We start from the raw sequence: 55535 nt of genomic DNA on the forward strand, positions 1-55535 counted from the left end.
GAGGAAGATGATGACAGTCCTCCTTCCGACCGCTTCGGGAACCCCATCGCCCCGTTGCCGGACGGGCAGTTCTACAACGTTGACACGGGGGACGCCGCGAGCACGCCGCGAGCAATCTACCGGAAGCGGGACACCGAGGGCGTTCCGGTCATCTTCAGCAGCACGGTTCCCGACGTCTCCTTCTGGGACCTGAACCCGAACCACTTCGCTCGCGATTTGCGCGCCGTGGCCGGGGACGAGATTGTAAGCCACCGCATGACCAACCACGGTGCGCTCGTCATCTACGTCAAGACTGGCGAGGTGGCTCGCGAGCTCCTCAAGATGACCACCGTCGCCGGCATACCGGTGACCGTGTACGTCCCGCGCTCGTACTCCAAGAACATGGGCAAGATCCGCACCGTCCCGTTCCACTACACGGAGGCCAACTTGGTCGCCATCTTGGCCCGCAACGGCGTCGTGCAAGCTCGCCGCCAGTTCAAGAACGTGCGCCTGGAGGACGGCAGCAACGTGCGGTGCAGTCGCAGCAGCGTCGTGCTGACGTTCCGCGACGACGTCGAGCTGCCGTCGCACGTGCGGCTGGGCTTCCTCAGGTTCCCCGTCGACCCGTACGTCGAGCCGCCCATGATGTGCCGCAACTGCCAGGGCTACTGGCACTCGGCCCGGGTGTGCCACCGACCGACCCACTGTCGGACCTGCGCGGGACCGCACTTCCACACGGAGTGCCAAAATCGGGCCAGGCCCCGCTGCGCCAACTGCAGGGGACCGCACTCGGCGGTGCACTACCGCTGCCCCGTCAGGCGGGAAGTGTACAAAAAGAAGCGCTTTGAGTTGGCACATTACGCTTTGTGAAAAGAAGAAAAATATATGCATACATATCGCAGCTGATCAACGCGCTGTGGAACTGTCGCTTAAATGCGGCGGAAAGCAGAAGACAACCTCGTGGGATGCCGTGCTCCGACTGTCGGCACCTATAAAAACCCTGCTCTAAACTTGATTGGGCATTGCTTTAGGTACGACTGGTCGCATTTCAAACCGTGCGTGGACTCGTATAACATGCGTTTTTTTATTATTAATTTCTCTGTTTTCCGTTGCTATTCCTATGTGAGGTGCGCTTTGAAGTTAGTCCTAGGTTACCCTCTGGCTTTCTTCATTGCCTTATAGGGCTGGGATAATACGAGGATTCGATGCCCACGCTATTCCGCGCTTTGTCAGTAGCCCTAGCAGTGGTCTCATCCACGTAATTAACGGATTCAACTGGTCGTGAGAGGTGGTTAGAAGTGTTGGATAAGGGAGTAGAATTGTGCCAGAATACTCTTGCATTATATCGGCCTGCTACTAATTTCTAAGGGCGGAGTTGCACTAAGCGCAAACGCTAGTGTATGGAACATAGAAACGTGCGCAAGCACCCAACTGTGAGCAAAATAAGAACTTAATCATTTCACGCTACTTATACTCCATCTCGCCAACTGTGTGCAGCGAAAGCTATAGGTCACGTCGGCCAATCACGACCGAGAATCAGGCTATAGTCTCCGCCACTCTTCGACTCTGATCGTGCTTCGCTCGACGATGACTTACTGAAAGCTTCACGAAACGTTTAGCAGCTCACAATGGGCAACACTCCTCCCACATTTGGAATACACAGCCGGTTCTGGACACTGACTCGTGAACACTTACACGAGGCCTAGCGCGCGCTGCGCTTCACGTTGTTGGAGAGATCATAACCTTGCTTTGCGTCGTTGGCAGTGCTTCATCTGAATGCAGTCCGTGCTCTTCACAAGTTCGTGCCATCTTCCTTCCTCTCTGTCCGATGTGTCGTCTCATTTTCAATCAGTGGCGCAGCCAGATTTTTTTTTCGGCGGGGGGCAGGAGGGCCAACGCACTTCACAATTGACAAGAGAGGGAGGACGGCTGCGAAGCCTGCATACTAACTTGGAAATTTTGAGGGTGGGTGGGCACGTTCGAGCTGTGCCGCCCCCTGGCTACGCGACTGGTTTCAAGTGAGAGTAGAGGTCGGCTGAACACGCCTTGTAATTTGTGCTTCGCGTTAACAGCCGGAACAAGGCGATGAAAGTGCGAGAATGGCTTCCGAGATTGGTGCCCACACGCCGGCCATTCTCGTAAGCTATGAACTTGCACCTAGTTTCGTGCTAAAATCACCAGAGCGAAATCTGGCGCTGCAGTTGTTTGACCACGCTGATCCGCCTATATGTTCACCTCCGGCAACTTTGACAGACGTCTGAAGAACAGTGGAAGAATATGAATCGGGGAGAAAATGCGTTCATGACGTCACATAAATGCTGAGTGTAAGAACGCAAAAAAACAAAGACATGGGTAACAGTGCAAAGAAGGGGACGAGCAGACTGAGACAGACTCAGCGCTGACACAGCGCTTAGTATGTCCAAGTCTGAATATTCCGTTCTTTGGGCTGTTACTCGTTTTCTCCTAAATTTTCTTTTCGGGCATGTACCCACCGACCAAAGCTATAGCATTTTATTGCACTGTGCAACAGACATTGAAGCCTAGCTAAAGTGTATTCTCCTCATCGCGCTAAGCAGCCTTTGTACGCAGACATTTGCCAAGAATTTGAGAATAACGTGTTCGTGTTTATCTCTGCATTGTGTCTTTATATGCGATATTTGTGATTGTAGAGCTCGGCCACATAACGTCGAACAACCTTAGGACCTGCCTGGCAGTTCTACTCGGAGATTTGCCTGCAAGCAAAATACAAGCACATTGTACGGCACTCTGCAAGTAATCGCCGCAAGCGTATCATATGCAAATATAGAGTAAGCAATGCGTTGGTTCGAACAAGTGTGAAAGAAATTTCTGCGCGCAGCGCTGCTTTGCGTTAGCTGAAACTAAGCAACAAGGTCACGCTTTCTTGTCCTGATCATTCGATGATATACCCGGCATCATGTTTTCACCGACTCGACCGAAAACAGAAAGAAAGAAACATAAACAGAGTTTCCTGAAAGAACTTCAAGACGGCGCTCTGTCGCTGCGATTTTTTTTTTTTTCAGCTCAGGGATCCTTTCACGCCTATCACATGGCTTCCTATGTAATCATTGCGACAAAAACGCAGCAAACTCACCAGCAACATACATGGAGCACTAGGAACAGTTGCGGACGACGAACGGCATCGATACTCACACACACACACTCACACCGGAATGAATGCCTGTACGCTAGGGACAAGCGCATGCAAAACAATCAAACGTTTCCGTAGTGCTACAGGTAAAGTCAGATATTCAAGGCGTAAAAGGCCCCAGATTTTCTCTCTTGCACCCAATATTTTTAGTGCTCTGCGGACGCGTGTCGTTAGGCTTAGGGACGCCGGAAACGCCCAAAGATCTCAAAAACTGGACTCGCTATGCGCTCACAGTTAACGTTTAAGATGAATTTAGAGGAATGGACAACTCATTCGAATAGTTACTGGCCATCATAGAGAATGGAAAGCTCATGAGAGGCCCAGGCCACCACGGACGTGTTGGAGAAAGTGTGGCGGAAGTCAGATGCTGTTTTTCGCAAAGGAGCAGTGGGACGGGTATACTCCAAACGTCAACGTTGCCACAGCAACCGTGCTCCTGAAGCTCTCGCTACTGCTCTCGGCTTCTGAAACGTGAGATAGGAATTTACGATCTGTGTATTTCTCGCAGCAGATTATGTTCGCGAGACAAGCTGACTTTGGGGCGTGATGTGTAAGCTTTAAAGTTGCGTTTAGGATCTACGAGTTTGAGCGCCAGCCAACAACAGAGATACTCAAGCAATTGCGGCGCGGGTCTTAGCAGTATTCTTCAACGGGCCACGGAAAAACACAGGAGCGTGTCTGCTTCATTAAAACTGTTACAGAAGTTTCGCAGGCTTTCTTCTGACGCGTGTCAGTAGCACAGACTTCCGGTGGCTCGTAGCAATGCAAGTTCAAAGCTCGCGCCTATCTGCTCCGGCGAGCTGATTGGAGGCGCAAAGGCAGATGGCACATCAACATGGCTGCATTTCCAGCTTCAAAAACGTGACGTCAGAGCCTCTCGTACATTTTTTTGCTTTCGTCCATGCTGGCCACCAACGAGAGCGAGGGCGTAGCCATATACGGGAATTGACGCTGAAGCGGGTGCCATTAGTGCCTCCATGCTCAACAGCGGTAGTTCTTAGCGTACGTAAACATCACGAACGTTAAACTCGCGAAATAAAGTACGCTATCATAGCGCACGTAAATCACAAAAACCCAAGAACGTTCGGAGCATGCGCAGTGAGGACAACGCTATTTCTTTACGTACGTAGTTTACGTTTGGTTCCGAACGCTACTATAAGTGCCTCTACTTTTCTAACTAATCGCAGAATTACGTCATTTAAATTACATCGCCTCACAAATCTCCTACCGCAATTGTTTATCGAATCCTTCAAGCGCAAGCGAACTTAGACGTAGTTCATTCCATTCCTTTCCACACTGTCGCGCTGGAAGCTACATACGGGCGACAGCAAGGGGACGGAAGGGGAGCAATTACACTTTGGCCCCGCCCATTTACTCCGTGGCCCCGCCCAGAGGTTGAACGTGAGACGGCTCATGGCGACAACCCGTTTCGGCAGCGTTAACTACGCTACGCTTCCAATTTCGGAGGTCACGCTCAGCTTTCACTGCAACGCGCAGCTGTCGAGCGGCAGTGCAAAGATAAAATGGCTTTCTCTCTTTTTGGAGATGGCAGACATGTACAGGTTTTCATTTATTTAACGCAAATGAGCGATTTTTCTGAGAATTTTCTAGCGATCGCGAAATCAGCCAACGGGTGAGTCCAGCTGCCTGTGATGACACTGCGTGACGACATTGCGGAAGCGAGAACAAGCGAATTTTCGTTGCTTTTGACACGAGATTGTAAATTACCTGCTGTGCGCAGCCGAATAATAATATTTGGCTCACATGTTCGCAGGAGCCTACTTAAGACATCGGCAATGTTCCCTTGCTATGTCCAAGAAACGCTTCAGGACCCTTTCAATATTAGATATTCGTAGCGCAAGTACGTGGGGAAGAAGACGAACAGCACTTTTTCTCGTCTATTCTTTCATTTTCTCCATGCATTTACGCTAGGAATGCATTTGTATGAGAACCAAACTCGAGTTAATGCTTGATACACGCCCAACTGAAAAAGCTGCAGAAATACTGAGAAATTTTTGCGTCATAGGGCTCACCAAAGAACGCTTACGCATTAATACTTTTATCGGTATAGTTACGGCTATTTCCAGTTACGAGTATATATGTTTAAAAAGAAAGAAATGTTATGCGTGCCAAAATTTAATTTGTAAATTAAGTAGTAACTGCTCTGTTTAATATCCCCAGCGGGAACCTCGCTCGAGCGAATCCAACATGCTCCACTAGGTCTATGCATTGTTTTTCTCGTGCTCACATCGTAAATTCTAGGTATCAAACTTAGCGGAGCACAAATTGTAGTTTTGTGCAACCCAGGCTTAGTCGAGTAGGTTGGCCCAAGGGCACAGAGTGAACAAGGAAAGAAGGAGAGGGAAGCGTTGAAACTAATATAGCTTCAACGACACGGTGCGAATGAGAGCATTGCGTTCGTCGTCAGTCATGAAGAACCTGAAAAAGACTTCGGTTCCTACTCAACTCAGAGCCTAGTGGATGTGGAAGAGAACCAGTCGCTTGTTCCGCGTGCTCCCAAATGCATGGTTATGTGGTTTGCGACAATAGATAACACGAGTCTGTAAGCATTCTGCAAAAGCGATATTACGCAAGTAAACTCACAATATTCTTTTCTCAGAATTTTCAAGGTTCGAGTTGTTAATTCAAGCGTGTGTTACATAATATTATTATATTACACATATTATATTAGACCGTATTATAATTCCTCGGGTACATGGTTCCAAGGAATCTACAGCAAGCGTGAAGAAGATTATACATGGTCGTCATCGTCAGGTGAGCCACCGTAATAAAAAGAAACTGTTGCAGTGATTGCGTTCCTTGTTCTTGAAAACGTGCGCGCGTCTCCGAGCTCCGGAAGCAGACTACGGTGTGCAGCTGATCACCAGGTGAGTAGTTTTATTATTTTCTTTCGTGAACCTTTCGACAAACACTCGCAAATATTTCGCAATCTTATTCAGTTTTGAAACATCGCATTTGCTAGCGAACTTAATGAAGAGCAGTTTTCTTGGCGACTTCTTTTCTTTTAGTGACTCTCTAATGAGGTGGAATCACTTTTAAGCTTGTTTCTAAGCTTCTCACCTCGGCCTGTACACAACAGTAGCGTTAAGCCTACACAGCTCTTGGCCCACCGTATGCACAGAACCGCAGTGACGTTGTACGCATAAGCGTCTCTGTCGGTCAAAGAGAGGAAACCGTAATGTGAACTTATCGTTCTTCTGGCTGAATCATGTTTACAAGTGCAAGTATGCTGTGCGAATGATCATAATCCACTCTGGACATTTGCGAGCGCCTGTGAGGCCCCGTCGAAGTAACCAGGGAAGCCCCCGTTGCTGCTTCACAGTAAGCCTGCTTACAGGAGCTTCGGCGCACGATCGTGGCGTTTATTCCACAGTCGCCAAACCTTTAAACAAAGCCTTCATAGAAACTGTTCTCCTTTGACATTCGTTTTGTACGGCCAGTACCACATATTCATATAGTTCAAATATATTCACCTTCCGCAGGTGTAGATGTTTAGCCCAGCAGGTAAGACACTTCGCGTCTGAGCGTGCGCTCGTAGGTCTAAAACTGGCCTCCACCTAAATTTATCGTTTCGAATTTATTTTGCTTTATACAATAATTTATGGCGATTCGTCTTATGTGACGGGTTTCCTCCTCAATGAGTGAGCATGAGAACGCTAAATCATTTGAAATTGATTCAAGCAAAGCTATATATATATAATATATATATATATATATATATATATATACTAACACGACGTATATACAAGGTGGTTTACTGGAACGCCGTAGCATGCTTTAAGATTAGGCAGCAAATAGTTCGTACTTCAAACTTTCCCTGTTTCCTGAATAAGGCGGTGACCACAAAAATAAAATATAAGCGCATAATTTTGTACGTTTTCACTCGTCTGTTATAGCGCAACAGTGAAAGCCTAATTCTTCATTGAACTGAAATGAAACGCTTGCTTCGCTGCAACTATTTATTGCTAAGTTTCACTTCAGTTGGCAGTGCGGTTTTATGAGTAAAACGGGGTCAGCAGTGAAATGAACCGTGCCACGGACTTTTAGAGTCCACACACTTTGTCCACGTCCATTGCACGCCTGATCGCTTCCGCCGATGAAAAGACTCAAGAGCAGCAGACGCTCTGGAGGTACCAAGTACGACGCCATTTTGAAAAGGCCGCATGATGACGATGTTGGTGTTTTGGAGTTCCTTCTGTGATTGGCCGTAATTGCTAGTAACACAACTCCGCGCAGTCCATGTGCCTTGGTTGCCAACTGCTGTTTCTTTTTAAAAGTTGTACCCTACTCTAGCACAACTTCTTCAACGTGCACCCAAAGCACAGCACGGAAGCGCTTTCGCTTTGAACCCTTATCGGAATGCTGCCGCCGGGGCGGGGGAATCGAACCTGCAACCTCAGGCTTAACGGCAGAACGGCACTGCCACTGAGCCACCGCAGCTTGTGAAAAAGTAATAATAATAATAAATAAAGATATAATAAAGTGTATTCTATAGCGGGAACTTAAGGTTATGCGCTTCGAGTATTTTCAGTCCAGTCTAGAATACGCGTATAATCCGCCGGCTTAGGTGCGCGTTGAAGAACCACAGGTGGTCCAAATTATTCCGGAGCTCTCCACTACGGCGTGCCTCATAATCGAATCGTTGTTTTGGCTCATAAAACCACATAATTTATTTTTTTTTTAATCCGTCCGCATTCAATCTCCTAACCAAACAGCTGTCATTCCAGCTCGATGCGATGCGTTCATCCCTTTCAGTTCCATTACTCGCCGAGTGACCCTTGCTTTCATGGCTATTGCTTTGTTCTCATTGATTTCGATCGTATATATAAAGCTGCCTGCCTGGCAGTGATGCCACGGCCACCGACTATGCCTGGCTTCCGAGTCTTCCCTTAGTTCCGCGGAAACCGACAGCGGGCATTGCGGAAGGCGTACGCACCCGAGAAACGTTCATCAGGCGATCGTGACCAAGCCGAGACAAAACGTAGTCCACGTCGAAATCAACGGCTGCGCTTTCAGCGATAATTCAGCAGCAGCTGACGTGCATCGCAGCACGTCAAGAAGAGGAGAAGAAGCAATATTTGCTCTTTCTTCCACGATGCGAGTTCTTAACCTTGGCTGGCGTTCGTTTTAGCCGAATCGAGTCCGCTAGCTCAGTGAAAGCGACAGAAGTTGGCGCTTTGGAAACTTTGTGAGCCGTTAAGCTAAGTCTTGCCGTCCGTGAGTGGCAATGCCGCGATGGGGAAATGCCGTGCCACCTGGTTCAAGAAAGTTCAGGGACCTTGGTGAAGCTGGCGCGGCGATGCTGGTACCGATGCGTACTACCGATGACACCGAGCGAATCGCTGTTCCACGTTCAGTGCAGCCGCCATTGAAGAAGTCGCGTCCAAGCACGCTACACTTCGATGGTTACGGTGCTGATTACAACGATCGGACTTCCACGCAAGACCGATCTAGGACTTGGAATCCGCTTCGGCGGCAATCCGCGCCGAAAGAGTCGTGCCTCGATGGCGACATTTTCAGTGCTTCGAGTGGACACTACTACAGTTGGGCTGCGCCTCGAACTCCAGGTGAAACTTGTTCCACGCTTTCCCTTGGCAGAGATTGCACAATCGCTCCTATTGATGCTGACGCCTATTATGGAAGCAAAGTGACTCGCAGTGACCCTGAACATTTATCTCTAAGCAACGATTACTTCGCTCAATACGAAGCTCCCGACTCCGAAGCTTTGATCGCGAACGATTTCGTCGACGAAGGCCATTGCGACACTAATAGCCAATCCTATCCAACTTCAATCGGCCTGGACCATGATGGCAGAAACGGCAAGAACGATGCCAGCTGCTTTGACTCGTACACTTCCCTTTACGATTGTAGTAGCCAATTGATGGAACAGAGTTTGAGCAGCCGTTGTGATAACGACAGTCACATCACCCTAGCTCATCCGCTGTCCGTGTATCAGAACAGTGTTGACGGCGAGACCTCTTCCGAAAACCAATTCTGGTACCCTCGTAGCTCCGAAGGGAGTGACTCTTGCCGTGTGCGAAATTTTGAAAACACAAGCGGTGCTATTAAGTCAGAGACTCTCTATTCAAGCAGCAACAACACTCACTCAACGACAGAAGACTGTAATGAACAACACGGTGTTTGTGCAAACGCGTCAATGAGCGTTGGTAGTGCCGCAGCAGACGAAAACTCCTTTTCGTACGCCGACGGCGCTCAAACCTCAGCATTATTCGTTCCCTTGGCCCAACACACAAATGACACTCCAGACAGCAGCGCCGGAAGCCACATGTATGTCCCAAACGGCTTTGTGTTAAGCTCTTTAGGTAGCTATAATTCCAGTGCATATGGTGGGAAAGTCCCCTCTAACAACGGTGGCTCTTGCACGCAATTATACCCTTCGTGTGGTCCGGTCTTTTATTTCGTCCCAAACAACCTCGGCACATTCAAGCCCACGGCACATGTCTCAGATACTAATGCCACAAACGTAGAGAGAAGCAATCACATTGCCTGCGGTGGATTCTACCAAAAAACTACTGACCAATCGCCCTCCACATTGACTGGACAATATGTCGATGGCACCGTTGAAACGAATCAGTATAATCAATGCATTGCGTCATACGATGCGTCGCGTACGGTCACAGAGGAATGTTCTGCCAGTGTGTTCTTGACTAATATTTCTGGTGCGGACTCTTTCGAGCGAAGCTATAGTGACCGAAGCGCTGCAGACTTCAATAAGCACATCCATATGCCTGTTAACAATCAGCTCAACAATTATCAAACTGTCCAGTGTTCTAGTGACATGGCCTACGGTGCAAACGGCGTTTGTGTAATGGTCCCTGATAGTTCTCCCCATGGCGCTACAGTCTACCGCGAACCCAATCAGTTATCCGTGAGCGACGAGTCAACCAATATGGGTGTCTACAAGTGTCCTACAAACGCTCTCGTCCACACTACCGCTCCGGACTTCGCTCCCAAAACGGTCGAACGAGACATCCACTTTGCCCAGCAGACAGAAGGATACCAGGGTGACACGCAGTTATCCACCGGCGGACTATCCGACCCTAATACCTTTGCGTGTTTCAATGCGCCCGTCGTCTGCAACACATACGTTTTTCCTGGAACGGCCCACCAAAACGCCAACTTCTTTCAAGAGGGGGCAGGTTATTACGACCAAGCGCAAGTGAGCGCGAGCAACCACATGCGCTACGTCGAGTTGAACGGCGGCTCTGACGAAGTCTACGTGAGCGGTACAGAGTTTGTTCCTCAGAACAAAGAAACTCTCAGCTCCTCTCAGAGCACAGCCGTCGTCGCAGCCCCCGTCCTTGTCAACGGTTTCGGAGAAACCTCGGACTGCGACAAGGAAGCCTCTCCGGGAGGAGCCCAGCAGTGTGGCGACCACAACTCCGGACTCGCAGTGACCGCAGAGACCGGCGACGCCACGTCCGCGGCGAAAGAGGCGACAACGGAGTCCGGGAGCGAGCCCACGGACATACCGTGGGAGATCGGCCCGCAAGCGTGTCCGACCGGGTACTCGGCACAACTCAAGTCCCTCGCGACGCACGCTGCCATCGCAGCCAGCATGCCGCGTCGAGAAAAGCTCAAGTGGCCCCTGCCCATCCCGCTGCTCATGAGGCCGCGAGACAAGGAGCTCACGTTTCGCGACATCGAGTACAACTTTCTGTGCCAGTGCGTCTTCTTCGCAGCCCAGGAGGAAGTGCATGCCCAGACGCTCGACGAGAAGGGCTGGCTGAGAATCTTCGCCAAGTCGCCCCGGTCCGCCCACAACTTGGTCCAGGTGCACAGTGTGTACAATTCTAGCCAGCACAAAAAAAGAAGCATGACGGGGAAATTTAGAATGCACGTTACGCGCTAAGTTCCGCGAACAGGGATTATTTGTTTGTTCATTTGGTATATCACTGGAACGATAAAATATGCATTTGTTATTGCAGTGGAGCGGTAGTCAGCAGCGTGGTCCAGAACAATTCAATGACGTGTTTTAGGCTGCACGGTTAACGCCTACCGGAGAAGCGTGCTTTTAAATACCTAGCGTGTGAGCATGCGAAGCCGTATTGACGGGACTGCCCACACCTTTCTCGCGTTACCACTATGCCATGACTTCCGCCACTGCAATAAACTAAGTTGCCCCAGGGCCGTGGGTGTATTGAGGAAAGAGTTTGTTATTAAAATAATAAAAGGAATTCCCAGGCTGCGATTATATGCCATGGGAATGATTCTTAATACATGTATTTGTCTGATATTCGTGCTTGTTGCTTCAGGCGTATTTTGTGGCTGTGTTTACTACGCTTCATCCGCCTTCATTGGCCTAAATATCGAAGCAGACCTAGTTTTCGAAACGCAGAAGGCAATAAAATTCTTCGCTCATGCGTAGTCACTGCAAATTGTAGCATTTATAACGCACTGCGTTGTGAAAGAAAAAGACACATTTTGCGAAGTCACAAAGCAGCTTGAAGCCATTAGGACGAAGTCAAGCCAAATCCACGCGTCGGCCATCATTCTCGTGCTGTCCGAGTAGCCATACTTGATGTTCCCACCTTACACTAGCGCCAGTGTTTCGCTTTGCATTTTTGTAGGAAGCACTATGGTTGAGGATGTGGCAGACGACGTTATCGAGGGCGTTATATTGTGCAAGAGTTCAGTGAAACCCTTCTGCTAATACATTTTTAAACGTCCCGTTTGTGTCGCGAGCTGGGCCTGAATACTGTAGCTATTTTATTCCGATTCTATTCTTTTCTTTCCTTTTCGCGTTTTGGCCCCGGTCGGAACAGCACGCCGCCACGTTATGATTAGGATCGGCCGCTCGCGAGTGGTGAACAATAAGAAAATGAAATATTGCGGAAGGATGCACTACGTTATGCCGGCGCTTTTTTTCGTTCCCCCGCAATTCGTTTTTTTCGTTCCCCCCTGCGTGCGCTATGCGCAACCATATATTCTTGTCGCTGGAAAGCTAGGGCGCCATTTTTATTTGTTCCAGTGTGCAACTTGTGAGGAAATTATTCCTTCGAGCACAGAGGAATAAATTGCAGGTGCATCGCTGCCGTTTTCTGGGGGAGGGGGTTGGGGGGGGAGGAGCCCCTCCTTAAGTTAACAGCGGTGACAAATAGATTAGTACATGCCAAAGTCGGACGCACGGTGCACAAAGATAAGAAGTTGGCCTAACTAAAGATTAGTGTTCCAGCTGCAAATCTCCTTCGCATAACTTTTTATGGGCGGTGAATGCAGCGTCGTGTCACCATCACTTTTCTTCTGTTTGGGATCCTTTCCAAATGTCGATTCGAATAAGTCGCAAAACTTCGGCCGAAAAGCGGTTCAGGACAAATTGTCACCGACATCAGCAAGGGTGGTTGTGGGAGCAGCGATTGAAACCTATGAGGCGCGAACAACTGAGGCGCCAACTGTCTGAGGCGCGAACTATCTGAGGCGCGAACAAACGCTGGGAAAGAAAAAAAGCGTTGTTCAATGAAAATGAGACACAGTATGATTCACTGAACCAAGATAAAATTCCTAGTAAGCTTTATATACGCGTGGAGAGAAAAGAAATGGCAATTCTACTTTACTGTATCCTCAAATATATGTAGCTTTTCTTAAGCGCCCACCGTAAGAGTGGGCGTTGACACCGCTATCACTTGCAATGCAATGCAGTTCTTGGTGTGCCGAGAAGCCGTGCTCGTAAAGTTCACCTGTTACATTACGCACCCTTCACACGTTGTGTCGCTTCGCTTGTCAACGTTATTTTGAATTTGATGGCTCGGGTAGTTTCACTCTTTCTTGACCTGTTCACTTTAATGTAGTTAGTTACGACCGCCAGATAATCCTGTTTTCACGCGCATGCGCTGTCCGACTGGCTTAGCGTCTCCTGAAAGGACCAGCACTCAACACCCAAAGCATTCGTTGGCTTCTAAAGAAAGTATGTTCTGTGCTGGGGTGCGAATTCGACGCCATTACGGCTGGCCTTTTGTTCCATCACTTTCCGTGCTAAAAGCTCGAAACGCTCATGAAGTCAAATGGCGCGGCATTTGAATGCGCAGCTCTTCTGGCAGACCACCAAAACAAATTTCGCGCCTTTGAGAGCAAAGCTGCGCCGCTTCTGCTTTTAACGGATATGGCGTCGTATATATATTTTTTTTTCTTCCGCCGAAATTCAGATGGCGCTAAGCCCCATGAACCGCTGCTGAACCGCCATGTTTAGAACGCATGGGCTTCTATGGAAGCTTCGGAAACATTACCTTGGCCTTTCCATTAACTCTCAAGCGTGTATGAAGGTTCCCTTCGGCGACCCTGCGGCGCATAGTGTCGTGTGAATGTTTTCTCGAAGTCTGGACCATGGCCTCCGAGATTGAGCAGCGGGCACAACCTCTCGCGAGCAGCCCGATCTCCGAAGCTGTCTGTACGATCTTACTTTGCACTCCAGGTGGCACTAGGCGTTCGGCTAAAGTTCGATCCGGATGTAAGATCGGGATGCCTTAGAACACGCACCTTACACGCACACGCACCGCAATACATCTGCGCAAATGTCCACATTAGCAGCCAGCTGGTGGACGATGAACAAATGCACACAAAGCGAAAATAGTGGAACGATTAAGCGGATGCTTTGTGCGATCAAGTGATCCGTATTAGCTAGATTAGCGTAGATACCCACGTGGTGTGTGACCTGCATGTTCGACAGGGTGTTTCAGTTTTAACATTGCTCGTGGCAGATAGTGCAATTTTAGTCCATAAGCTATAGTCTACTCAAAGAGGTGGTCGTTACTTGCACAAAAGTAATTTGCCAGAACTTAATTAGAGAATTTGTGTTAATTAGTCGATTATGCATTTCAATTGCTTGTGTAAGTGATGTCCGCCTCTGCAAGTAGACGAGCTGATGATGATGATGATGATGTCCTTGATGAGATTGGCGCTTACCCACTCGAGGGGATTGGCCAAGAGTCGGGCAGACTTTGCTTATTTGTTCAGAAAATGGAGGTAAAAATCTAAAATTTTGTTACATGAATTTAGGCGAGGGAAAATGGAAATGGTTCAGTAGATTGTCATGCTACGTAGAGGAAAAAAAATAATTATCTATAATATATCAATGAGGCAATAGAGGAGGAATGAATAGAATAATACGGTCATTAATGACATCGGTTTGATTCAATAATAAATTTTTCTAAGGCGAAGCACACATTCCTGTGTGAGTGCCCAAGCACAGACGCTCCGAAAGACAGTAGTATACCGGAGTGTTCAATGGCAGGCCAAGCTGTCGCACTGTAATTTCTAATGTCATTCATGGAGTAGCATTGTGCTATCTGCCACAGAAAAGAAAATTAAGTGTTCGCTGAAACATACGGTATATATATATATATATATATATATATATATATATATATATATATATATATTTTACTAAGACGTGGGAATGCGGGTGTTTGCATTGGCTGCTTGCTTATCAATTACTAAATCAATAACTCAATCAATTTATCACTCAATAATTCAGTCAACCAAATGTTTATTTTTTGCCATGAGGTACCGGGTGAAAAAAGGGAGAGCACAGAAAAAGCCGTTCTTTAACATCTTGACAAAGCTCTACTCTTCCGAGAAAGTAGCGGCAAGCTGCTGCGAAATCAGAACAACAAATAGATGTCTCTGCTAGACGAGTGATAGAAGATAGGCGGACAGCGAATGCGATAAAGGGTAGCCAAACAATTAGGAAACGGGAATGGCACGCAACTTGCGTAAGTATACGCACATATTAAGTACACGTAGCAAAGTGCCCTAGGCCTAAACGCAGAAATGCACATATTGACTATCTACATCAATATAACGTACAATAACAAAAGTACAACACAAAGAAGTACAATGTCAAAAAAAGTAGAAGCAAAGAAAGCAGTATCAACAATACTTCCGAAAGCGTATCATCTCCGAGCATGCGCATTTTTTAACGAAGAGTTCTAAAATATGGTCGTTCCTAATTTGAGAAAGCTTATTTTATTACAGGTGTAAGTGATTGAGCGTTGTGGGTAGTGAACAATCTTCTGACAGCCATATTATGAGCGTCAACGTGAAATATGCTACGCCAGCTGGTCAGCATTATAGATGGATACACGGGCCTGCTTTCTCATTCATTCCAAATACTTAAAAAACCATCTAGTTTTCCCATCAAAGCATTTCTATAGTTCTGCAATAAATTATGTTGATATGTGTTAGAAGCCAGAATTATTTTGCTTTAGTAAAGAACCTCCCTACTGTGACTGCAAAAGCAAGCGTTTTCTACGGCTCTAATCGCGCTCTTTTGCAATATTATTAACATAGTAATATTTTAGGCTGTGGTGTCCCTCCACATTGGGGCCTATAGTAACTAAGCGAAAACAAGACATATATTAGGCGTTTCATTTGATGAGGTTGCAAAGTACGGTTTGTATTTAAAATGCCAACATCTTTTTTAAACTAGTGACAAACGTATTTAACATGTTCCTTCAAGGACAGTAAAAAATAAAAAAAAAATACAGGAAGAAAAATAAGGCACAACCCATCTCACAATGACTGCCGATGGTAGGGCATCAGCATTCAAGCGATGTAGGGACGCACTGTATTGCTGAAGTCACGTTAGCTTAAAGGGGCCCTGAACCACTTAACTAACCCTCGGGCTTGATAAAACGCTTTCCGCGTATAGCATGCGATGCTGTGAACATCTCAGCCAAGTTTTGCAGTTGCACCCGGTGCGTGGAGTCACCTTTTTCTCAAACGCTCTCGTTTAAACGGAAGCCTGCTCCTCAGTCTTTTCTTATTTCGTAATACAGCAGATTCCCCTACACGGCTGCTATTAGCCGATAGCTGACATTAATAAAGGAGGGTGTCTGGATCAGTGCGCTTCTCCCTATTTTGACTGCGCATATTTATTGGCGCACTTTAATAAACGGGCTGAAGTAAGCGAAAATCTGCTTTCGAATTTCGATAATAATTACGCACTTCCGGAAGAAATAGACTATCGATCGTCTGCTCACGCTCGGCCGTGGCCGCCCGCGTAGGAATTCAACTTCGGCCACCCTCCTTATCGGTGTCGTAAGCGTCGGATCCCGCAGATTACGACTAATTTCGAACAGTCAACTTGACAACGACAGCATAACGACAGTGATGTGAGGACAACTGCGTGACGGTGATGGTGTGACGTCAACGGCATGACGAAAGCGGGATGGCGTAGTTAGAATAGACCGGTGGAACGACCACGGGGCAACACGACGATGTTATGTCAACGTATGCGTGGCGGCGACTGTATGACGGCGAAGCAGTTACGACGATGGCATGACAACGGTATGAGGGCAATAGGACGATGACGATCAGGTGACGACGACGCCTCACGAAGACTGTGTTGTGGCGAGGACTGCGTGACGGCTACGTCAAGACGAGAGTGTGTAGTGGCTATTCCGATATTTCCCTTGCTTCCGGTCATGTGCGCGTACACTGTTCTCCGGGTTCGGTCCTCATCGCTACGGTATTCGCTTGCCAAAGTCCGCCGTGAGCATGACGTTATGATTACAATGCATTAGCGACAGTAGAATGACGAAGAAGCAGTGTTGCTGGTGGAACCACGAAGCCGGTATGACGACTACAGCATGACGACAATGAAACGATTCTTGAACGATGACGATGCCATAACGACGACTACAGTGGCGACGATGGCGTGAGGACAGTCGGATTACGGCGGGTGTACGACGACGATGGTGTGACAACGACAGTATAACGAAGATTGTATGACACTACAACAGCGTGGCGACGACGCCTGTACGATAATAGTGTGTTCAACTACGCATGACGAGAGTCGGATGGCGAAGTTAGAGTGGCGACGATGGAACGGACATGAAGGCAATCCACCAGGAAGGTATGACATGTAATGCGTGAAGACGACTGTACGACGATGACGCCATGACGGCGATTGCATGAAGATGATACGAAGACAATGGAATGACGTCGATGACTTGAAGGCATCTGTACGGCAAAGATGGCGTGAGGACAATGGCATGACGAGAGATGAGTGATGACGGTGAAACAACCACGACGACCTCACGACGACGTTACGACGACTGTGTGATGACGATGGCGTGAGGACGACGGCGCGACGAGAGTTGGATGACGAAAACTGGAATGAAGACGATGCAGCGACCATGACGGCACAAGAACCACGCGCACTTAGCCAGTGGCTGTAGCTGTTAGACAATTTGGTCCACTGGGTTGGCGTGAAATGCGTGTCTACGAGGACGTGACGAGAGTCAGATGACAATGATGGAATGACTATAATGGAATGACCATCAAGGCCATCCCCACAAGGAGCACAAGTGTAGTGGCCAAAGCTGGTAGACAACTCGGGCCACTGAGGTCGGCAGACGGTGGCACAACCGGTCTATACCTGCTTGGGCCACTTGGGATGTGCTCGTTTTCGTGATGCGTCGTGGTCGTTTCATTATCTCACTCTCGCCATGCCATTGACCTCAAGCCTTCTATCCTGACCCAGTGACCTAAGTCGTCTACTAACCCGCCGTGGTTGCTCAGTGGCTATGGTGTTGGGCTGCTGAGCACGAGGTCGCGGGATCGAATCCCGGCCACGGCGGCCGCATTTCGATGGGGGCGAAATGCGAAAACACCCGTGTGCTTAGATTTAGGTGCACGTTAAAGAACCCCAGGTGGTCAAAATTTCCGGAGTCCTCCACTACGGCGTGCCTCATAATCAGAAAGTGGTTTTGGCACGTAAAACCCCAAATATTAAAAAAAAATTAAGTCGTCTACTAGGTATGACCCAGTGACCTAAGTCGGCTACTAGGTATGGGCTCGTGGTTGCGATGTCTTCGTGGTCATTGCATCACCGTCATCTTATATTTGTCATCCGACATTCGTCACGCCACCGTCGTCATACAGATGTCATGCATTCGCTCTCACACCGCCATAGTGAAGTCGTCTTCTTCGTTGGATCGTCTTCATTACAGCTTCGGGATCTTACTCTCGTCATACCGCCGCCGGTACTCCTGCTCCGACACATTGGTCCAGTTCATTGTGAAACTTTGCGCAAACAGTCAGGGACGAAGAAAGAAACACAAGGATGAGCGCTTTCTAAAAACTGGTTTTATTTTTCGGAAGCGTCAGACCTAAATGCCATAGAGATCTGCGGAGCTCATCTCAGTATTCCACGTATGGTGCACACAGCTATCATATGATTTGTCTGGAAATTTATAGATACGTGGAAAGAAGCAACATAGCTATCTAACATAGGAATAGAAGGGTAACTCACACAATCTTCTTTTTGCAGTAAAATGGAAAAAGCTCCCAAGATTTCCCTCAATGTTTTGCTAGAACGTTTGAATAGCGGTCCAAGTTGTCGAACGGCTTGTGCAACCAGGTATCTATCTGTTACGGGTCGTGATGCTGCCCTGGTGGCTGCATTCCAGCCAGATCTTCTGATTCTCGTCATGACATCGTCATCACGCCATCGTGGTCATACAGTCGTCATCGTCGCATTTTCGTTTTATTGTTGTCATCATTTTAGTAACATCATCCCATTGTCATCCTGGACTCGTCGTCCCCCCACATCGCCTTTGTAGTTCCGTAAACTTCAATCTTTCTTAGTCATTGTATTGTAATCATACCGTCGTCGTTCAATCGTGATTATGCCGACCTTGTCACGCCGTCACAGTCAGATAATCACTATTATGCAACCATTGTCAGACCGTTGTCGTAATGCCATCTAGTGGTGCCACACGTCGTATCTCCAGCTTAGTCATCTGACTCTAGTTCATGCCGTCGTCACATCATCGTCGTCATACAGGTTTCGCGATACAAACATTGTCACGCCATTGTGATTAAACACACGTCATTATTCCTTTGTCTTCATGCGGTTGTCACGCCACACTCGTCACGGTCTCGTCGCCATACAGTCACCGTCATGCATTCATTGTCATACCTTCGTCGAGATGCCTTCGTGGTCGTTTCGCTGCCATCATTGTAACTTCGACATCCGATTGTCCTGATGCCGTCGTCGTCATAACACCTTCGCCAGCCCATCGATGCCCATTCCTTGTTCTTCATTCTATCGCAATCATGCTGTCATTAATAAATGGTGATTATGCCGCCATTGTAATGGCCATCGTGGACACTGCGTTGGCGCCACACAGATGCAGTCATTCATTCATTGTCGTACCATCATCGTCGGGCCGTCTTTGTCGTGCAATTGTCGTCACTCCGCTTCTTCATCCGGTTGTCGTCAAACCATCCTCGTCGCAATTAACATCGTTGTCATTCGGTCGTGGACATCTCATTACCATTATATTGTCGTCGTTACGTTGACGTCCTTATAGCATCGTCATAATTTAAATAACGACATCTCGTCGACGTCATGGAATCGCTGTTGTACGCCTTTCCCGTTCGATTGATATCATTCCTTCTTGGTTATTCCATCGTCGCTGCGTAGGCGCCCTACAGCCGGCGTCCTGCCTCCATGATCACGGGTGACCTTGGCAAGCGAGTGCCATAGAAAAGTGGGACAATATTTATTTATTTTTATTTATTTGTGATACCCTCAAGGTACATAATTGTACATTGCAGAGGAGAGGGGCGAGAATACATTCGAAGAGTAAAAAAAAAATATAGGATTAGTTCAAGGAATTTCCAAGGAACAAAAGCAATACGAAAAAACTAGTAATGCGTTCATAACAAATACCAGAGACTTACATAACATGAAAATACAGAAAGAGTACACTTTAGCAAGCAGACAATGTTCACGAATAAGCACATATCGGCGTATGTGGCATATAGCCAAAGTTGCCAATCTCATAATTACCACTACGCGTGTTGAATAGACGTGACTTAAGGAATATGATCTGTCACTACATTGCTGGATTGCTTTTCACATTAGCATCGACAGTCAGTTTATTTACCTGCATTTTTTTTTCAAAATCTCCTGCGGTAGCAGGATTCGGTCGCTGTAGTGCTCGAAGCGGTTATCCTTACTTGCACAGGAAATCGAAGTACGAGCAAAATTTTACTCGCCTTTACGATTGCTTAGCGCACATATTGACACTTACGAATTCGAGTGAGTTCTAAAGGAAGCTCTGTCTAGCAGCGAATTGCGAAGCAAACACCTGCTTCGAGGTATTGAATTCATCATCATCATCATCATCATCATCAGCCTGGTAAGGCCTCTCCCATACTTCTCCAACTACCCCGGCCATGTACTAATTGTGGCCATGTTGTCCCTGAAATATATACGTTTAGCGCATAAGCGTGTTCGTTACAAGCGTGTTTGACTGTGTGTGTTCACGGAGCATGCAATTATGGCGAACATTTGGAAGCACATTTGCTCATTTATTTGCGTTTTTCCATTGTGTAAAGCTATTCACTTTTGCATTGTTCTTCTTTTTTTTTTCTATCAGACGCAGTCCCTGGCTGGCATTCTCGTGAAGTGCACCATAGTAAACAGCTACACGGACAGCCTCGGCTTCGTGCGAAACGTGCCGCGCCGCTACACGAACACCGCGCTGTTCGAGATGCTTCAAGACGAGGGCGTCATCTGCGCCCAACGCCAGACCGGCTTCATGCGCTACGAGAACGGCGCCATCGGCGACGTGGCGACGGGAACGGTGCTGCTGACGTTCCTGCCCGACCGCCGGATACCGCGGACTGTGAACATCGGCCTTATCTCTTTCGAGGTCACGCGCAGGTAGCCACACGATATTTTAAAGAATGTCGGGGGGCGGGGGGAACATGGGTAAAGGCGCTGTCGTCCTCTATGAAAAAGAAATAAGCCACGAGGGAGCATGAGGACAGACAGGTGGCCTCGGCAAGTCAACCTCCTTTGACGCCGCCCCTTCCCTCAGGGCCCGTCTGCGCATTCACCCTTGGAAAGTAAGCCCTCCAAGGCTATCGGATCGTTTAAGGCATCGTTTGGTCCGGGGCAGCTCTTAGTGCTACCCTCGTCAAGATAAGGGGGGGGGGGGGTATTCTGTAAGAGTCCACTAAGTAGACTCCTGCAGAATACATCCCCAGCCCTCTCTAACCGCCCTCCGCCGTACGCTCTTCCATACTTCCCGCACGGTGGGAAGTTAGAAAGTACCACTTACCTAAGCACCCAATGAGTGCCTACTTCCCATAAACTCTTCCTTTATATATATATATATATATATATATATATATATATATATATATATATATATATATATATATATATATATATATATATATATATATATATATATATATATATATATATATAGTAATTACACTTCCAAATCGTCGCGAGGCGCTTCATCCTACCTGCTTTCTTTCCTCCATGATGTCTTCAGTGCAGCTGAGATACAGGAGCACTGTACTGTCCAGCCACAAAGGAAAATAGTGCTGACTAGCTAAACGTTTCAAAGACCCGCCTTGGTTCCTCAGTGGCTATGGTGTTGGGCTGCTGAGCACGAGGTCGCGGGATCGAAGCCCTGCCGCGGCGGCAGCATTTTCGATGGGGGCGAGATGCGAAAACATTCGTGTACTTAGATTGAGGTGCACGTTAAAGAACCCCAGGTGGTCAAAATTTCTGGAATCCTCCACTACGGCGTGCCTCATAAACAAAAGGTGGGTTTGGCACGTTAAACCCCATAATTCAGTTTTTTAAAGTTTTCAAAGCGTCTAGAGTCGTAACCGAGCCTAATCAGATAGTTTTGAAGGAGATGCGTCCTTAAGCTACACTTTTTGCACATTCGTCTCTGATGCTCCACGCGTAAATGTTGCCTCAGTTCGTCGTCAGACACTTACGAGTCTTAAAGAAGGGTAAAAAGGCTTCATTGCTCAGCAGCTAATTACATGGTAATGGCCGCACAGGCGATCATGCACTCCGAATGCCTGCGGCGCTCTGATCAATCGTGACCACTAGACACGGAGAAAATGAAGAACGGAGAAAGTAAGAAAAGTCATAGTTCATTGATGAGTCGATTGATTAACAATTAATTGACTGATTGATTGATAATTATGGAAGTATCATGTGTAGTAAATAAGAAAATTGGATAGGAAAGAAACACGGCCGTGTTTTGTTCCCTTCCTCACGTCTTTGTTTATGCGCCAGTAACTCCGACATGAATCAACAGTAACTTGTTCATTTCAATCTTCCTATAAAGTTGAAGCAAGGACACGCGGCCACGACGCAATATTACCGCACTCAGCGCACTCTCTACCGAAGCGAGAACGTCCGGCTACTGTGACAACCCGCGGCTAACGTCTTCGTAGGTTGCAGCGAAAACCATAGACGTATGCGTCGCAATAAACCAACCGAAGCTTCACAAGCGCACCGGCATAACATGGGCACAAAGGAGTTGGCAAAGTATCCCGACAAGTGCGCCACGTCGATTAAAGCCTACCGGGAACCAAGCACGCTAGACCGAAACAGCCGAGCGCAAGTTGATGTGTTGGCTGGCAACATAGAGTTGGCCGGGAACATAGAGTTGGATGGTAACACAGAGTTAATATCACTGACTCTAGAGGGAAAGCATCCTGGTAGTGCCCATGCTTTGACGTCTGTAACTGCCAGGGCGGCACGTACTCTGGCAGTTACAGATGCGTCAGATCGTCGTCTGGTCAGTTACAGTTACAGATGGTCTTCTGGTCGTCTGCGCAGACGCGGACGACCAGGCACGACTCAGACGAGATGCGCAATCAAAGCGATTCCGAGGCGTCATTTAGTTCAGGCGCCTGCGAACGCATGCGTTCACGCAACGCAGAGATTACATTACGTTTTCTTTTATATTATTAACCATCGGATCGTTCTGAAAAATATGAGCAAGGAACTATATACATTGTCTATACGTACGCGCTACAGGTGAATGCTTGTTATTGCATATCATATTTCGAAAATTTTTAGCATTTGCGAAAATGAGAGGTGGCAACATGGCGGCTCCTTTGCAGTAGCCACTTTTATTTTTCGCCCAGCTTTCCCTCTATATGGACGTCAGACTCTGGAGTTTGGCAAGACGTGTAGCGCCACCTACCGGTGCGAAGAGGCAGTAATTGAGTAGTGCGAAGCTAGACTCCCTTGCTAAGTTGCCTATGCAGCTAGCGACTGCGAAACAACGATTTAACTAGATTTTGGTCCATATTGCGAGCGTTTTGCGCATTTAACACCCCGACAGAGAGCTATGAAATTCTAGCTAGTCGGACACGCCGCCGAACTGCCATAAAGCGCTTGCTGGCTCACTTTTCAGACTGATGGCGCAAACGATGGCAACCGCGATAGCTCCGCGCGCTACGAAGAAACGCCGCAATGGACGCTACTGTTGTGTTGTAAATTGCCATGAACGTGAAGGACGGATTAACAACGTTCAGTTTTACCGATTTCCATCGCGATCGTATGAAGGGGAAAGGCGAGAGCGCTGGATACGGGCCGTTCAACCTGTTGGGCAATCGAATTACTTGCATTCCCCACAACACAGCGGCTCGCATGAGAAATTGCGACAATTTTGTTCTTCTGTAATTGTGTTGCGTAGCCCTGACGGAGGACCGTGGTAACCAAGCGAAAACTCAAGAATGTGCAGCCGCCACTTCGTTGGTAACCGAAAAAACAACGTTGCGAACCATCCTTTTATGTGCCATGGATATCTCCACCTTTTAACAGACGTCCGCCTCCGCTTGACTCAACAAGTATAACGGAGAGATTTGGCAGGTCAGCTTAACCAAACATTTTGGTTCGTTTATGAATTCAAAATCCTGTTCTAGAGCATCGTTGTATCGCGAGCTCATTTCTATTTTCGGTATATTGTATGTCCTGCGCCGATACAACAAGCACGCTTCGCAATGTGCTGAGCCTGCTCGACTGCGTTTTTCAAATGTGAGCAATGAAGTTGCCGTAGGATCACTGGACAAGTAATTGCGAAGTAACGCACGTGTGTAAAGAAAAAAATGTCGCGTTTATTTGCATTTATTTCTGCGCGCTTGTTGCTTGAAGCGTCTGCGAAAAGTTCAAATTAAGGTACGAGCGATGCTGTAGCTCCTGCGAGAAAGATGCAGCGCGCAGGCACTGTAGGAAGCTTTCTTTCGTTTTGATCGCACGCTGTTTGCTGCCTTGGAAAACGTTTCCATGCTATGCATGCATAGTAATGCTATGAAAGGATTTACTCTCTGTACATAATTGCGAGACAAAACATTACGATAAAATACATAAATATATAGGAGATACTTAAGTTTTGCGTTCAGGACATATTCAATATGAACCAATTTGAAATGCTTAGATTTTTATGCTGATATGCCTATAGACAAACCTGATACTCTCTGTACTTGCGAGTTGCAGCACGCCGAAATAAAACTTGAGACTTTATTTTATATTGTACACGTACTTCGATCTGCTGAGCTTCCTTTCCGAAGCGTGGATGGGCGGAAGACGCTTTCCAGGTCCCTGATTTTTAGGAAACCGTGCCTCAACACAAACGAAAGAGAAGGGTCCATTGTGGCCTATGCACCTTCGCTTGCGGACAGCTCTCCTTGCACTACCCAGTTCGCGCCAAGGCTCCGATGGGGGCGCTGGTGACGGGTTTTTCCGCAGCGCCGCCTGGGCAGAGTCTGAGGTCTATGGCGCAGGGTGATGTATTGTACATCATGTTGGTGGCGCAACCCACCGTTCCAAAGGGGACGCTCATAACATTCATCCATCCATCCATCCATGCAGACTTCTAGAGAGAGAAAATGCGACGGGGTGGCTTAGCGAAGAGCTTGGCTTGCGAAGACATGGCTGCGTGACGAGAGGCTCGCTTCGACTTCATTCAAGGCTTACTAACCCACGTGTGTTGCAGATAGGCAAAGGCTTGCTGTCGCACAGAGTAAAGAGTGGGCCTACAGGGGGCGCTTGCGATTTGATACCGGAAATATTTCAGCAGCAGCCGACCGCCGAGCTAATGGCTTAGGCGACCGTCGGCCTAGCATCGTACGATATCGTACTCAATAACACTGGCGTAACGAAAGAGAAGGTTACAGGAATATCGAGGCTCTGAGTTGATGATGAACAGTGATCGAACAAGGAATTTCGCCGAAAACCAACGTTTCGACAAGTTGTGCTTGTCTTCGTCGGTGCCAAGCTCCCTTGTGAAAGCGTTTGGCTTCAAAGACTTTGCTTGTTCTGGCATCGTTAATCAATAATCACGCGGTAATATTTTAGGAAGTTGCGAGGATAATGGTGCCTTCGACACTGCATAAACGCAACACGGCATTGCGAGTCGACGCATGCGAGATAATATTGACTAAAGCCACTCCATCCACGCGCCAACGCCGCTTTTGCTAAGTAGCGCCAACCTTTGATGTGCGCCGCTGTTTCCTGATTCGTGGCTCATACCAGTTCCGCTTCCGCAGTTTCCGTTTCCGGGGTTTCCGCGATGTCCGGTTCCTAAATTTTCGTTTGTTGCACGCTCGTACATCTATGCAGAAGTGACATCGCTTCCGTCTAAATGAGAAGTTGAGACTACGCAAGTTCCGCTTGGTGCCAGAAGCTGAGGAGGTGAGCGAGGAAGGAAGCGCGGATGAGGAGGGTAGGTTGGCGGTACTTAACCTGGTCGGTGAAAACGTGTATGGAAGGGTTTTAGTATAGACGAGCGATATCTTTTTCAAGGAAATCACACCGATGATCCGAGCATAATCATGCAGTCTGGAAGGGTTTATGCCCGTAACTTATGTTTTCTTCGAAGGTACTTATTTTAAAGAAACACTATAAAAAAATTATCGGAGCTAGTAAATTCGTGCTTTACAATGCTAATAAAGACCTAGTCATTCTTACTGCGATAAGCGGCTGGTAATCCAGAGAAAGATACAAATAGGAAAACAAGTGACAATGCCTATTTTGAAGTTCCTGATGGAGCTCGCGATAACGACATGAAGTTTAACAGCGCCTGCTCAGGAATAGCTATATTTTAAACCTGTATTGATGGAATACATTGCATTCTAAAAGAGTCAAAGATTGAACTTAGCAAGGGTAAAGGACGTTCACAGAGTCACAACGGCGTAAATACGGGAAAATACATTAAACTCTGTGACGTCACACTGACGTACCAGTGCTAAGGTCTGGGAGCGAAGCGTACAAACATAAACAACAAAATAGTTATGTTACTTTACCTTATCATAATAAACTCAATAAGGAGGAATAACGATAATAGACATCTGAAAGCACATTGTATTGGCATAAACTAGTTGAGGGTTTGTCTTTATTGTCTGCTAGGTAAATAACGAAGAAATTGAGTAGCCAACAACAATACTTCTCGCAAACGACGTTTAAAAGTTTCTGTGCGTACTCATGATGCGCTGGCCACGTTTCAACAAAAAAGAAAAACTCGAGTTTGCAACAACAGATGCATAGATTGAGCTGGGCAAGTCGCGACATCTTCAGCGTAACTGTCTTGCTCGATCGGTGGACGCCTGAAATATTCTGTGGCACATGAGAGGCTATCAAAAAAGTTTGGGAATTTATTTCTTTTAAGAAGGCAGAGAAGTCGGCCTGAGCTAGTGTGCTCTGGCCTGCAGACGGACAGCTAGAAATGGAACAATGAGTTATCAAAAATGTTGATGATAATAAGGAAAGAAGCGAGGGATGTCTATATAAAAGAATCACTTAAGAAGCAATATCTCTGGGTCAACTCCTATTTTCCCGCTGAAATACACAGAAAACGCCGAAATACTTTGATGAGGCAGCCGCTCGACCGATATGAATGCAACTGGTCGCATTTTAGAAGGAATGTTAAATTTTTATGAGTCTATAGGAAGCATACGTATGAGTTAGTGCATGAGTTTATTTAACAGAAATTATCAAGAACTGGTAAGCTTAATAACAACTATATTTCGGAAATTTGCAAATTTGTAACTTCGCAGCCAAATCGCAAATCGCAGTTTTGTAAACTGCATTCGCTAGAGCATTTCTAGTGCACTCTATGATGATATATAAATTCGTAGCATAAGTGCAATTCCAAGATTGATTCTGCAAGGTCCCTACTCCCAAATTATAAGTGTATATATTTCATAGCTGTGTGTTTGTTGAGAGGCATAGTTGTAAACTTGATATACTGAACATTTTTTGTAATGTTGCAATTTTCAACAATACTTGTTAAAAAGATACGTTCACGGCTTCTACAAAAATTGCGTGTGCCACATACAGAGACAAAAAATTTTCGTTTTAAGTTCAACAAACTTCTTCGAATTCGGATCCCCTGGACCACAGAGGAAAAGAATTCCTGCTTCCTCAAGAATTTAGATAGGAGCCGCCCGAGCTAGAGCTTCGTACCATGACTTCTGTAAGGCCTCATGTCAAGTCCAGTGCACTGTAAATAATTACCAGGACTGCTATATCAGCAATTAAGACGTGTTGTCCCGGCGTGGTTTCATATAAACACATACGATGCATGGAAGCGTGCCAATTAAGCAAAAGTGATCTCCCGCTCATTTTTGTTATTACTCAATTACGTATTTCGATTCCCTGTTCAAGCACTGTATGCTTCTACGAGGAATACAGCTAAGGATTAAAATAGTGCTGTCTGCTACAACTCATTTTTAAGAACTGTTAGTTTTAGAATAAACAGCTTGTATATCACTGCCGTTATACACCATACATTGGGGAACGATGCCCCCTTTGTTGCGATGAAGCAAGAGCGAAACTGCAACATTTACTTTGCAGCTACAATCGGGCAGATAAGAAAGAATTAAATACCTATAGCCAGCGACAAGTTGAGGAAGCAGTTCAAAACACACTGTTCTCCAGCACGTAGAAAACTTGTAAATACGTTTTGGCCAATCGTTTTCGCTCATTTCGGTAACGTCTGCAAATGCCGAACTGCTTTCTGTAAAGAATAGACGTATTTATCTCAGCGGCCGATACGCAATGCGCAAAATGCCGCAATGCAGTATATGCAGTGAGCAAAAACACTGCCTATGCAAGTAAATATAATGTCAGACAGCCTTTAGTTACGCGTTCCGTGCATGTTCCGAAGTTTTCGTCTTGATTCGGCGCGTTCGTCAGCGGCCAGCTCTGGCAGCACCACAGAACCTGCACAAAATACCGGGTCGTTTTTCTGCGGACCATGTCACACAGCTCATTCATCTACCACGCTTCGCCCTAGCCAAGCCATATAGTTAATCTGTAGTGGCAGCAGCATCGGCGTCGCACGAGAGATGACGTAGACGCTCGCGTCTACACGAGGCACGAGTGGCTGGCACGCTCTGGCACGGGCTGGCGTTCCGAAGGAGATTATTAAAAGAATGCTACAAGAGATCGAGTGTCGGTTCTTCCTCTCCTGCGAGAGCCCGAGATTTTACCGGTCTACGTGGTTACTCGTCGCCCTCGCCAGTTGCGTGTTCGTCACGTCCAAACTGTGTGCTACGAGCGACCACGTAGACCGGTAAAGTCTCGGGCTCTCGCAGGAGAGGAAGAACCGACACTCGATCTCTTGTAGCATTCTTTTAATAATCTCCTTCGGAACGCCAGCCCGTGCCAGAGCGTGCCAGCCACTCGTGCCTCGTGTAGACGCGAGCGTCTACGTCATCTCTCGTGCGACGCCGATGCTGCTGTCGCTAGAAATCTATTCGTCGTGTTTTATTTGCCGTGGCGCGAGAATGTGTTTTGAATTTGCGCGACTTCGGTGATAAAAACAGCCTTATCGGGCAAGTGGCGAAGGGGGGGGGGGGCGATTCTTCAATTTAATTCAATTCAATTTCGTGACCAGCTGTCGGAGCAATAGTCGAATAAGTTCGGTGACCTGCTAACGAGCAGTAAGGAGTATACTAGTTTAAATTCCCACGCTAAATCAAACAGATTCTGTAACAATGATCTCCTTATACGTAGTTTTGCTCGGTTCTGGATCGCTCGGTCGAAATATGCGTGCCGATCTGATAAAAGCAGGAGCTTTCAAAATGGTGGAATAGGAGGTCTGCCCAAGCGCGGGCTCCCATTTGAATACAGCGCTCATCGCAGAAGTAAGTAAGCTTACGGGTACTTATGGAAGCAACAGAGTGTTTCTACGCATTTTAGTACTGTTTGGGATGATGGAAAGAGTATGTATAATCTTACGTCTAGGCGCTGATTGCAATAGTAATCCTGCAATATCGGCAATGTCCAATACATTGGACATTGCCGTGCTCACAACCAAATATTTGAAACAATATGAAATGGTGCTTTACGGTTTTATGGAAGCCAAAAATACCATAATCTATAATTGTGAAAAAAGTCAGTGACACTAAATGCACTCTAGGCCTCAAGAGCAAACAGACCGACCAAGACTCAAGTCCCCGTCATTTCGCCTTTATGTCCCCTCGTGCACACAGAGTGAGACAACGCCAGCTGACGCCGGCAAAAATTCCGCGTATTTATCCTGCCTGAAAGGGCGTCGTAGCACACCGGAAATCACGAGAGTTGAAACTTACGTTCTAGAAGTGGTGCGGTCAAAAGACAACATCTGAAGCCTACAAACCAGTAAGACTGCTTATTGCAGTCTTATTGCTCATTGCAATATTGCTTATTGCAACAAGATATGCTTACTTCATCCGGCGGTCACCGCTTATCTTAGTCGTCACTAGCAAGCTGACGGCGGTGAGATGCCAATGAAAAAATTGCTGGAACGTATTTGAAGTTTCACGAGCTTCCACTGTGGTACAACGCTAGAAATTCGAAAACATAGTTTGAAATTCGTGTCGTGACAATGAAGTGCGAGTGCTAAGGTATCGGCGCGAAAAAAAAAGCCACAGAAATCTTCTTTTTCCGTTCTAATAACCTACACCTATTACAATGAAATAACGAAAATAGAGCAGTGAAAGAATGCGTTATCATTCTAAACTGCTGTAATAATTCTCGTTAGTGCCACTTTGAAACAGCTAACTGGACGGCAACGAAATTTTCGGAGCGCGTAAGAAGCCTAATTTTGTATAGTCTAGCTATTCAGGAGCTTCTGTTCAAATTTTACACCATTTTAAATACGGGTAGATGCGTCACGAAAAGCTCCCAGAATAGTTGTTTTTGACACAGCAACTGAAAAAAAAAGAGAAAGAAAACATCTCCGTTGCGGATCGTCGGAAGTGACACATAACCCAGAATGCAAGGCTCCGCGGCATGACCTCAAAGATGATACGAGCCCTCGGTGCGATGAAAAAATCTAGGAGGCTACGTCATGAAACCCAGGTTATATTCACTCACCACCAGGGGCGCGCGTCGTCGTCTTAGGGTCAAGTAATCTTTAAATGCTGCTAACAAGAAAATCAGATTACAGTTGCCGTAGCTTTGTAAAGGTTAGTTTAACGGCATAAAGTACTATATAATGTAACCAATTTAGTCTCCTCATCATCATCCAACCTAATACATTCACTCCCTCTCTCTCTTTCCTTGTACAGACTAGTAGGCACAGGGGAAGAGGGAAGGGGAAGGGATGTACTCCGTTTGAGAAATCACGGGACGTGCTCTTAGACAGTCGCTTTCGGCCTTACCACTTTCAGTGCTCGCTTATTGGCTGGTTGAGCAAAACTGGATGATCTGATTGACTAGTTGAGCACTGGGTCCCGCAAAGGCCATAGTATCGCCGAAAGAGATCTTCCGAGAATACGTCGCCATGTGCAACGCTGTGGAGGCTAGAGAGACTTTGTTCAGTGGCTGCGTTCGGATTCAGCAATAGTTCTGTGAAAGCTGAGTACTGAATGAAAAAAAGAGAATTGTGTTGGAGTACTGCATGCTAATTCGTTGTTTTAGAACAATTAGATTTTCGTTGTTTTTCATTTCGCGTTTCTTGTTCGCAGCACGTCGCGGTAGCCTCACGTGCATGCTCGCGCGAGCGGTCACCTCTGGCGCCAAGCGAAGCCTAGACGGAACGCGCGGAGTGCTACATATTTGTAACCTAACTACTTGTGCAGCTTTCCACAGCGTTGCATCTGATGTGTGAAACGGAGCATTGAGCGCGCCAGCTCCGGTCGACCCCTCGGCCTCTCCTGCAACTAAATTACCGCATAGACTCGTGTAAGGGCCGCACTTTCTTTCTCACAATTTTGACGACGTGCAGCCTTTGGGTCGAAAATTGTGCCTGCGCAGCCTTCACTTGTGCACACCCCGGACCCCCGTATGTACTATTGCATCAGAGGTCAACGCTCAGCTCTCTCCATCTAGCAGCGGCAGGCGGATGTACGCAGAGAGCGAAAACTCGCCGATGAGCGCGAGCGGCATCGGGGCACCGAACAAAATTGCTTCTCCGTTGGAATTTTTTTTCTCCAAATTTCGGAATGCCGAGTTGGGGTTGCGGCCCATACATGAGTCTATGCGGTACATCTAGCCAAACGTATATTTTGTTGCACTCGGCCGTTTAAGTTCGAACAAAAAGAACTGTGCATCACTTCGCAGGCTCACCCTACCGTTGCAGTGCTACAACTGCCAGCGCTTCGGCCACTTGGCCAGGGAGTGCAAGCTGCCCATATCGTGCCGCCTGTGTGCCGGCACGCACATGTACTTGCAGTGCACGTCGCGGGACAAGCCGCACTGCGTCAACTGCGGCGAGGCGCACCCGTCCACCTACTGGCGCTGCCCCATGCGCCTCGCGCAGGCGTCCTCGGAACCGCGAAACTGGTGGCTCGAGGACTGCGTCAAGGAGTGCGCGGCGGGCGCTGCTGTGGCTCGTCCTCAATAAAAGCTGCCATCTGGGTGGACGTGCTTTTTTGATCCAGTGCGTTGGACGGAAACTTCTGGGGCGGAAATGACGTCCGGAAAGCGAAGACTGACCGCCGCCATCTTAGAAAGAGTACCAAGAAATAATACAGTGTTTCGAAAGGAAGGAAAGAGAAAAGCAGAAGACGGGTAGGTTAACCAGGATAACGTCCGGTTGGCTACCCTACACCGGGGGAACGGGAAAGGGGAAAACAAAGATGACAGGGAGAGAGAGGAGGGAAGGAAAGAAGGAAATCAGCGGTGCGTTCGCTGACGCGTGCGGTCTAATAGTAACTGCACTAGTAGTCACAGGCGTTCGCACCAGCCCGTCGTCCTCAAGAAGCACAAATGTGCCTTCACCGCTTTATGGGCCGACGAGCGATGGGAGCGGTACAGTGTTTGGAAAAAGAAATAAAACACTATCAATCACACAAAAATAAAAAAAAGCAAACACCACGTAACATTCGAAGACTGCCTAAACTAGGCACGCGGCCTGCCTGAAAAAAAATATATAAAGAAACAAGGTGTGTTTGTCGTACTTTTGGATGGTTTATGGGTCTTATCGGCGCAAGGGCCAGGTATGGCCAAAGAGCGCCAAGCAAAAGATAATGAATGGATTGACGGTGGTACAACGGGGCAAATGTCAAGATTTGTGAATCTAACCTGCGAATGGTAGATGTAACTTCGGTGTAGAGAAGGCCTATAAATTAGTCGCTGGAACAGATCGTAAGATGTAGGGGTTTTAAAGTTATGACAATGACAAGTCATGTATTTAATAAGCTATTAGCGAGCAGTGACACTCGTACCTCACCTGTGAGCCCTTGGACGCGAGCGCTGGGAGGCACGTCCTTTAGAGAAATGCGATCGTAGCGGCAGCGCCTTTGTCATACATTCTATGAGGCTTCAGAAGCTAAGTTTTGCCGTACAAATCCTGCTCGATGGTGGTCCGTGTGTTTGTGGTTTTAGAATCAAACCTGTATGTATTGGAAGTGATTATATGAAGTTTTGTTTTGACTACTCCAACCAAAGACAATTCTTGCGCATAAAACGACCAGCGTTTATTTCTAATTAGCATACAATTTACATTAACAGGACAAAATCACCTGAACCGAAACCGCAGCGGTAGCGTATAAGGCCTTTGGCATGGCGCTGCTAAGCCCAAAATTGCGGCATCCAATCCCTGTAGTGGCGGCGGCATTCCCATGAGGTGAAATGCGAAAAAAAAAAGAAACACTCGTGTTCTGTGCATCGAGTATAGATTAAAGAACCCCAAGTGGTCCAAACTAATGTGGAGTCTTCCACTACGGTGTGCCTTAATGATATGGTGCTTTTGGGCATGTAAAACCCCAGAATTTAGTTTTCAGTTAAATTTGAAGCTGTATGTAGGCTAAAATCGACAAGGCTTTATTTTACAGGTGAAGCGTGGGAAAACCGTGGCTTCATTTCTGGTGCCAGGGAGGTGTGGCTACTTCCACTGTATAGGTGTGGATGCATAAGAGCGTATGCGGATCGTACGCACTGCTGGATTGGGTGTTATGAGCAGCATCTAACAGGTAACCTATCGATACAACATCACTCGTGGTTCTGCAAAGGATTGCAAGAAAAAAGAAATACATTTGTTTAAGGTGAGTGCTTTGGTGTGTGTGACGTCAGCAGTGAGGGGACGGCCCTTTTAACGACGGCATTGCTACGAGCCGCCGCCTCGGACTAATGAAAGGACGATGATGGTTTTCCGTGTTCAGCCATCTTGGCCATCCCTGTATATAGTCTCTGTTTATAAATCGCGCTTCGCTTTCGTCTCTTTGACGCCCCGTCACATATTGGTGGAGTTGCGGGGTACTCTCGCCACACGACGGGGCTTCGGAGCGGCCACCATGGCAGACCAGTCAGAATGTGCGTCTGCGCCGCGGACCACGATTGTTTTAGCCCACCCTGGACACCCTGGAACGTTAAATGGGATCGATGACACCGACGTTTAGGAGTGGCTGCCACAACACGAACGGGTGAGCGATTACATTCACCGGGACCTGACGGTCATGCTGGCCAATGTGGTCTTTTATGAGTGGAACGGCGAAGTCGTCGTATGCAAATCATGAGGCCGAACTCGGGAGCTGGGATGCATTTAAGCAAAAGCTCCGTGGTCTGGTCGGCAAAGCCTCCACTCGCGAAATCGCTACGAAGAAACAGCTGCCAGTTCGAGCCCAAACGTCCACGGAGTCGCACCTATCGTACCTACAGGATGTGCTGGCGCTGTGCCGTAAAGTTGACAGCGACATGCCAGAGTCTGAAAAGGTTGGCCACGCTCTGAAAGGGATAGCGAACGACGCAGTCAATCTGCTCATGTGCAGAAATTGTGCTACCCTCGGTGCAGCGATCGAATAGTGCTAGCGCTTCGAGCCGGCCAAGAGCTGCCGTCTTCAACTAGCATTCGCCCTGCTTCCCAATACCGCCACGACGTCTTCGTGTGCATAGCGGCCACCATCTCACCTTTCACCGCCTTCGGCCGAATTGACGAGGATTGTCCGCCGTGAGATCGAGGCGATGTCTCCAGCTAGCATCTTTTCCAACTCTAACACCGGCCACTCGAACGCACGAGCCGTTTCACTCGTCCAAGCCATCGTGCGAAGGGAACTCGCGAATCTCGGGGTTCGTGCTGTTTACCGTTGATTACTATTGATGCTATTGACCACGAGAAGACTGCCTTCGTCACGCCTGATGGATTTTACCAGTTCAAGGTTTTGCCTTTTGGGTTGTGTAATGCCCCCGCAACGTTCGAGTGAATGACGGATTCTCTCCTCAGGGCCTATAAGTAGTCTACGTGTCCTTGCTATGTAGATGATGTGATTGTCTCTTCGCCTGCTTTTGAGAACCACCTGACCCGCCTGTCGGCCATTCTCGATGTGTTTCGCCGCGCTGGCCCGCAACTTAACTCCTCTAAGTGTCGTTTCGCGCGGCGTCACATCACCGTTCTTGGTAACCTTGTTAGTGCTACTGGTTTCCAACCTGACCCCGACAAGGGGCCTGCCATCCAGGACTTTCCTGTTCCTCGCTCAGTCACAGATGTCCGGAGCTTTGACGGCTTGTGCTCTTAATTTCGCCACTTCGTCAGAAATTTTGCCGGCAATGCCCGGCCGCTTACTGACCTACTCAAGAAGGACGTCTGTTTTTCTTGGGGTCACGAGCAAGCTACCGCATTCACAACCCTTGTTAGTTTACTTACATCACCGCCACATTTTGACCCTTTGGCCCCTACAGAATTTCGCAGCGGCGCTAGCGGCCATGGCGTAGGTGCAGTCCTCTCCCCAAGCCAGAACAACCAGGAACGTGTCATTGCCTACACGAGCCGCCTTCTCTCGTCGTCGGAGCGGAAACTTTCGATAATTGAGCGCGAATGCCTCGCTTTAGTCTGCGCTGTGGAAAAATTCCGCCATTACTTACATGGCCGCACATTTTCTGTCGCCAGAGACCACCAGGCCCTTTGCTGGCTCTGGTTACTGAAGGATCCTACAGGAAGGCTTCGTCGCTGGGCAGGAGGACACATTTGACGTTCTGTATGTCTGGCCAGATGCATCAAGATGTTGATGCTTTATCCCGCTACCCTGTCGACCCTCCCGACACCGGCGAGCGTGATACCGGTGACTTCGTCATGGCTATTTAGGATCTGGCCAACATCAGCGCTGAACAGAAATGGGACGACACGTTACGATCCATAATAGGCCGCCTCCACGCTCGTCAGCCCGACCTATCGCTCCGTCTGTTTGATCTTCAGGAAGATATCCTTTATCGCCGTAGAACCACTCCTGATGGCCCGGAGCTTCTGCTTCTTCTCCCCAAGCAACTTCGTGGTACTTTTCTCAAAGCACTCCACAATGCCCCAACCGCTGGCCATCTTGGGGTGTCCCGCACATTGGACCTCGCGCGGCGCCGGCTTTTCTGGCCTGGTCTATACCGATCTGTCAGACGCTAGTTTCAATGTTTGGCTTCTTTTCTTCTTCAAATGTTGCAATTTTCAACAACAATTATTAAAAGATATCCACGGCATAAATAAAGAATTGCTTCCTGCACTCACTAGATTGTAACTTCCTTTTAATTAGAGTAAGCCTAACCAAGTTAGGGAATGTCGTTGCTGAGAAAACCGATTTCTCCTCTCCCCTGTATTTAGATAGTAGCCCCCGAACTAAAGATTGCTCTGTAGGCAACGTTACTAGAACCAACCCTAGCAACACTGATTTACTTACGCTTCTTAGACCCTACACGTCGTTGCTCATAACAGCTGAAAACAAACACTTCCCTTCATCATCCATTTTCCATCCTTGTTCATTTCTTTACTGGTATATTCCACTCCGTCTCGAACGCTGAAGACAAACCTGAATAAGATGAAGTTGTATAGGAAAACGACACGGATTTCTTACAAGGAATACTTCGAGTTGAGTAAGCATTTGTCATGCTAATAACATCGAACACGACACAGCATTCATTGCGGCGCACTCGAGTGTCCAAGTTACGCGAAGGTGTAGGTGGGTAGCTTGGTTATATATCATTGTAATCATCAGCAGCAGCAGCAGCCTATTTTATGTCCACTGCAGGACGAAAGTCTTTCCCAGCGACCTCCAATTAATGCTGTCCTGCGCCAACCAATTCCAACTGGCGCCTGCGCATTTCTTAATTTCATCACGCCGCCTAGTTTTCTGCCGTGCTCGAGAGCGCTTCCCTTCTCTTGGCACCCATTCTGTAACCCTAGTGGTCCACCTATTATCTAACCTACGCATGACATGACCTGTCCAGCTCCATTTTTTTCTCCTAATATTAATTAGAGTATTGGCTATCCCCGTTTGCTCTCTGATCCACTCTCTTCCCCTCTCTTAACGTTACGCCTGGCATTTTTCATTCCGTCACTCGTTGCGTGGTCTTTAACTTATATACCCAAAGCTAATTCAAGTTATCAAACAAGGGTCTATTAGTCAAAGGGTCGAAGCACTGGAACGATGAGCTACCTTAGTAACAGTGCACAAAATGCTGACACGCTGCGCAAACGCGATAGCCTGTATAGCCGGTGTGCTACAGATCCAAGCTTACCTTGTTACTCCACGCAATAAAGACGTTGGTGCTCTTGCTGGTCCAATTAAATCACGGCGAATTATTTCAGAGGTCGCAGTTCAGTTAGTTTTGTGGCAGTGATTCTTAACGGAAATGTGTACGCATCCCCCATTCGTATAGGTGGTGCATCAATGTCGTTCCAACGTTGGCATTAACAGCACAGTAACAGTAACACATTAACACATTACAGCCCAATAACACATTAACAGAGATAAGCGCGTGGTGGCACCGGCTCGTTCATTTTTTTTTTCACTTGTTCATTGCCATGTTAAAAAGTGGAGCTACATTTTTACCCTTCTTCAATATCTCAATTCAAGTAACACACGTCGCATTACGGAAAAGGAACGGTAGTGCACGAAAATGAACGCGTACGATTTAACAGGAAGAAAGAACCATGAAATGCCATGAACAGCTCACTGTGTCCCACAACACTCACCAAGCCATAATATTTGCACCATGAAAAAGATGAAAGTGAAAAGTAATTTGCAAATCAATAAAAGCAGTAAACATAATCAACAGCTACTACGTCGTTTGATAGTACCTTGTCTTCCGAAACACAGCGAAAATATATGAGGCTTTCCCATTTATTCTCGCTTGGATGGTACTTAGTCAAACGTACGCACGAAGTACTTACACTGCAAAGACACCATGGATAATACACTAACTACTAATTTCTTCCGTTATGAGTATTGTCGATCCTGACGGCAGCATACTCAGATGGTTTACCACTTCTTCGTTTCCTTTTCAAACGAGCATACAATCTGTGCTATTTTCTTCCTTTTACCCGCGTAATGTCCGCAAGCAGCAGCGGGTGAGGTGCGGGAAGCTTTAATCGTCCACCGAATGCTGAAAGACGGGAACCCCGTGCTTCACCAGCTTGTGAAGATAGCGATGATAGCCGTGCTTGAACCGTCGCTTGCTGTCCCTGGTCAACCGCGGGAACCTGATCACGCTCGGAGGGCTGCGCCGCCCCCTGGGAGGCGGGACGCTCCTGCGCGCCGGCGTGGCTGCGGTGCCGATGTCGTCCGTAGTGTCGTCCGAGTCCCTGCTGCTGTCGTAGTCCGCGCCGTCGGAAATGCTCGGCGTCCTGCCTTCGCGCCTGGGCGTTCTCGACTCGTCTCTGGGGTTCCCGTGCCTAGAGCTACATCTTTCCCCTCTGGACCTTTCTCTGTCTTCTCTGGACCTTCCTGTTTCTTCACTCGTGCGTTCTCCCCTTTCGCTTCCCTGGCTCTCCCTTCTGTCCCTGTAGCTCCTTCCTCCGGAAACACCGCTTCTGAAGCCGCGGTAGCCGTCATCTAGGCGGCGCTCTGAAGACGACGAACGCTGACTTGACGCTTCTGCTTCCTTCGCGCGATAACGAGACATAAAGCGCCGTGTCATCGCAATCCTGCGCCTCTCCGGGCAGCCCGTGAACGTCGCGGCGTGGTCGCCTCCGCAGTTGGCGCACAGGAGCTCCTTCGGGTTCCTGCACTCCTTGTAACCGTGCTGGCCCGCGCACAGCTTACAGCGCCGCGGCAGGTCGCACTGGTACGCGGAGTGGCAGAACTGAAGGCAGCGGTAGCACTGCATCGGTGCCGTGCAGTACGTGAACACGCGGAAGACGTCGAAGCCGAGCGCTATGGTCTCCGGCAGCTCGATGTCCGGCCTGAAGGTCAGCACGATGCCGTCCTCCGGCATGGACGACAGGGAGCCGTCTTTCTTCCGGTAGAAGGCGACCTGGCGCCGCACGTGGATGACACCGGCTTCTGTGAAGCAGTCCAGAAGCTGCCGGTCAGTGTAGCGGAACGGGACGCCCGAGATTTTGCCCAGGTTCTTGTGGTACCAGTTGGGGATGACCGCCTCGACGGCGATGTCAGCGATTACGGTCATTTGCAGCAGTCTCCGGCCGGCGTCCGGATCAGGCGCATCGACGTAGAGGAAACCCGACTTCAGCACCTTCTGGGGGAGCTGCTTGCTCCCGGCGCATTTCACGAGGTCCCGCCTCACTCTCGCGTAATCGGCCTGCCAGAAGTTTTGAGAGCGGTTCACGGGCCGAAAGATTACCGGAACGGAAATCGACGTCTCGGCTACGTCTGACGTCGGCAAGGGTTCCACCCCTTGGATGGACAACGGTTTCGAGGGACCCGCTTGGTTATTGTTTAAAATGTCGCTTTGCTGTCCATCTCCGGATGCGCCGTCTCGTGCCGTGCTGCTTCCCGGTAGGTCATGTTTCTCCGCGGAAGAGCACTCTCTTTGCGACGGAAGAGCATCTCCGGTATCTTCTTGGCATCGATCCCAATCTTTCGGGAGTGCTTCGTTGACGTCATCGAATTCGGTGTCTTCTTGTCTTCTGCGATCCTCTCGTTCTCCTTTCTTGGTGAAATTGTCGCCGTTTTTCTTCGGCGAACTCCCTTCGCCGTCGTGCATACATTGCTCAGGAAGAGCATCGTGCTCGCCCGCGTCAGAGAGCTGCTCGCCGTCTTCATTATTTCCAGTGCCCGCTAGGCACTCCCCACCGCAAATCGAGATTGTCCCTTCTTCGCTACTAAGTCCCGAAGAATTTTCTCCTCGTTCCAGCTGAGACCAGTTGGTCGTTCCTCCATTTTGGCATGAACTTGTGACGTCGCTTCTGTCTGGGGTGCATGTCACATCACTTGGCCCAATGACAGCATTGCTGAGGGCGGCACTGTGAAATCCTTTGCGGGCCATTCTTAAGGATCGCCTGGCTTCGTTGAACGAGAAAACTACCGTTCCCACTTCGATTTATAAACGGCTCGGGAATACTACGTTAATCGTCAAGGTACCTTAGACTGTACGGCCCGCAAACTCTACAGCAGACATTAAATACGCTGTTGGGGTGTCTCTGAGATCAATTTCGAGATTTAACAGAAAAAAAAGAGAAATGCCTCACGCCAGGAATCTCGACATCGAGAACTGCACAGGAACAAATGAGCTCACGTGATTTTTAAAGTGCGGTAATGTATCTCGGTAATGGTCTTTGTGGTGTCAGTATTTAGCCTTAAGGCATCACTCAAGTCCCTCAATCAGTCGCTCAATCACTCTAGTCGCTGCAATTATTTGGGAGCTGCATTTGTGTTGCATTGCGTTGCATAGCGCATTGTGGTGTCGTCTCCCATCCGTCCTTGCTTGCTGGCGCTAAATATGCTTTCAGTTTACCAACACGCCCAACAAACGGCAATGCTGCATTTGTGTTGCAGGACAAGCAACCACTGGATGCGACGTGGTCCTCCTGGCTAATGGGTGAAGGGGCTCTTCGTCGTGACTGACCATTACTGCACGTGTGGTCATATATCTATATATGTCTATATCTCACTACGAAATGTATGGCAGCTAGGCTGCGCTGAATAGCTTCAGTAAATCTTGAACGGAGAAGAAACGTGAATAACTCCTTCGTCGTTGAGAGCTCGCGCAGGAACTGCTGTTTTCTTATCGTATAAGAGGACTATTAATTAACTTCAGCCTGTGACAGCAGGCAATGTTTCTCTCTCTACTTCTGCGGGCGCAGTAGAGACTCCTTTCAGTTCTTCTGAATATATTATTCACGCAGAAGCCTGAGGAGAACAAAGAAAAATTTAGGCGGACGGGGCGTTAACCTATACAAGTCGTGTAGTGCCAGATGCTATAGGCACCTCTGCTAAGTTTTTAAAGCGAGACTATTTTTGGAAAACCTCGCAGCGTTTGCTAACCCTGCTGCTGCTCTCTGCCACCGTCTTACCCCATAGCTCATACAAAGAAAGGAATATCGCCTGTTCGACGCACGTTTTGGGGTATATGTGAAGCGGTTAAATAAAAGCCACAAAACTATTAATCTTCTGCAACGCGTTTCGCACCATAGCGAATACGTGCCTGCTTGGCAGATCAGCAAGATGCGGAAGTCCCCAGCATCCGACCCCCGTGATTCGCGCCAATTTGGAATACTTGGTCTCCGGGGTAGGCCCACATGCCTACAAGCCATCTCGGGGCTCAGCCCACTTTGGAGAATATGTGAAGCGGTTAAATAAAAGCTACAAAACTATTCATCTTTTGCCACGCGTTTGCAGCATAGCGAATACTTGCCAGAAAGACGCGGAAGACCCCACCATCCTACTCACATGATCCACGGCAATGCGGAATATCCGGTCACAGGGATAGACCCACACGCCTACACGCCATCTCGGGGCTCAGGCCCGTATAGGAAGCGTGAGGCCGTCGTGAGGCGCCAGCAGGATGGTAGGATGGATGAGCGTCCCCTTTGGAAAGGGGCGGTTGGTTGCGCCACCAAGTTGTTGCTATTAAACTGCCTAATGTCCTACCTAGGACAAAAAAAACACTATCAACTCCCACAACCAAATTTTCTGATCCGCTATTGCGAACTTGTCTCTAAGGCGCTCGTTAACACGGCGTCCTGACTGCCCTACATACACTTTAGACATTAGACATTATACGTTATTTATTTCATCATAAATTTGTACATGAACATAAGCAAACAACTGTTGGGCCCATAGCCAAAGCTAGTGTGGGCCCATGTGGTATACATGTGTATGTGCTGCGGCGATCAGGACAGTGATGAACAAATGTGTATTGATTATACATAATTTTACAGGATGAGAAACAAGACGAAAAAAAAACATACATCAGTGCAACAATAGAATGGTATTACTGAAAAAATATCACCACAAAGACAGGGCAACATTCTTAACTAATTTTTGAGAGATATAATCTTTTTATGGAAAACAAAACGTTACTGGCACTCTTCACTTCTTTTGTTAAGGCGTTCCATATTTTTGTACCATGATACTGAATTAGTCTTTATACCGTATGTGTTTCGGGTAACTGGTAAATTGAAATTTATGTTAGTAGCGTATCTAGTATTTCGTGTAGGAATCACAAATATACTAAACGACAATGAGTGATTGCGACATAATATGTTATTCACTAAAATAGCAACTTTCATTTCGGAGGATAGGGTAAAGGGAAGTATTGTCAACCTGCAAAATAAGTTACCGCTGGATTCGAATGGACTAGAAAGCGTCATTATCCGCACCGCTCTTTTGCCACATACTTTGCCACATGACAACGGAATCTTATAAACCACATCGACGCTGCAATCTACAAACCTCGCGTGGTTGTTTTCACAATCTCGTTTTTACTTGTTTTAGAAATACGGCAGCACAACATTGACAGTTTCTGAGGAGCAGAAAACACTACCGGAATTTGGTATCTAGAGGCGACATTCTTTAGATTGTGAGCCACTCTATGGCTAGAGCGATGAGCAATCCATACCAACATGCACAGGTTCACATATGGCTCAACAATGTAAAATATGCAAGTGCAAACTCACGTTTCGTGATACTACGATTTTGAAAAAGAGCCGCGATACCACCGTCCGAGAGTTATCGGAAGCATTCTTCATACAGTCGTTAGGGTCACAGTGCATTAGTGGGCCTTCTTTAAACTCGTGCAGTGCTGAATATGGTTTTTTAGATTCTGTCACATGAGTGCGCTCTTGTGATCGGATGTTGGTGGTTCCTGCAGATGGTGCTCACTGCCCATGTTCCTCTAGTTTCTGCTGTCTATAAAAGAGTGACGCAATAAAGTGATGTCAGTTGAGAGTAGCGCCTTGTTCTGGTCGTCTTTCTTGTGTCCATTGTTTTGTGCTAAAAAAAGTAATTATGTATTCCGTCGGTGTGCTTGAAGACAGCTCCACACGCAGTAGCGATTCCAGTATTGCTGCCCAGTGGTTTAGCTCGTCGCAGTCTGAAGTGCCACAAAATATAAGGAGAGAAAACTGCATTACAGTCTTGTTGTGAACAAGAATATAACGTGAAGTGCGTTCTGAGGCCAGAAACTATTAAAAAAAATGATGTCAGTCGAGAGTAGCGCCTTGTCCTGGGTCGCCTTTCTTGTGTCCGTTGTATTGCGCTAAACAAGTATTCATGGATCCGCAGCAACTAGCCCGCCAACGCATTGTGCTGAACTATGGTTACGTCGACGTAAAGCAAGCGTTATGAAACAAAACAGAGAAAAACGTCAACGTAACAATATATTTATTCGCACAATGTAATAAAGTGCGAGATCAATGCAGTTAATACAAAAGGTGCAATTAAACTAACATCAGAAAACAGCAACCTCTATGCCTAGTAAGATATTAGTAAACATTGCGCGAAGATCATGGAACTACAGAGTAATGATACAGCGTGGGACTTGCCATATCGATTTGTAAATTGTCGCAATGCAAAGTCGAAAAATGAAAAAAGAAAGCAAAAAAGAAAGTATTGTAAGACAAGGCAACAAAGATTAAACTCCGCCATCTACGATCAGTTACAAGTTCAGAATCAATGATCAAGGGATAAGAATAAACGGGGTGATCTATTCCAAGTTTTCACGAATTTTTAAATTTGGCCAGTAGCAGATAGCATAATTCTTGTCCTTCACCTGGGTCATTGGAAGAGGCAGATATTACTAGCACGAGAAATTGAAACACAAACCTAACTAATTAAAGATTATTAAATAATTAACTTAATATTGAATCATTTTATGGTCCATATTACATTTCATGAATTATAGCGGATGAGATTGCAAGACGTATGCACTTGAAATGGATCTTCAGAATGGCACCCGTTTGGAGATGTTATTTCCCAAATGGTGGGACGAACCACACGGCCGTTCCAGTTACTCTAGTACTTCAATGCGGAAAATACTGTTTTCTGCAATCTTTTTTCATTATGTAGTTTTACGTGCCAAAACCATTTTCTGATTATGAGGCACGCCGTAGTGGAGGACTCCAGAAATTTTGACCACCTGGGGTTCTTAAACGTGCGCCCAAATCTGAATGCACGGGCGTTTTCGCATTTCGCCCCAATCGAAATGCGGCCGCCATAACCGGGATTCGATCCCGCGACCTCGACCTCAGCAGCCTAACATCATAGCCACGGAGCAACCACGGCGGGTTTTTCTAAAAAAAAAAGTAAGCTGGAAAACAGTATTTTTACGGCGAGTTTCACGGTGCAAATCTCGAAACTGGTGTCATTGTGGAAGTTCCTTTCAATGGATACGCCTTGCAAGGTCAGCTGCTACAATTCGTACATTGCAATATGTGCCGTAAATCAATTGATTAAGAAGTTATTAGTTACTTTTTATTAATTTGTTGAATATCGATTGCGACTGCTTATGCAAGTAATGTCCGCCTCTCCGAATAACCAACATCAAGGACTTCAACTATGTTATCTACGACAGCAAATTTTCGGAATTTTCCTGAGAACTTAGAAATCTACCCCCCGCCCCTTCCCGTAGAAATGTACTGGAACCAAATCAAGGCACTAAAGAAGTAGATGGCTGAGACGTCAAAATGCACGAGGCAGAACTGAGAAATTGCCTAGGATATGTTGTGTTAATATCTACCGCAGCATTGTAAAATACAGGCAATGCACATGTTGAGGTCTCGCGCGGTCTTGCTTCTACTTCCGCCTCCACATGCGCCGGAGCCCTCAGCTAACAGCGCCGCACACACACACACACACAAATATATATATATATATATAAACGAGAAGAAAGGGGGTTAGCAGAGGGGCCCGATTTTTATTAGTCATATCATAAGAAGCCAACAAACACTGACACCAAGGACAACGTAGGGGAAATTACTTGTGCTTAATAAATGAAATAAAGAAACGATAAATTACTGGAAATTAAAGTGGATGAAAAGACAACTTGCCGCAGGTGGGAGCCGAAGCCACAACCTTCGCATTTCGCGTGCGATGCTCTACCAATTGAGCTACCCCAGCGCTGTTTCCCAATCCAATTTCTTCGGTATTTATGTGTCCAAGTAGAACCCTGGGAGTGTTAGCCAGCGCCACCACTCACAGACCTTGGCGGCGGACGTGGAACGTCCTTTTTGCCGCAGGCGTCACGAGAACGTGATCTTTATGGGTGAAGGCAACTGGTCAATAAACCCACATATCCAACCTGAAGGCATCAATGTAGCCGGATTCTAGACCCTCGTTATGTAATACACGAGAAGAAAGGGGAGATATTGATGCGGGCTAGTTGGTTCATATTTAGAACTGAGGTTAAACAGCGCGAATAATTAAGTACACAAGGAAACAAATACCACAGACAAGCGCTTGTCTGTGATATTTGTTTCCTTGTATACATGTTTTATTCGCGCTGTTTAACCTCGTTGAGATATTTGCATTTATCCTCACTGCTAAGCCTTCCCAGTATAATAGTTCGAATACTTCTTCTAAGCATGCTCTGAATATCATTGAGGAGATTGCGCCTCTGCGCCTAAGCCTTTTATGCGTTGCATATTGCAATCACTCAGTTCAGCCCTTGGGCGCGGCCGCGCAGCCACCATTGGGGGTATGAGCCATCATAGTGGCTCATACCCCTACACTAGAGTTTTATGTGTTGCATATTGCAATCACTCAGTTCAGCCCTTGGGCGCGGCCGGGCAGCCACCATTGACCTTTAGCGCAACCACGTGACGTGACGTCACGACAGCCGCAGGAAAAGCTGGGCCCCAACTCACAACGCAACGCAACGCGCGCAATATGCAACGCATTCTTGGCTTAACCAAGCTAAGCCTGGCCATTTTTTTTTCAGGTAATTAATATTCTACTTTTCTTATGTGGAACCAAGGTGGCTGTGAAGTCTTCGTGGACATTTCCCAGGTTATTAAGGTCTGTCTTCTCTACTCCTTGTTTACGCAAGGCATCTATTACTGCTGGTACTTCTACTAAATCAAATGCATTTTCATAATCTATGAAAGCCATATAGCCATATGGAGAGGTTGAATGGTGTTCGCAGATTTCTTGATTACCTGATTGACGACATGGATGAAATTCACTGCAGAATATCCCTACTTGAAGAAAGCCTGTTCAGTTGGCTGATGGAAGGCAGGTGTTCCCCTGATTATTTTGCAAAGTAACTTGGCGAATATATTATAGAATACAGAAAGCAAGCTAATGGATCTATAATTATTCAATTCTTTAATGTCTTCCTTATTAGGAATTAGTATAATGTTGGCGATCTTCCAGCTCTGTGGTATACATGAAGCCGTGAGGCATCGCCTTCAAGGGCCGAAAACTTTTCATGCATAATATCTCTTCTACCTTTGACTAAATCGAATTTTATTACATCTTAGCCTGCCAGCTTTTCCCCGGATCCTCCCTTGCAAGGCCTTTTTAACTTCACTGTTAGTTATAGAAGGAGCCTCTGTATCCTGATCACTACTTCCAACGAAGGTTGCCTGACTGCTTTGGGTTATGTACATCATCATCATCGTCATCATCATCATCCTGGTTACGCCCACTGCAGGGCAAAGGCCTCTTCCATACTTCTCCAACTACCCCGGTAATCTATTAATTGTGGCCATGTTGTCCCTCCAACTTCCTAATTTCATCTGCCCACCTAACTTTCTGTCGCGCCCAGCTACGCTTCCCTTCCATTGGAATCCAGTCCGTAACCCTTAATGACCGTCGGTTATCTTCCCTCCACATTACATGTCCTGCCTGTGCCCCTTTCTTTTTGTTGATTTAAACTAAGATGTCATTAACACGTGTTTGTTCCCTCACGCAATCTTCTCTTTTTTATCCCTTAACGTTACACCTATCATTCTTCTTTCCATAGCTCGTTGCATCGTCCTCAATTTAGGTACAACCCTTTTCGTAAGCCTCCAGGTTTCTGCCCCGTACGTGAGTAGTGGTAAGAACCAGCTGTTATACACTTTTCCCTTGAGAGATAATGGCAACCTGCTGTTCATGATCTGAGAATGCCTGCCAAACGCACCCCAGCCCATTCTTATTCTTCTGATTATTTCACTCTCATGATCCGAATCAGCAGTCACTACCTGTCCTAAGTAAATGTATTCCCTTACTACTTCCAGTGTCTCGCTACCTATCGTAAACTGCTGTTGCCTTCCGAGACTGTTAAACATTACTTTAGTTTTCTGCAGATTAATGTTTAGTCCCACCCTTCTGCTTTGCCTCTCCCGATCAGTGAGCATGCATTGCAGTTGGTCCCCTGAGTTACTAAGCAAGGCAATATCACCAGCGAAGCGCAAGTTACTAAGGTATTATCCATTTACTCTTATCCCCAATTGTTCCCAATCCAGTGAGGTGCAGTGGTGGCGTAGAGGTAGAACACCCGCCTCGCGTGCAAGAGGTCCGTGGTTCGAATCCCGGTGCCGCGCAATTTTCCACCGGATTAAAAAAAATCCGCGTGTTGATAAAATTGCATAAACAGGCCTGGAGTGTGGCCTGATCCCGGTTACCAGAACCGGTAGCGCACTCCCTCACCAGAGCAGGATTGGCCACCCTGGTGCAGTATTTGGCCACAACCGCCTATATGAACACAACAATCAAACCCCGGTCCGAAGTCCCCAGCAGCTGCGAAGCAACTGACCACGGTGGCGGTCAGACCTGCGACACAGCAGTGGGTGCTAAGAATCCCTGGCTCCGGACAGGCCGCCATTGGAATCTGAACCTAGCAACGTTTAACGCAAGAACGTTATCTAGTGAGTCAAGTCTAGCAGTGCTATTGGAGGAATTAGAGGGCAGTTAATGGGATATAACAGGGCTCAGTGAAGCTAGGAGGGCAAAAGAAGCATATACAGTGCTAAAAAGCGGGCACGTCCTGTGCTACCGGGACCTTGCGGAGAGACGAGAACTAGGAGTCGGATTCCTGATTAATAAGGATATAGCTGGTAATATACAGAAATTCTATAGCATTAACGAGAGGGTAAGTATGCGTTAAGAGATAAAGCTGGCAATATCATTACTAATATGGGTGAGATAGTTCAAGTGGCTGTGGAGTTCTATAGAGATTTAGACTGTACGAGTGGCACCCACGACGATAATGGAAGAGAGAATAGTCTAAGGAATTCGAAATCCCACAAGTAACGCCGGAAGAAGTAAGGAAAGCCTTGGGAGCTATGCAAAGTAGGAAGGCAACTGGGGAGGATCGGGCAACAGCAGATTTGTTGAAGGACGGTGCGCAGATTGTTCTAGAAAAACTGGCCACCCTGTATACACAATGCCTCATGACCTCGAGCGTACCGGAATCTTGGAAGAACGCTAACATATTCCTAATCCAAAACAAAGGGGACGCCAAGAACTTGAACAATAATAGACCAATCAGCTTACTGTCCGTTACCTACAAAGTATTTACTAAGGTAATTGTAAATAGAATCAGGAACACCATAGACTTCCGTCAACCAAAGGACCAGGCAGGATTCCGCAAAGGCTACTCAACGATAGATCACATTCACACTATAAATCAGGTGATAGAGAAATGTGCGGAATATAACCAACCATTATATATAGCTTTCATTGATTACGAGAATGCGTTTGATTCAGTCGAAACCTCAGCAGTCACGGAGGCATTGCGGAATCAGGGTGTAGACGAGCCGTATTTAAAAATACTGAAAAGATATCTATAGCGGCTCGACAGCCACTGTAGTCCTCCATAAAGAAAGCAGCAAAATCCCAATAAAGAAAGGCGTCAGGCACGGAGATACGATCTCTCCAATGCTATGCACAGCGTGTTTACAGGAAGTATTCAGAGACCTTGACTGGGAAGAATTGGGGGTAATGTACATGTTCGTAGAGAATTGATGATGTTTGAGGTTTAATGGCGCAAGGGCCAGGTATGGCCAAAGAGCGCCATGCTAGTGGTAATGAATTTATAGTGGCCTGATTTACTAGTAACCCAAATTGGTTGTGACATTACCCTACTTAGCATTCACTGCATACTCTTTGCCCTGTCCTATGCCATGTTTTCTTCTCACTGAACTTATGCGATGGCCATTTTTTCCTCTGTCTTTCTGGCCTCATTATTCCGAATATGGCTTAATTTCTTCTTGTCTACCAGCTTTGACAGATCAGCGAATTTTATCTGATCCCTCGAGTTTGACACTTTAATGCTTTGTTGTATATTTATTAGGCCCTTTGTTACTTCGGCGAGCTAGCCTACTGGTAGCCTGGTGAATTATCTCCCAATCAAATTGCTACTTCTGAATGTACAGCCTTGTTACGGTCCCATTCATTAACTTTATGCTATCTTAATCTTCCTGCACTAAACATGCATATTTGTTTGCAAGCATCAGCCTGAATTCGTCTGCTTTTACCCTTACTGCATATGAGCTGGCTTGTTTCTTCTTGACAAAACTTGCTCTTTTTTCCTTCTATTTGAGAATAATTGTAGGCCTCACTAACCTACGATCACTGCCATTTACCCTTCCTAAGACGTCTACATCCCGCAGTTTGCTGGGATCGGCAGAGAGTACGAAATCTATTTCATTTCTTGTTTCTACATTAGGGCTTTCCAGGTGAAATTCTTGGTAATGCGCTTCGTGATGAAGGTATTTATTATGCGGAGTCTATTCTGCGAATACTGATAATATTTCTCCTCTTCTATTTCTAGAACCGATGCCGTGGATGCCAATTGCTTGTTCTCCAGCCTACTTTTTGCCCCCTTTTGCATTCTAGTTGCCCATGACTACGCTATACTGATGTCGCATCTTTTTCATTGCTTATTCATCATCTTCATAAAACTGTTCCATTTCTTCATCATAGCGACTGGAGGTTGAACTATAGGCTTGTTTTACCTCTATTTTATATCTCCTATTTAGCTTTATTACGACGACCGCTATCCTCTCAATAATGCTGCAGAATTTCATGAATGCTGCCCACTATGCGATTATGAATTAGGAATCCTACCCCGTATCCTCTCTTATCTGGAGGACCTCTGTAGCAGAGGGCGTGGCCGTTAGTCAGCACTGCTTAAGCCTTACCAGTTCTAACCTCACTGAGGCCTATAATATCCCGGGCAATGCCTGGTAATTCCTCAGAGCCCCACTGAGCTATGCTCACTCGTGAGTATTCGCGTGTTAAGCGTTGCCGTGTTCAGTTTCCAGTGGCAGCCTGTCCGGATGCAGAGATTCTTAGCACCCTCTGCCACGTGGCAGATCTGACCACCGTTTTGGTCAGGTTCCCTGCAGATGTTGGGGGCTGAGGGCTACGGGTTTATTGCTAGAGTTATGGAGGAGCTAGTGGCTAAATACTGCACCAGGTAGGCCGATTACTGTTCTGGCGAGGGAGTGTCTTTGTTGAAACTTGGTTGGCATTCTTAAAGCGATTTGAATTTGGGCTAGTATAGCCCCACTGGCGCTTAAAATTTTTGTGGCACTGCCATGCGCCACTCCGAGCCTTAAAAAATGTAATGTATTGGACGAGGATCTGATCTTACGACCTTCAAGATTAGAGGCCCGTTGCTCTACCACTGCTCCACGCCACCACACCACAGCATCGACATTACCTGACAATAAACTTAAGACCTGTGCCACGCATAAACATTCACTGGGATCACACGTTGCAAAGGATGACAGTAAGCAAGATTGAACACAACGTATGCAGTTGTGCATTATTAAAATTGTTTAGTGTCTAAGTAAGACACAAGAAATTTCGTGTCTGGGTCATCGATGCGAGTGATTGTGTGCACCCAGGTACGCGAAGCGCGTAATTCAATTTCCACGACGAGCAGGCGCGTACCAGCGATGCTTGCCAGATTCCACAAGTAGACCGTACAAGGGGACAGAGCAAAAAATTTTAGGCATATTACGATAGGCGCAAAAAAGACGCACACTGCACTCCGGTATCCACAAAACGTTTATTTTGCCGGTAGACAGGTCTTGTACTGATCACAGCAGCAAAAAAAAAAAAAATCACCTTTAATACTGCTTCTTATACGTCACTATCGCGCATTGCCGGTGCTTTCTAAAAACGGAACGTCTTTTTCGAAGAAGGCTACCGGCCCCCTCCTCGAAGCAGAGCTTACACAATTTCTACCAACTTCGCTTGATCTTATTAAAATTTCTCTGCTGTTCCCCGGTGCGACGAACAACCCCTACATTGCCCGGCTGGCAGTGCTGCTCACCGAAAACAGACTGTACCGACAGCGCCGAAGATGTGGGCAGTGTCAGCTAAGATAGCGTGGGCAGCACGGGCTGCACGGTGCGGGTGCGGGATGAAATGATGTATGCAAGCTATTACTCTTATACTCTACAATGGACAAAACGTGTTGTGCGTGTTGGTTTGGCATAAAAGAAAACTCAAAGGATCCACAAGGAGACATGAAGATGACCATAAGCGCCTTGTGATTGTCTTGATGTTTGCTTGCTTGTCCTTCGATTCCCTGACGGCGTTTCCAAGCTATGTCACCGTGAGAATGCGCGATCGTGACCACAGCGAGAATAAGGAGGATCGTGATTACGCCTACAACAAGGAAAGTGATGGGGTCATTAAACATTACGGACTCGCCTTCCACACAGATGGCACGCCCATTTATCCTTTCGGTGACGCTACGTGGCAAACCGACAAGTTTTCGACGAAGTTGCGTGCTGACGGTCTTAAACCAAAAGCATAAATCTGTCGCAGGAGTTACTATACGTTAGTGTGCAATTGTCTTGCGCTGTGGCTGCACTTGCCATTGTCGACCACCATCGCTTTTCCTTCTATTATTGTCGAAGAGCCAGCTGGCACCATTCTCGGTTGCTGCAAACGGCTTTCATCTACTTTTTATTTAATTTTAATGACGCTACTTATGCCGCATTCATGACATGCAGGCCTCAAGACTTGAGGCCTGCATGTCATCGATTATGGCATAATAAAGAATGGCGAACATACATGTTTATTCTTTGGTACTTATTTCTGTAACTCACTTATTCCTTTTTTGTTCAAATGTTTACATCAAACAAAGCTGAATATAACAGGAAGCTGCAATTAAAACTCGTATGCATTCCTAAATAAAAGGTCAAATATTTTTCCTATTACAAATATTCATATGGGTACCACAGTCATTCCGGCGCATTCGGTCGACTAAATTATCTCTCCAAGAGGTTATCGAGTGACAAGGCAAGAGTAAATAATTATTATACAGCAAATTGAAGAACACTAAATATGTGCTGGGAAGGCATGAAGACATAAGATGTTGAGAGCACTTCGCGGTAGAGATTGTCACTTTGATATGTGCTACATCATCACGCTTCTTCTCGTAATGAACCCCTTGGCAATTCAAATAGCCTAAGGAGAGTCATAGTTAACCTTTATTGATTGCAGTAGGGCTAGAAGCTTGAGGGCACTACTATGGAGGGCAGGCGCAGTGTATGCGTCAACATTTTACCCGGCCAACATCGTTGTTTTAGCAATTGCTTCAATGGTTTTCTAGCAGCACAGGAAAGTGAAGCACAGTAAGCTTCTGCGAACACAGCGCAGTTCTGCTTGCTTTGTATAACATTCAGAACAATTCAAACTTCATTGTTGTTACCCTTATTTAATTATTGAACGCAAGTAACAAACTTCACATTCCAAGAGAAGAATCGTGGTGCATCAAAGCCAACGCATACTCTTCAGAAAAGAAGTCATGCAAAAAGAATCAATACTGTGTAAGAAATGCAAGTCTGCACTACTATAGTAAGAGCCACTGGCTGTTAAACGAAGAAAAGAAAAAAATCGAAAAGTTTGATGCAGAATTGCTAGGTGGAGCCGATAATAACCCACTATTATAATTCTCGAGCCACTCTTGCTCCTCAAGAACACAACCAAAGCAAACCGACAAAACAACATTTTCCCTTACATGGGCTTGGGTATTTCTCAGTGAAGCTTTTGCCCGAACTACTTACAATGCAAGGTCACCGTAAGTATTGCTCACATGTCGATGTCCTTCGCTACAAGTATAGAGGTACAACTGCCAACATGCTCGTCTTCTTTTACCGCCGCGTTGCCTTACATTTAGACAAAGAAGGACTGCGTGTTCTTCTGTTTTGTTTTATCCCACACGCTCCGGAGTCAGCCGCTGGAACCTCTAATCATCCGACGGGCGCTGGAAGACGGACACCCCGTGCTTCTCCAGCTTTTGAAGATAACGATGATAACCGTGCTTGAACCGGCGCCGGCTGTCCCTGGTCAGTCTCGAGAAGTTGATGACGCTCAGAGGCTTGTGTCGATCCCGGGGTGACGGTACGTTCCTGCGTGCCGGCGTAAGTGAGGCGTCGTCGTCATCCGTCATGTCATCGGAGTCCCAGGCGCGGCCTTCTTCGTCCTCGCACCTCCTCGGCGTCCCGACGTCGCGCCTAGGTGCTCTCGACTCGTTTCCGGGGCTCCCTTCGCTAGAGCCGCTTTTCCTATCCCTGTCCCTCTCGCTTTCTCCTCCAGACTTCCCTGCTTCCTCCCTCGGACTCCCTCTATCCTCAATAGGGCTCCTTCTTTCGTTCCTGTGATTCTCTCTTTCGTCCCTGTAGCTCCTTCCTGCGGTGTCGCCGCGGTATTCTTTGTCTTGGCGGCGCTGCGATGACGATGGCCGTCTATTCGACACGTCTTCGCACTCAACATAGTAGCGAGGCATGAAGCGCCGCAACATCGCAATCCTGCGCCTCTCTGGGCATCCCGTGAACGTCGCTGCGTGCATGCCCCCGCAGTTGGCGCACAGGCGATCCGCTTGGCTCGTGCACTCCTTGTAGCTGTGTGGGCCGGCGCACAGTTTACAGCGCCGCGGCGCGTTGCACTGGTTCGCGGTGTGGCCGAATCGCAGGCAGTGGTAGCACTGCTGGGGAGCCGCGCAGTACGTGTGCACGCGGAAGACGTCGAAGCCGAGCGCTATGGTCTCCGGCAGCTCGATGTCCGGCCTGAAGGTCAGGATGATGCAGTCCTCCGGCGTCGTCGACAGGGTGCCATCCCTATCTTTCAGGACGCTAATCTGGCGCCGCACGTGGATAACGCCGGCGTCGGAAAAGCAGTCCAGCAGCTGTCGGTCGGTGTAGCGGAAAGGGACGCCCGATATTTTGCCCATGTTATTGGTGTACCATTTGGGGAGGTGCGGGTCGACCGCGATGTCCGCGATGACGTTCAGCTTCAGCAACTTCCCACCGGCATCCGGATTCGGCGCGATGATGGACAGAAAGCCCGACTTCAGCACCTTCTGGGCGGGAAGTTTGCACCCAGCACACCTGACGAGGTCCCGTCTCACCTTCGAGTAGTCGGCTTGCCAGAAGTTTGGAGAGCGCTCCAGAGGCTGAAAGATCACAGGAACGGCGAGTCGCGCCGCTGCTAAACCTGACCTTGGCTCTAGGTCCTCTTCCCGCAAGGAGGACAGTTCTGCGGCATTTTCTTGGTCGGCGCCCGAAAGGTACCTCCCCCGCTGATCTGCATCGACGCCTTCCGGAAGCGCGTCGTTGACATCACCAAATTCGGTGCCTTTCTGATTGGCGTGACTATCTGTTTCTCCCTGCTGGCCCAAATCGTGACAGTGCTCATTTGGTCGACGCCACTTGCCGTCACCCGTGTCTTCCCCATCACAAGAATCAACATCCGCCGCATCGCACTGTTCACCACCTCGTTGACTTCTAGTGTCCAATAGGCACTCGCCACGATGGGCCGAATCCGTCGCCTGGTCACTACCAAGTTTTGAAAGATTGCGGTCTGTTTCCAGTGGTGGCTCGGTCGCCGTCCCGCTGTTCTGACTTGAGCTTCTGTTACCGCCTCTGTCGAGAAAGGACTGCGCATCAGGTAAATTCATGAAAACACTGCTGAGCTCACCAGTGCGAAACCCGCTGGCTGCCATAACGAAGGTTTCCTGGACTCGCAGAAGAATAATATGTGGCTCTCACTTGTATTACTGCGCGCCTGAAGAAGTCTATGTTAAGCGTCTGAGATCACCACAACCTCGACCAAGATACGCTTGCCGCGATCACTAGGGCGGGCGTTAAAAACGAAGCTATAGTGCCATGCCGGAAATGACAATCGACATTTTGCCGAACAAAACAAAAATAATAAAGTATGCATTAGCTTGCCCCTCTCGGAGGCGCTCACTGTTCAAGACCATATATATCACATGATCTTACAACGCGCCAATAAATATGCCAGTGCCCACCTCATTTCGTATCTTATGGCAGCTGTGCTTCGTTGAATAGCTCGAGTAAGTATTGAACGAAGAAACGGTGGGGATTCATTCCGCATCGCGTGCTCGTCCAAGAACGGCTGTTTTCTGAGTGCAGAAAAAAAGATATTCGATGCCTCGAGCGAGTGATTTGGGAATTTCATTTTTCTTCTGCTCCTACATGCCCAGTAAGGCACTCGCACGATCTTTAAAAGCAGCGTATTCACTTCGACGCCTGACCTGAACAAAAAAAGACACGCGGTACCATAAGCCTAAAACGTCGTGTATGCCAGAACTGACATATAAATGGGACGAAATTCAAGGAGCCTGGAGCACGGTTCATAATCTACATTGGGGTGAGATTACGAAGACTCACCGACAGTGGCTTCACATATTTCCCAGAAGGAGTTAATGTCTTGAGTGCCCTCTTCATCATCATCATCAGCCTGGTTACGCCCACTGCAGGGCAAAGGCCTCTCCCATACTTCTCCAACAACCCCGGTCATGTACTAATTGTGGCCATGCCATCCCTGCAACCTTCTTAATCTCATCCACCCACCTAACTTTCTGCCGCCCCCTGCTACGCTTCCCTTCCCTTGGAATCCAGTCCGTAACCCTTGATTACCATCGGTTATCTTCCCTCCTCATTACATGTCCTGCCCATGCCCATTTCTTTTTCTTGATTTCAACTAAGATGTCATTAATTCGTGT

At 47.4% G+C, this 55535-nt stretch overlaps 1 protein-coding gene across 2 annotated transcripts; it reads left to right on the top strand.

Annotated features, from left to right (window-relative positions):
• Nucleotides 1-8104: 8104 nt before the first annotated feature.
• On the top strand, nt 8105-32346 carry LOC126527956 (uncharacterized). 2 transcript variants are annotated; one of them, XM_055069052.2, is made up of 3 exons: nt 8105-10964; nt 20581-20856; nt 31521-32346. In XM_055069052.2, the coding sequence occupies exons 1-3, from the start codon at nt 8397-8399 to the stop codon at nt 31833-31835; spliced, it is 3159 nt and encodes a 1052-aa protein (XP_054925027.2). In that variant the 5' UTR covers nt 8105-8396; the 3' UTR covers nt 31836-32346. The 2 variants fall into 2 exon arrangements, with proteins under 2 accessions (XP_054925027.2, XP_050031752.2); XM_050175795.3 differs by having other exon boundaries at nt 8107-10964; nt 20581-20867; nt 31521-31822.
• Nucleotides 32347-55535: the final 23189 nt, after the last annotated feature.

Source organism: Dermacentor andersoni, chromosome 9 (genome assembly GCF_023375885.2).
Source record: "Dermacentor andersoni chromosome 9, qqDerAnde1_hic_scaffold, whole genome shotgun sequence".
Classification (NCBI taxonomy): Eukaryota; Metazoa; Arthropoda; class Arachnida; order Ixodida; family Ixodidae; genus Dermacentor; species Dermacentor andersoni.

Bases quoted from the DNA above. Each gene is read 5' to 3' on its own strand.
- LOC126527956 (XM_055069052.2), top strand. From the start codon at position 8,397: ATGCCGCGATGGGGAAATGCCGTGCCACCTGGTTCAAGAAAGTTCAGG. The intron at 10,965-20,580 runs GTGCACAGTGTG...TTTTTCTATCAG, and splicing joins CCGCCCACAACTTGGTCCAG to ACGCAGTCCCTGGCTGGCAT. The intron at 20,857-31,520 runs GTCACGCGCAGG...ATCACTTCGCAG, and splicing joins TCGGCCTTATCTCTTTCGAG to GCTCACCCTACCGTTGCAGT.